The sequence below is a fragment of the Artemia franciscana genome, chromosome 8 (genome assembly GCF_032884065.1).
Source record: "Artemia franciscana chromosome 8, ASM3288406v1, whole genome shotgun sequence".
NCBI lineage: Eukaryota > Metazoa > Arthropoda > Branchiopoda > Anostraca > Artemiidae > Artemia > Artemia franciscana.
The window spans coordinates 38,141,564-38,202,511 of NC_088870.1; the positions used below are offsets into that span (position 1 = coordinate 38,141,564).

At 35.5% G+C, this 60,948-nt stretch overlaps 2 protein-coding genes across 4 annotated transcripts in view; both read left to right on the forward strand.

The window, feature by feature from the left end:
* The window catches only part of LOC136029828 (solute carrier family 2, facilitated glucose transporter member 1-like), an 18,319-nt gene extending 18,018 nt beyond the window's left edge, over window positions 1–301 (forward strand). Inside the window, exon 9 of the mRNA XM_065708284.1 lies at window positions 10–301. Within this exon, the coding sequence (XP_065564356.1) occupies window positions 10–213 (204 nt within the window). The 3' untranslated portion in view covers window positions 214–301. The remainder of the gene's footprint in view (window positions 1–9) is intronic.
* Window positions 302–31,697: 31,396 nt separating this feature from the next.
* On the forward strand, window positions 31,698–56,886 carry LOC136030389 (zinc finger protein 501-like). Of its 3 annotated transcripts, none has more exons than XM_065709328.1 (4): window positions 31,698–31,794; window positions 47,076–47,180; window positions 50,611–50,802; window positions 55,735–56,886. In XM_065709328.1, exons 2-4 carry the CDS (start codon window positions 47,138–47,140, stop codon window positions 56,706–56,708), a joined length of 1,209 nt encoding a protein of 402 aa, XP_065565400.1. In that variant the 5' UTR covers window positions 31,698–31,794; window positions 47,076–47,137; the 3' UTR covers window positions 56,709–56,886. The 3 variants fall into 3 exon arrangements, with proteins under 3 accessions (XP_065565400.1, XP_065565401.1, XP_065565402.1); XM_065709329.1 differs by having other exon boundaries at window positions 31,706–31,956; XM_065709330.1 differs by lacking the exon at window positions 31,698–31,794 and adding an exon at window positions 37,839–38,123.
* Window positions 56,887–60,948: the final 4,062 nt, after the last annotated feature.

Sequence of the window (60,948 nt, forward strand, 5' to 3'; positions counted from 1 at the left end):
ATCTTTAAGCAACTGCTTGGTCCATATGTTTTCGTCATCTTCGCCGTCATACTTGCCTTCTTCGTTTGGTTTACATGGAGCCGTGTCCCTGAAACAAAGAACAAGACAATTGAGGAGATAAGTGCAATGTTCAGACAATGTTCAGACAACCCTGAGGCTTCAGAAGAAGCCTTTTCTAGAAGTTTTCCAAAAAACTTCAGAAAAACAATTTAACTTCTGGATGCTTTCCAAAAAGCTGTAGAAAAACAATTCAACTTCTTGTTCTAATAATTTTGTTTTAATATATATTTATCATACCTTACCTTTTTGATCTAGTATACCTTACCTATTTGCATTCAAGTGAATAAATCATCAAAGAAGATAACTACTGAAAGCAATGTTAATCTTTTATTGAAAGCTTTATTTACAGTAAAGAAAACCAAAAACTGTTCCAAGAACCTAAGACAAGGCTTGTAAGTTATGTCTTGGGGACATATAAGTTTTTTTGAAAGTTCTGGTCGTGTATATTTTAGAGGAGGCTCATTTGATTGGAAATTTGGAGTTTTAATGCCCTTTTTAAAAGTCAGGAGTCCATGTAGAGCAATCAGCCCCCACGCTTATCAATTTCCAAAACTCATCCAATCGAAACTTTAAGACGACTACACTGTTCAATATTATTACAAGGTCCAGTCATTATGTTTTTGGGGTAGTCCCTCCTCCCCCAAGAGTCCTCAGGGCGTGGGCTGTAAGTTAGGTATTTCGTCCGTTGTTTACATAGAGTATATATTATTGAAAAAGGTGGACATGTTTGACATTTACTTTCCAAAAAGAAGAAGGGTATTCCGGCGGGAATTTCAAAGAATGTTGAGAGGAGTGTTAAGATAAGTCAATAAATGTTGCATTTACGGGCTGTCCGAAAGGCATAACTCAGGAACTACTGAGTATATTAATTTGAGACTTTCAGAAAATGATAAGGAGATGATCAATTGACGAAAAAGGCAATATTTGTACGGTACTACTGCAACTACAACAAAAACTGCTACTTCTGTAGCAAGTGCTTCTAACACTGAGGATATCAATCGGTCAATTCACAATCGGCCAATCAAGATAGTCTCATTCCTAAAGCTCTATGGCTAGGAAAGAAAGAGGAAAATAAATAAAACGAAAAAAAATTGCGATGATTCTCAAAAAAGTAACTAAAAAATTCACCTAAAAAAATCCCAAACCCATAAATTAGGCAGAAGACCAGAGCATGAGTTAAAGTTATTTAAAATTGAATATTTGATATCAAGCCCCAAGAGATTAATAGCACAAGCCAAATACCTCTCACAACTGAAAAATATTTTAACCCAGCCCATAGTCGTCCGTCCTATTAAATTAAGTCCAAAAAGTCAATAAACTGAAGTCAGCAAGACACTAAAATTTTTCGTAAGATTATACTCCGGTGGAGTAAATAGAATATTAATATTCCTTTAATTACGAATATGATGCTTAGACCAATCAGTGACAAAAGATTGAGTAGTTTGTAGGGCCCCAGGAAGATCCCCATGGAGTTGATGAAAAGTGAAATATTGTGGAATAAAGAGAAATTGCGAATCAAGTAATGGACTAGGGTGAGTTGTGCAATTTGTTTTTTTATAAGTCACTTACCTTGTCATATAATTTAGACAGTAGTTTCAAAAAAGAAAAGAAATTTGCTACCAATATAGTGGGGCAAAAACTTCCTCAATAAGAAAAATACCGAGAAATTGATCAAACCTATTTTTTAGGTCTACTGAAAGGACCTCTTGACAAGTGAATTTCAGTTAACTGTGGGCATGCCTGAGAAATAGGAAAAATTAAAAACTTGACTTAGTAATAACTAGGACATGGTAATTAGCGTCAAACAAACGGATGACTCTCTCAAAAAGGCTCACTAACTTTGGAAGTATCTCAGACTCCGTTCCTGCTACAGTACCAAGGGTATTACCATTAGAAAATATAGCGATAGCGTCTTCATAGATAGCGAAGGTGATATAGTTTTAGCATTTAAGGATTCAGGATGACATAGGTGACAGAAAAATGTAGATTATTGTTTCTTGACTTGTAGCTATAATGTTTTAAAAGGTTTGAAAAATAAAACGACTCAGGAGCTGATAGCATCGTAAACAGTTTGTTGAAATATGAACCTTATGAAGTTAGAGATAAGATACAGAGAATTATGATGCGAAATAACTCGTGATTTTTGGAAAACTGCTTATACCCATTTTCTTGAAAGACAATGGAAGATAATAAGTGTTTGTGGTAATTCCACAGACAGTATTTTCTTTGTCTTGTATTTGTAGTTCTTTTTCTCCTTGTACTCCACTTTTTACCTTTTGTAAGTGGGTAAGAAATAAATTATTATTAGTAGTAGTAAAGTGATAATTAACAAAATGTAAGATATCGATCAAACAGTTCGTGGTAACGAACTGTAGTAAGGAGCGACCCGGCTCAATAGTAACCAAAACTCTAAAAAATGGAATTTTGATACCAATAGCTACATCAAAAGAATCGCATTTTAATGCTCGTTTTAAATATATAAGTTTCATCAAGTTTAGTCTTACCCATCAAAAGTTACGAGCCTGAGAAAATTTGCCTTATTTTAGAAAATAGGGAGAAACACCCCCTAAAAGTCATAGAATCTTAACGAAAATCACACCATCAGATTCAGCGTATCAGAGAACCCTACTGTAGAAGTTTCGAGCTCCTATCTACAAAAATGTGGAATTTTGCATTTTTTGCCAGAAGGCAGATCACGGATGCGTGTTTATTTGTTTTTTTGTTTTTTTGGTTTTTTTTTTCCCAGGGGTGATCGTATCGACCCAGTTGTCCTAGAATGTTGCAAGAGGGCTCATTCTAACGGAAATGAAAAGTTCTAGTGCCCTTTTTAAGTGACCAAAAAAATTGGAGGGCAACTAGGCCCCCTCCCACGCTAATTATTTTCCCAACGTCAACGGATCAAAATTCTGAGATAGCCATTTTATTCAGCGTAGTCGAAAAACCTTATAACTATGTCTTTGGGGACGACTTACTCCCCCACAGTCCCCGTGGGAGGGGCAACAAGTTACAAACTTTGACCTGTGCTTACATATAGTAATGGTTATTGGGAAGTATACAGGCGTTTTCAGGAGGATTTTTTTGGTTTGGGGGAGGGGTTGAGAAGAGGGGGATATGCTGGGGGAACTTTCCTTCGAGAATTTGTAATGGGAGAAGAAAATTTCCATGAAGGGAGAGCAGGATTTACTAGCATTATTTAAAAAAAAACAATTAAAAAATAAAAGTGAAAAAGCTTTTTCAGCTGGAAGTAAGGAACAGCAATAAAACTTAAAACAAACAGAAATTATTACCCATATGAGGGGCTCACCTCCTTCTAATACCTCGCTCTTTACGCTAAAGTATTTCCGGTAATTTCAACTACTTATTCTACGGCTTTTGTGATTCAGGGGGTCATTCTTAATGAATTGGGATAAAATTTAAGCTTTAGTGTAAAGAGCGAGGTACTGATGATGGGGCGAATCCCCTCATATATGTAATAAAAACATGAGAATACAAAAGTTCTTTACGTAAGCTAATTTATAAGTTACGTAAATCTTTTACCAATAAAAATATTCGTAAAAAATTAAAAGTTTTAGTTGCCTTTTTAATTAACCAAAAAATCGGGGGGCAACTAGGCTTCGTCCCCTGCTCTTTTTTTCTCAAAATCATTCGATCAAAGTTATGAGAAAGCCATTGAGCCAAAAAAAAAATATGCAAATTTCGTTTTGATTATTCCTCTGCGGAGAGCCAAAATCAAAACATGCATTGATTCAAAAACGTTCAGAAATTAAATAAAAAAAACAAGTTTTTTCAACTGAAAGTAAGGAGTGACATCAAAACTTAAAACGCACAGAAATTACTTCGTATATGAAAGAGGCTGCTTCCTCATAAACGCCCCGCTCTTTACGCTAAAGTTTTTTACTGTTTTAGAAAGAAGAATTGAGAGAAAGAGTCAAACTTTAGCGTAAAGAGCGGGGCGTTTATGAGGAAGCAGCCTCTTTCATATACGAAGTAATTTCTGTGCGTTTTAAGTTTTGATGTCACTCCTTACTTTCAGTTGAAAAAACTTGTTTTTTTTATTTAATCACGATCAGAATCACCGATGATCTGGAAGATGCTGGTGGACAGTGTAATAGTGAGATATTTTTAAACCATGTAAAAGCATTGAGTAGTACTTGAGTGGATGTGTCCCAGTTAAATATAGGAAGGAGATAGGAAGAATAGTTCCATGAAGATACTTGAAACATCTTTAATATATATTTGACCGTAAAGAAAAATTGTTGGAAATACTACAAAAATGAATACTTTTTCCAACAATCAGGGATTGAAGTCAGCGCTTTTTTTGCAAGGACGAGCTAACAACAGTACTAAAAGGATTGGAAAATAAAAAAGTCAGGGGTGGGGAGCGTCGTAAAGGAGTTTGTTGAAATATGAACGTTAAGAAGTTAGAGATAAGTTATTGAGGAACAGGTTATGTCTCAATAAAAACACTTGCAAACGGTATTTGTCTTAATCTAGAGGGTAGGTTAAACAGTAGTACTTATTTGAAAATTTGAATAAACCTGCACTGAAAATCAGGAATGTTTAGCAAACTTTCAGAAGTTTTATGTTATCAATCTTTATGATAATTAAATTTAAAAAATTACAATTTTTGTCAACTGAAAGTAAGGAGCGATATTAAAATTCAAGCGAACATGTATTATTCCGTATATATGCTGGCTGCTGCCTCCTTCTCAATACGTCTCTCTTCACCCTCAAGTTTTAACCACTTCAAAAAAGGTCCCTCTTTAAGAATTTTGAAAGAAGTTCTAACTTTAGCGTAAAAAGTGTGGCATCGAGGAGGAGACAGCCCACATATGGAACACTTCTTTTTCAGGTTTTAGTGCTGCTCCTCGCTTTCAATTGAAAAAAAAAGTTTTTTCTTAAAATTTAATTTCTGATCGTTTTTCGACTAATACCCGGACAAACACCTCCCCATTCATGGTAATTACCCTAAGGAAGTTCCCCAACGTAAAATACTTCCCCCATGAATTTGCCCCCGTAAAAGGCTGTCATCGCTGCAAATTGCCCCCCCCCCAAAAAAAAACGTTCACTATTCCGGATGAAACATTCTTCTGAGCATAATCTTACTAAAAAAAATTATTGGTTTTTTACTTTATTTCCGATCGTTTATTAATTCATTCCGAAAATTCCTTCTATGTTGAAAACTTTTCAGAGATCCCTCCCCTCCATCGGGAAGTTTCTCGTAGATAATTCTAATAGATAGTTCTTCATGAATTATTTCTTATGATGTGAATGAGTAAATTTTGTATATGAATTCAGCCAAATTTCTCCCCGTGTAAAATTTCTGCTGAAAAGTCTACCCCCGAAAACTTCCCTCCCAATGGAAAATTATCCCTGTAGAAAATACCTCTCCTCCTAAGAATATCCCACACAAAGATCTTTCACAGCCTTCCCTCTCTGGAAAATACACCCCCCCACCAAAAAACGGAAAATACCACCGTGCAAAATACCCCCTGTTGAAAATATTCCCTGACGAATCTTCCCTTTAGGATAATCACCTTGTAAAATCCTCCCCCCCCCCTCAGTAAGTTGGTCTCCAATCTCTTTCGACTTATAATAAAGGACTAGAGCACTGGCGAATCCAGGCTGCGGTGCCCCTACCCCCCCCCCCCCCAAGATTTTTCTGGTGCCCCCTTTTCCCTGTTTGTTTCTTTTTTTCACGCTTTTTTAAAAATAAATTTATCAATCTGGTCAATTATTGGCACATTTGTGACATTCGGCTCTCCCTAAGATTTTACTTCTTGGCTCCCCTGTCACATTGCACCCCCCCCCCGCATGATTTTGCTTTAGATCCATCCCTAGACTAGAACTCTTAATTTCTGATCTTATCAGCACCCTGCGGAGTTCCAGTGACCATAAGGGGGAGTTGTGGATGACAAAGGGATAGTTACCCTTCCATACACAATAAATCTCGCTCATTTTGCGGTTTAAGGATATTCTACTTTCATATCAAAAGGGTAGACCAGAAATATTGCCAGAAAGCATAGGGGAGTAGATATCAATCTTAGATTCCTGATGCGTTTTAAAAAGTTTCATTTGTCCCCCGCCCTCCCCTGGTTATGACCTCGGTCATTATACATCATCTTTTACTTCCACCATCCCCTTGTATTTCCTTTGAACTAATTCTATATTTATCTGATGGTTCAATGAGAACTGCGATGTTCTGGCATCAAAATACACCCTTTGAGGTATCCCCCTATCTCCTTAACTGCAGAATACTCAGAGAATCCTATTGTAGAAGTTTGAGGTCCTTTTTAAGTTTGAAATTTGTCCACTGCTTATAGATAGTATTTATCATAGGTAAATACACGGATGTTTTTTGGGGAAAGTTTTCTGCAGTGGGGGGGGAGGCATTTCGTGGGGGAATTTTCAGTATGGGTAAATAATATTTGGGAATAATATTTTCTAGGTGGATATTTCCCACGGGGGGGGGGGATTTCCAGGGTCATTTTCTCAGGAAGAATATTTTCTGGGGTGGTATTTTCCACAGGGGGGGGTGTATTTTAGGCATTTAAACGCTTAGAACTATCTGAAAATTGGCAATGGTTTTAGCTTGCAGGTCTTCTCCTGTTTTGTTGTTGTTTTTGTTTTTTTGTTTGTTTTTTTTTTTTTTTTGTAGGGGATCTAGTTACCCTGAAAGACAGAGTTATTGGATATTTTGACTCTGAAAATTGGTCAGAGTTAGACCAACTAAATAATTTTGGAGAGAAGCTTTAAGCTTTAAACTAAACAAATAAATTTCTGGTGAATATTTAACTTCCACCATAATTCACTCTCAGCCTCCTAACGTTCCTGCATTTTTCCATGTGCCACTCTTGATATCACTGTTTATTAACTCGTAAATTGAATAAATGGTGACGAAATCAAGAAACAGAAAAACACTCAAGAAACGTATAATTCGGGCTATATCTTTCCACAATAAGGACGGGACAAAGTAAAAAGATGTATTTTACTATTCGCAAAACAATACTAAGAACAGTCATCGTCTCAGAAAATATACCCCTTCACAAATATATTATGATAAATGTTTTGTCTTTATTGTGAAATACAAATACTTTAGTTTTTTGTCTGGGTAGATAGATACTTTATTTCGTTATTAAACCAGAAACAGGTATTTCACAGAAAGAAAAAAACACGTACACAATACAAAAAAAAAGAAAAAGAAAAAAGAATACACACTATCGAACAAGCGCTAAGAGCTCATATGGCGCTTGTGACGAGGCCGGAAGACCCAAGAGCTCATATGGTATGGGCTCTAGCAAAATTCTAAAAATCAATAGAGTGATTTTAAGGGAAAATCAGAGGCTTAATGTCAGTCGGTATTTAAAATAAGAGCCCTGAGTCACTAGGTCCTTCTAAATATCAAAATGCATTAAGGTCCGATAACCCACTCGTAAGTTATAAGCACTGAAGGCTGCAGGGAGAGGATTTTTCTTCTCCCTTCAGCCCCCCAGATGGTCGAATCGGGGAAAACGACTTTATCAAGTCAATTTGTACAGCTCCCTGACAGGCCTACCAATTTTCATCGTCCTAGCACGTCCAGAAGCACCAAACTCGCCAAAGCACTGAACCCCACCCCCTAACTCCCCAAAGAGAGCAAATCCAGTACGGTTACGTCAATCACGTATCTACAACATTTGCTTATTCTGCCCTGCAAGTTTCATCCTGATTCCTCCACTCTAAGCGTTTTCCAATATTTCCGATTTCCCGCTTCAACTCCCCCCAATGTCAACAGATCTGGTCGGGATTTGAAATAAGAGCTCTGAGACATGAGTTCCTTCTAAATATGAAATTTCATTAAGATCCGGTCACCTGTTCTTAAGTTAAAAATGCCTCAATCTTTCCAAATTAACACCTCCCAGCTCCTCCAAAGAGGACGTATCCGTTCCAATTACATCAATCACGTATCTAGAACTTGTACTTATTCTTCCCATCAAGTTTCATCCCAATTTTTCCCCTCTAAGCGTTTTCCTAGATTTCTGTTTCCCTCTCCAACTCCCATATACCCGGATCCAATTTGAGTCAAAAATGGAGCATCTGAGACATAAGATCCTTCTTTATATAAAGTTTCATTAAGGTCCGATCACCTATTCGTAAGATAAAGATACCCCAAATATCAAGTTTTCCAAGAATTCCGGCTTCCCCGTTCCAACTCCCCCCAATATCCCAGGATCTGGTCGGAATCTATATATATATATATATATATATATATATATATATATATATATATATATAAGTTGTATGTGTGTCGAGTGACGTCAGGTCGTCATTATGACGATGACGTCATTAAAGGTATTTAAGACATTCGTTCACGGAAAAATGTTTAATTGTAAAATGACTGAAGAACCTACAATGTCAACAGCCGAGGAAGCTGCTCAAAGAGTCTATGCCAAAAAACTTGCTGCTGATAGAGAAAGTAAGAAAAGAAAGCGTGCCGAGGAATCACAAGAGCAACGCGAAACCAGGCTTGCTGCTAAAAGAGAAAGTGAAGAAAGAAGGCTAAAAGTATTTAAGAAAATCGTTCAAAGACAAATTTTTAATTGTAAGAAGATCGTGGACGGAAAAATGTTTAATTGTAAAATGACCCTACACTGGTAGGTGAAGAACCTACACTGGCAACAGCCGAGGAAGCAGGTCAAAGAGTCTATGCCAAAAAACTTGCGGCTGATAGAGAAAGTAAGAAAAGAAAGCGTGCCGATGAATCACAAGAACAGGAAGAAAACAGGCTTGCGGCTAAAGAACGCAAAACCGCGCAGTTAGATGAAAATAAAGAAGAAAAAGAAAACTGAAAAAAGGTAAAAAACTAAAACAAACTAAAAAGAAATAACACTCAAAGAGAAATTACAGACCGGGACACAAATGACGACCGGGGCAGAGGGAATATAAATGACGACCGGGACACTCAAAGAGAAATTACAGACTGGGGTACCGGGACACAAATGACGACCGGGACACGGAATATAAATGACGAAGATCGTTGAAAGAGAAATTTCTAATTGTAAAATAACTGAAGAACCTACAATGGCAACACCCGAGGAAGCTGCTCAAAACGAATGTATTCAAGCCGAAGTAGCTGAGTTGGTAAAGCGTTATGTTTCAGGTTCTAGGTCCGAGAGGCTCCAGGTTTGAACCTTGGCTTTATCATTAATACAAAAGAAGAAAAAAATAAAAAAGGTAAAAACTACAAAAAAAATTAAAAAGAAAATATTAAAAAAACTAAAAAGCTAAAAAACTAAAAAAAAACAAAAAAAGGTAAAAAAATAAAAACTAAAAAAGAAAAAAAACTACAAAAAAAACTAAAAAGAAAAAAAACTAATAAAAAAACAAAAACTGAAAAAGAAAAAAAAATAAAAAAAGGAAAAAAAAACTGAAAAATAAAGGAGAAAAAGAAAACTAAAAGCCGGGACACAGGGAATATAAATGACGACCGGGACACTCAAAGAGAAATTACAGACTGGGGCACTGGGACACAAATAACGACTGGGAGATATAAATGACGACCTGGACACTCAAAGATAAATTACAGACCGGGACACAAATGACGACTGGGACACAGGGAATATAAATGACGAACGGGACGCTCAAAGAGAAATTACAGACTGGGACACAAATGACGACCGGGATACTGGGAATATAAATGACGATCGGGACACAGGGAATGCTCGACTAGCAATCACCATCAACAAAGCTCAAGGACAATCATTAGAATAATGAGGTATAGATCTGAATACGGATTGTTTTTCCCATGGACAATTTTATGTTGCATGTTCAGGAGTCGGTAAACCTGGCAATCTATTTATATAGACAATAGGACATCGAAGAATGTTGTATATTCGCAAGTTTTACGTAGTTAAAAACATATATATCTATAACGAAAAGAGAAATCTTTTCTCTTTTATCTATATTCACAGGGACACAACTACAATGAGGCGTAACTAATATGGCACGTAACGACTTACGCGCGCAGGGGGGCTTGGGGGAGGCGCGAAGCGCCACCCCAACAGCTAGTTTAAAATAAGAGCTCTAAAGCACAAGATTCTTCTAAAGATCAAGTTTCATTAAGATCTAATCACCCGTTCATAAGTTACAAATACCTCATTTTTTCAAATTTTTCTAAATTATTCCCCCCTCCCCAACTCTACCAAAGAGAGCGGATCCGGTCCGGTTATATAAGTCACGTATCTTGGACTTGTATTTATTCTCCCCATCCAGTTTCATCCTGATATCTCCGCTTTAAGTATTTTCCATGATTTCCGGTTCCCCCCCCCAACTGCCCTCCCCCGTCCAATGATGCTGGATCCGGTCGGGATTCAAAATAAGAAATCTAAGTTACAAGGTCCTTCTAAATATTAAGTTTCATTAAGATTCGATCACTCCTTCGTAAGTTAAAAATACATTAATTTTTCTATTTTTTTCAGAATTACCCCCCACACACACAAATCCCCCAAATAGAGCGTATTTGTTCCAAATATGTCAATCACGTATCTAGGACTTCTACTTATTTTTCCCACTAAGTTTCATCCCGATCCTTCCACTCTAAGCGTTTTCCGAGATTTAAGGCTCCCCCCAACTCCGCCCAATGTCACCGGATCTGGTCGCAATTTTAAATGAGAGCTCTTGAGACACAATATCCTTCTAAATATCCAATTTCATTTAGATCCGATCACCCGTTCGTCAGTTAAAAATACCTCATTTTTTCTACATTTTCAGAATTAACCCTCCCCCAACTTCCCCAAAGAGAGCTGATCCGTTCCAGCTATCTCAATCACGTATCTAGGACTTGTGCTTATTTTTCCCACCAAGTTTCATCCCGATCACTCCAATCTAAGGGTTTTCCAAGATTTTAGGTTCCCCCTCCAACTCCCCAAATGTCACCGGATCCGGTCGGGATTTAAAATAAGAGCACTGAGACACGATATCCCTCCAAAAATCATATTTCATTTAGATCCCATCACCCGTTCGTAAGTTAAAAATACTTCATTTTTCCTATTTTTTCCTAATTAACCGACCATAGATGGTCAAATCGGGAAAACAACTATTTCTAATTTAATCTCGTCCGGTCCCTGATGCGCCTGCCAAATTTATCGCCCTAGCTAACCGGGACCGACAGACAGACCGACAGAATTTGTGATTGCTACATGTCACTTGGTTAATACCAAGTGCAATAAAAAAAAACATAAACACTAACTAAAAGTCAAGCCTCTTAATTCACTTAATTCAAACTTCATTACTATACGTGCTCTACAATATACACATCAATCAAATAGAAGATGACTTCATGTTTCCATTAAACTACACAAGCACATTAAAGAGTCAGCTTTCCCAATCCTATGCTAAAAGTGAAAGAATCTTGTATGCCCTGTAATAAGCTGTGTTAATCTGCTCTTTGGGTGGATTTTTGATACAGAGATAAGGTCATCTTTATTTTCAAAAAAGTTAGCCGACCATGTGGTAACAGAATTTTTAAACTAATCAAACAATTTTGCATACAAAATCTCATTTAAAGATTTATAGTCTATATGAAAGGGCTAAGATTCACTAAAGTCATTAAAGGAAGGACCCCAAAAATTCGCAATAATTTGGTCGGTATAATCAGTATAATGGATATGATGTGGTGAATAGCTAATTCCATTCAAAGTAGAACTTAAAACCCTCGACCAATTTTGAGGTTGACCATTTTTTCCGTATCTTAATATACTTAATTCCAATGCTGTGGAATCCATGCGAAGTACTCCTGTGAGAGCGGTTACCACATGTGTTTGAGCTGTATTAAAGAATAAATAAAAAATAAGTTTTTTTACTGCAAGTAAGGAGCGACATTAAAACTTAAAACGAACAGAAATTACTCCGTATATGAAAGGGGGTGTCCCTTCCCCGACGTCCCGCTCTTTATGTTAAAGTTTGACTTTCTCACAACTCTACTTTTTAAAACAATAAAAAAAATTAGTGTAAAGAGCGAGGCGTTGAGTAAGGAACAACCCCTTTCATGTACGGAATAATTTCTGTTCGTTTTAAGTTTTAATGTCGCTCCTTGCTTGCAGTTAAAAAAGAACTGTCCTTTTTTATTTAATTTCTGTATGTTTTTGAATTAATACATGTTTTGATTCTGTTCCACCAAACATGAATAATTAAAACGAAATTTGCATATTAATTGCTTTTTTTGCTAAATAGCTTTCTCGTAGTTTCGATCGGACGATTTTGATAAATAAGCGTGGGGGAGGAGGCCTAGTTGCCCTCCAATTTTTGGTTACTTAAAAAGGCAATTAGAGCTTTTTAATTTTTTACGTACGTTTTTATTAGTAATAAATATACGTAACTTACGAATTAACTTCCGTAAGAAACTCCTATATTTGTATATTTTTATTAACTATATGTGGGGGTTTGCCCCCTCGTCAAAACCTCGCTCTGTAAACTAAAGTTTGAATTTTATCCCTATTCCAATAGCCCATGAATCAGACAGGCCGTATAATAAATAGTTGAAATTACTAAAAATGCTTTTGCGGAAAGAGCGAGGGATTGTGCTTGAGACACAACCCCTTATATACGTAGTAATTTCTGTTCGTTTTATGTTTTAATGCTGCTCCTTACTTCCAGCTGAAAAACTTTTTTTTTATTTATTTTCTCATTGTTTTTAAAATAATGGTAGAAAATCCTGCGCCCCCTTCATAGAAATTCTCTTCTCTCATGATAAATTCCTCCATGGAAAGATCCACCCACGTAATTCCCTCCCACGGCCCATCCCCCGCGACGCAAAAAAGTCCCCCTGAAAACTTCTGTACACTTCCTGATAACTATTACTATATGTAAACAATGGTCAAAGTTTGTAACTTATAGCCCTTCCCCCGGGGACTCTGGGTGATTAAGTCGACCTGAAATACACAACTATTAGGTTTATCGACTATGCTGAACAAAATAGCGATCTCAAAATTTTGATCCAGTGACTTTGGGGAAAAAATTAGCGTGGGAGGGGGCTTAGGTGCAATCCAACTTTTGGTCACTTAAAAAGGGCGCTAGAACTTTTAATTTCGGTTAGAAAAAGCCCTCTCGCAACATTCTAGGACCACTGGGTCGACACAATCACCCCTGGGGAAAAAAACAAGAAAAAAAACGAAAAAATAAATAAATACGCATCCATGATTAGTCTTCTGGCAAAAAAATACAAAATTCTGCATTTTTTTTTTTTAAATAGGAGCTTGAAACTTCTAGAAGAGGGTTTTCTGATACACTGAACTTGATGGTGTGATTTTCGTTAAGATTCTCTGACTTTTAGGGAATGTTTCCCCCTATTTTCTAAAATAAGGCAATTTTTTTCAGGTTTTTAACTTTTGATGGGTAAGACTAAGCGTGATGAAACTTATATATTTAAAATCAGCAATAAAATACAATTCTTTTGATGTAACTATTACTATCAAAATTCTATTATTTTAAGTTTCAGTTACTATTGAGATGGGTCGCACCATTCTACAGTTCGTTACCACGAACTGTTTGAAAATATACATAAATTAAATATTTGTTTCTGCATGTTTTCCTCCACCGTGGTAACAATACTATCTATTGCATCAATAGTATTTTTCCCACTCCGGAAGCCAAACTGCAGTGGCCAAAGCCAACTATTTTTAGTGCTAATCGCAATCATTCTATTCACAATGGCACGCTCATATATTTACCAAGATTTGAGAGTAGGCTAATCAGACGATATGAAGCTGAATTGCCGTCATCCTTTTTACCATTTTTTTAAAGCAATATATTTGCATTTCTCCAATTTTTCGGGATATATGAAATTTTTAAGCAACTGTTCACTAGCTTTACTAAACTAGGAGCAAGGACATTGATATTTTTAATTAGTGCTAAATTTAGAATTTAATTTGGGCCTGGGGCCTTTGAACCTTTAATTATCTTTTATTTCATTCGAAGAGACTTTGGTAACACCTGGTGTGCCATTAGTTAAAAATCTGTAAGTTCTGCTCTAACTTCACCATGGTAATTACTATCAGTTGAATGATCCTTCGGTAAAAACCACATATTTAGCAATATGTTCTGTCACGGAATCAGTCTAGCTGCTGCCATCTTTTGCTACGTGTAGTGACTGAACAATGGCATTATTATTTTTACAGATTTTGTGGATTGTATACCATGGATCCAAATTTGGTTTATCTGTACAAAATTTATTCCAGTCACTCTTCTTAGTATTTAAAATGCCCAGTTTATATTTATTTTTTTGTATTCCCTAAATTGGCCTCATTTTCGAGAGAATTACAGGATTTAAGTATTCGTAGCAATCGTCTATACGCTTTCTAAAGTCTGACAATTCTCAAATCCACCACCGTGAATACTTTTTGGGAAAGTCTTTTCCCAAAATACTTTTCCCAATACTTTTTGGGAAAGCCAGGGAACTTTTGGGAACTCACTGGAATTGATTCCTTGATATCTATTTCATTTAAAATAACCTTGCTAAAAACATTCCAGTTAGTTTTTCAGTAATTATACTTGACGTGATTACAAATTTCCACAATATCCGCCTCAAAAACTAGGTTAAACTTGATATACAAGTGATCAGATAAAGATTGGGGTTATTTGTCAGTTCCCAGCTGTCAACAAATTTTAGTACTACTATGACGTCGGGGCTGAATACGAATATTCATAAGTTGGCATATCTGTGTCATTCACTACTACTAAAGATTTCCTGGCAACAAAATCCTTGACGGATTTACCTTTCAAATCAGAAGAAATATTATTAAGGCTGTGATTAAGTGAACTGATGGAACTCGAAAATCCCATGTTAAAATCGAAAATTTATATTTAAAAAGTATTCAATGGTGGAAGATACCGCTTTTAATATCAAGCCGTATCTTCTTGAAGATGTTACAAAATATTTGCTAGGATTTTGCTCTATTTCCTCTAATTGCTTAAAAATCTTACAAAATATCCAGCTCTTTTTCACAAGTGTACTGTATGAAGGATATTACATTTAGAACAAAATCGGTACTATCATGAGCAGAAGACAATAACCTGTAAGATGATTGCAACCATTTTCCGATGTATTTTCCTGCTTTCGAACAGTCCCATAGAATATTTTCAGCTACCTGAAATTTTTACAAGTTTTTTGCCAGAAAGAATCGTTTCAGATTGCCTTAGAGACTAGATTAACAAGCTGGTACAATTAACCTGCGATTTCCGCCAATGAATAAGTGCTGTTTGAAGGGTTTTTGATAATCGATGGTCTCTAGAGAATTAAGAAACAAAAGGCTACCCTAACTTCAATTTTGAACCTCGATGTTTTCAAGTTCATTTAATCAAGGCCTTAAACCACAGTGAGCTCTTGGCATTAAAATCTGCCCCCAAAATATAATTTGGATAATTTCTAAGATTATCTAGACTTGCTAAATAACTATCTAATGAAAACAAGGATGAAGAGGATTTTCTCAGCCCAAAGAGTATATGAAGAGCAAAGCGACCTTACCTGGAAGTTCAATCTATTTGAACTATCATCTTATGCAATAAATTAAATAAAAAGAAAACAAGTTTTTTTTAACTGAAAGTAAGGAGCGACATTGAAGCTTAAAACGAACAGAAATTAATCCGTATGTGGAATGGGCTGTCACCTCCTCAGCGCCCTGCTCTTTACGTTAATTTTTTTATTGTTTTAAAAAGTAGCACTGTGACAAAAAGTCCAACTTTAGCGTAAAAAGCGGGGTGTTGAGGAGGGTATAGCCCTTTTCATACATGGAATAATTCCTGTTCGTTTTAAGTTTTAATATCGCTCCTTACTTTCGCTTAAAAAAAATTTAATACAGGTTTCGATTTTGGCTCATCATATATGAATCATTATAACGAAATTCGTTTATTAATTTTTGCTTTTTTTGGGCTAAATGATTTTCTCAAAGTTTTGATTAGACGTTTTTGAAAAAAAGGGGCGGGTGGGGGCCAAGTTAACCTCCAATTTTTTTAGTTACTCAAATAGCCACTAGAACTTTTAATTTTATTTACGAACGTTCTTATTAGTAAGTATGTGTAACTTACGTAACGAACTTCTATAGTCGTATTTTTTTATTACGGAGGGGGTTTGTCCCCTCGGCAATGCCTTGCTCTTTACACTAAGGCTTGAATTTTGCTTCAATTCTATAAGAATGACTCCTTAATCACAAAGACAATTTAATTAGAATAAATAGCTCTTTTGAAATTACTAAAAATACTTTAGAGTAAGGAACGAGGCATTGAGGAGGGAACGAACCCCCTCATATACGTAATAATTTCTGATCGTTTTAAGTTTTGATTTCGCTCGTTACTTTCAGTAGAAAAAACTGGGTTTTTCATTTAATTTTTCATTGTTTTTTAAATTACACTTGGAAAATCCAGCGCCCCCACTTCGCGGAAATTCTCTTCCACCATGATAAATTCCTCCATTGAGATATCCTCCCACTGACCCCTCCCCCCACCACCAGAAGAAATCACCCCCCAGAAAATGTCTGTATACTTCCCAATAACCAATAATATATGTAAACAATGGGCAAAGTTCATAACTTGCAGCACTATCCCCGGGGACTGTGGGGGATTAAGACGTCCAAAAGACATAGTTATTAAATTTTTCGCTAACTCAAAATGTCTATCTCAAAATTTTGATCCGGTGACTTTGGGAAAAAATGAGCGTGGAAAGGTACCAAGTTTCACTCCATTTTTTTTATCACTAAAAAGGGCGCTAGAACTTTTAGTTTTCGTTAGAATGATCCCTCTTGCGACATTCTAATACCACTGTGTTGATACGATAACCCCTGGAAAAAAAACAAATAAACATTCATCCGTGATCTTTCTTCTGACATAAATGCAAATTCCAAATTTTTACAGATACGATCTTGAAACTCCGCAATAGGGTGCCATCATACGCTGAATCTGATGGTGTGATTTTCATTAAAGATCTATGTCTTTTAGGGGGTGTTCCCCTTTTTTTGAAAATAAGTCAAATTTTCTCAGGCTCATAACTTTTGATGGTTAGGACTAAACTTGATGAAACTTATATATTTAATAATCAACATTAAAATCTGACTTAAATATCTATTGGTATCAAAATTCCGTTTTTTAGAGTTTCGGTTACTATTGAGCCGGGTTCCTTTTTACTAGAATTCTTTACAACGGACTGTTTGACAGAACGTAATAAATTTGGAAAACAATAAGCTAGGTTTTGGAATAAATAAATATATATATATATATATATATATATATATATATATATATATATATATATATATATATATATATATATATATATATATATATATATATATATATATATAAACACATGTTTCTACAGACTAAACATTCAACTGTTTGTTCAAAAAGAGTATTTTGCTATTAGGGTGGGAGAGGGGGGTAAGTTTTGTGTTTTCGGCAAAGCTTTAGTTTCGGAATTCTAATAAGATTGGAAAAATATAACCAGCTAGTTTTGAAGATATCTTATACAACCTGTGAATCACGAATTCTTACCGTCAGCTTCAAGTTCACGCTTTCTTTTCACAAGAAAAAACTTCCATTAACTTGTTCTATGATTTTGCAAGTGGAGAATTAACTTACTGACTAATTGAAATGATGGAGCTTTTTTGAATAAGCAAAGGAAAGAACATCGTGACTGGTCTAGCCAAAGTATACAATATTTAGTGACTAATTGTCAAAGCTGTAATTGAACTTCTACAAGGAAATTGCCAAAAAAAAAATTAAATAACTTGAATTTCCTACGGATAACTCCCCCGTGGAAAATACCTCCACTTGCAAAATTGCGCAGTCACAGAGAAAGTACAACAATTAAGAACAAAGAAGAAAAGAACAATTATTTTTTCTTTTTGCTGATATTCTGAAATTTAGGTCGAATTTGTGGTGTTGAATATCTTTAGCATTTATCACCATAAAGGCAAATATTTACTAAAGAAAACTGACCTGTTTCTCTGGATACTTGAATTATGCAGGCTTAACTAAGTTTTGACAAGTTTTTTTTTTGCAGAAACTAAATCTCAGCTATGAGAGGGGTAAACTGAGGTCTGAGGGGAATACTTGGGTCCTGAGGTTACAGTCCCAAATTGGGCTTTGAGCTCATAAAAGTAATAATTTCTGGTCGTTTTAAGTTTTAATTTTTCTCCTTACTTCCAGTTGAAAAAAACGGTTTTTATTATTATATTAAATTTTTTTAGGGAGTATTTCCCCTTTTTTTGAAAACGAGAAAAATGTTGCCAGGCTCGTAACTTTTGATGGGTAGGACTAAACTTGATGTAACTTGTATATTTAATAATCAGCATTAAAATCCGACTTAAAAATCTGTTGGTATCGAAATTCCGTTTTGAGGTGGCAATTTCCCCCATTCCCCAAATCAAATTGGGTTTTGAGCTCTACTCATATTAATTTCTGCTTGTTTTGACTTTGACACAGTTATTTATTGTAATTTCTGTTCGTTTTGGATTTCATATATTTAATTAGGGTGATTGTTGGTAGTTTTATGCCTCATCATAAAACTAAAATATTCCTCATCAAAAAATACCCTCCTCCAAGCGAAAAATACCCCATCCTCTTGGAAAATATACCCCCTCCCCCAGGAAATTCCCCCAGTGTAAAATAAGGTTTTCCAAATTTGTGAATTCTGTTTGAGTTTTTTTTGTAGGGGGAAAGAATTTTGGTACTCGTGCATTATAGGCAACTCACTCAAATTTACACTATGTAAAACTTGAGAACAAACCGGTTTCTTAGTTCATTTCTTTTAACTTTACGTGAGACAAGACTAAGACAAGTGACAGAATAAATGGGAAATATATATAATTTGGGTTATATATTTGCAAATAAGGAGGGTGGGGGTAAAGTATTTGGACAGTTTGAAGTCAGAAAACAGCTCTTACTTCATAATATGCAGCATAATTGTACCTAACCCGTTTTACGTGCACATCCGCTATATTTTAACCCTTCCACCGAATGTGCAAGTATATAGCCCAAATTTGTTTCTAAAGTATCGGAAAAACTAACGATGAAACTGGTTTGTTGTCAAGTTTCATACATCGTTAACGGTACTTGTGCCTTATACGCCACTCACTCAAGTTTACGATTTACAAGTTATACAGCATGAGAAAGTTTTAAAAGTTTACAAGTTTTACACAGCGTAAACTTGAGTGAGTGGCGTATAAGACACAAGTACAAAATTCCTTCCCCTTCGGAAAATAAAAAAAGAAGTCATACAAAATTCTCAAATTTCGAAGACCTTATTTTTCTTGGGGGGGGGGGTACTTAACGAGGGTAAATTTCGGGGGGATTCCTAGTGGGTAGTTTCAACGGGGGCTATTTTCCGCAGGAGGGTAAGCGCAGGGGTATTTTCTGTGTGAGGGAGGGGAAGGAGGTAAACGCCAGCCACTGGTTCACTGTGCTCCGCTTTCAGGGAAAAACAACCTTTTTTGCTTGATCCGCCAAATTTCATTTGTTTTTAGAGGCATTACTGTCATTAGGCTTTCTTCCAAGATTTCGATGTCTTATTCGGGTGGCTACAGGTATAATTTTGTATTTTATACTAATGCTGTTCTAGTGGTTCGAATCATATGACACTTATTGGTTCGTATTCTATGACCATTTAATTTTGAGTCGACACTTTACCTAGCTCTCTATTAAAAGATGATCATGTGTAGTTTTGCTTCAGGTTAAAAATGGACATTTGCATTAATAAATGAATTTTCGTTTTATCTTTACGACATAAAATTTTCAAGGGTATGTGCCGATGGTAAATTGGGATTTAAAAAAATCCTAAAAGATTACTGGACAGAATGAATGAAGAAAGAAATAATGCATATTGATGGCTGAAGGTTTTGAAGGATTGTAGTGGCAAACTATTCTCTGAAATTTTATAAGTTACATATTTTTTAATGATGTTCTTTGCTTAGCTTCAGCCTAAGATAAGTTAAAGAAGCTGTGGTGTTTTTTTGCCTTTTTATTATGTGTAAATCTCTATTTTAGTTTTGACTCATCACTTTAAAGCTGAACCTTCAAACAGGACAATCAATTTAGGTAAATATATGCACAAAATTTGGATATTTTTCATCTTAACAAAAGTAAATTCGTTCAATGAAATAAGTTGGTTTCATGCTTCGTAGAAGCCACCATTTATAGGTGATTTTAATATAAATACTTTTTTGAAACAAATTCAGATTACGAATCTTAGCTTGAAACAAAGAAATTCTGTCCATATTTTTGAGTAAATAAAACTTAGATCTGACAAAAAAAAATTGTAGCTTTCAATAGAAATAGCCGATGCTATACATTCTCAATTTAACTAACCTATTGTTCATAAGGTAATGATGTTGGCTGCCAAAGTAAATGTTCCAAAATACGTGTTCCACAAACAACAACAGAATATATATATTTTTTTGTCTCGTACTTAATTTCTATTAATATTATTTCTTTAAATTAAAAAAATTACTTGTAACTAAATAGAGAAAGCAAACACCAATCTTTTTGTAATGTTAGCCTACTGCTTTTCTCGAAATTCAATTTAATGAATTAAAATCAAGTAGTTGTGGGCATGCATCAAGCTATAACTAATTGTAGAAAAAGCCAAAAAACCACAGTCCGAGTCACAAGGGCAAATCTGGGACAAGCCATTTTTAGGATTGTATAAAAAGTGATGTCATTTCATTTGTTGATAGATAATTCCATCTATCATCCGTTCATACGTCGTTCCTAGGGTTAAAGAGCGGGGGATGATAAAGGGGCAGCCCCATTCATAACTAAAATAGGTTTGTTTGTCTTAAGTTTAAAACTGTTTTATAAATCGACTTTCTGATTATTTTTCAAATTTTGACAAGCAATCCTTTCTCGCTTTCTGTTTAAAATTTGCCATAGAAATTTACCCTGAATCTCCATATCATGGTTATTATTTCAACGGAAAGTCTTCATACCCCCCAAAGACAACCTTCCCACAAAAATACCCCTTCCCATAATAAAATTTTGTATATTCTGCGATAAGAAATACTATATGTGAGCGGTGGGGAGACTGCATAACTTGATACTCCTTCTCCCGGGACTATAAGGATCATGTTCTCCCCAAAGATGAAATTAGATCTACGTTGCATGGGCAACGTGAGATGTTGCGGCAACCTTTGCTCGGCTTCGCCGAGGAAAGTGTTGCGAGAGCAACACTTTGGTTTTGTTTCCTCGCTGCGACTAAACGCTGAAGTTGTTAATCTGTAAGGATGCTAAAATACATACTAGGTACACCAACTCGCAAAAGTTGCAAACTCCTCATTGCTAAAGATGATTGTAGCCTTACAGCCGATTATTATTTAAAAGTCCCCTACATGTCTTACCACTGGAACCAAATTGGTCTTACCATCAAACACAACGGAAACAAAAAATAGGTACACCAACTAGTAAGAGTTGCGAACCCCTCATTGCCGAGGATGATTATGAGCTAACAGCCGACTGTTGCTTACAACTCCCCTATATGTCTCACAATTGGTATCGGCCTATTTTTGGTTTCAGTGTGTACCTTACTACTGAAGTTGTCAACCCCTTTAAACTTTCAAACTGGTATATCTCATGAAGGAATTTTTGTACAAAAAAAATGGATGACATATACTTTGATCAGCTCATCAAAAGCTATCGACTGCCGTCGAAAAAAAAATCTATCTGTCTTAGTTCAAAAGTTGACTTTTTTGCCGTAGGCTAACTTTCTAACGTCATCACTTAGAAAGGAGCAAAGGATAAACTCTAATTTCTTTAGCAATGAGAGAACTTTTAAAGTTTAAGAGGCACATCTGATACCATTTCTTTACCGCAATCCCAAGTGCGAAAAACCGAATGATAAACTCAGCTGAAATCACGAACAGAAATGGGTAGAAACAATAGATGGCAGCACTTTCGGACCCGTGGGAAAATGCCGCTTTTTTGCTTCTCTAAATTTTTCTATTTATCACTCAAAGAAGATATATTGGCTGTGGGGCAGGGTAACTGTCGCATATATTTAACACTTATAGATTTTAGTCCATCTTCAATTTGAAACTGGTGCCTGCCTGCTTGCCTGCTAGAACGGAGCTTTCCACTCGAAAGCAGAAACATGGTTTGATGAAACGAAAGCTTGGCTGCATAACTTCAGATAGTCCTCTCTGACATAGGCTATACAACTCCTCTTCGCTTCACACACTATAGGCTCTGGCTCAAGGACAAGCAAAAACCATCCTTTTTGGCCCCAGGCAAGAGTTCTACGAAGCTTTCCAAAATGTAAAGTCATATTCATCAATCCGGCCTAAGGTCCACACTTTCCGTAAAAACCGCAGAGGTTAGACCCTTACCACTTTCTAGGAATAAGCTGAAATCGGGGTGCTTGGAACAAAAAAAAAAAAACCACGACAAAACCAAAGTGTTTCTCTCGCAACACAATTAATGGACCTTGCTACAATTTTAATCAAACTAATATCGCTAAATTTTGATCTGTTATTATATGGGTAAAAAGAGGCGTGTAACAGGAAGTATCCGTGCTACAATATTTTTGGTTACTCTCAAACATAACTAAAATTTGTGATTCCCGATCACATTTATATTTCTATTTCATTTTTCACGATATATTTTAATTGCTTTGTTGTAAAATCCACGGTGCCTGAGTTTCATTACAATAAAACAAGGTGACATACTATCCGTAATAAAATTACAAATATCAGCAACGTGATTCTGGAGTAGTAATCCTCTGTTTATACATACTATGTACTCCTTATTTCTTTGGGTGTGTTCTTGAATCTGTTCTGAATCATTTGTGAGTCATAAGTGACTCAGATCTTCTCTGTTTCTGCATCTTATAAATATAACACAATTTTATACAACTATTGACTTTTGCATGGATAGACTTTTGGGTGGGGGCCGGCAAATTGACTACTCAGTTTCCAGAGGGGGGGGGGCAATTTTTATTTATTTTTATTTTTCTATGAAAATACCAAGCCAGTGTCTTGAGCGGCCACTTTTCAGGTATACAAGCTGGTATTAAAGTAGCTCCACCATATACAATTTACATTCACTGCCACGCTCAAAGACTCAACCTTTTGTTGGGTGGTTGTATTCAGAACTTGAGATTAATGGCGTCTTTCTTCCCCATTCTTCAAAAGCTGCCTTTGTTTGTTGTTGTTTTTTTACGAATAACAATGTGCGCTATCAACTGTTTATTATTGCTCAGAAAGCCACTGGCATAACTGTTATTAAGCTGGAGAAATCATCCACCACAAGATGGGGATACTGATATAGAACGGTGAACGAAGTATTGATAGATAAAACTGTTTTTTAGCCGTTTCATCAATTACAAAAACATCTAGTGGCAGGGAATCAGTAGCTTAGGCCCACAGACTCGCAACCAGTCTTCAAAGATTTGAATTGATATTTACACTCTATCTAGCGGAATTTTTTTTTTTTTTTCGCTTTTTTCCGCTTCAATTATCAGAGACACAATATGAACCATTCAAAATTAATCACTGAAGTATGAATCATAAAAACTAAATATATAGTAATTGTAAGACATTCATATGTTAAAAACTGAATTGTGTGTACATTTAAAAAGACCAAAAAGTATGAAGCAAAGTGATCAGCAAAGACGATCTGATGTCTGATGACTCCCATATTGTGACACGGCCCATACTCAAAATCTCGTGTCTGATTTTGAAGTTCTGCTTATATTCATAATCTGGGCTTGATTCTAAAATAAAAAAACATTGTTAAGAATGAATTTTGCGAACCGCCAAGGCAGTGTGAAGAAAATATACGAGGGTTTCAGGCTTGGATCATCAACCTTAGAAAGGAAAACGAGTGGAAAGAATCTTCTTAGTCTTTTAAGAAGAAACTGAAATCTGCAGTGCTCTCAGATTTAATTTTGGCCATGGGTTAACAGAACTTTCAGGAATTGCTCCTTGACCCAGAAGGATTTATACTTTCAAAATTTTGATATTCTTCCCTGAGCCAGGATAAACTCAAATATCTCAGGGGAAGTCAGGGGGCGTTTAGTATAGTATCTAAATGATTAGAAACTTATATACAAAAATTGTAGGCCTCAGGTAAAAATAAAATCATGGTTAAGGACCGTCCGGACCGTCAACCTTAGAAAGGAAGACGAGTGGTAAGAATCTTCTTAGTCTTTTGCGAAAAAACTGAAATCTGCAGTACTCTCAGATTTACTTTTGACCTTGGGTGTTCAGACCTTTCAAGAATCGCTCCTTGACCCAGAAGGATCTATGCCAGAGATCCCTTGGAAATGTAACCTGATAAATGAGCCAGAAGATTTAATTATCAGGGTTAGCATGAACCTTCTTTTCCCAAGTCCTTGGGCCAAGGCTACCACATGCAGGAAATCACAGATTGATATAGCAATACTGTTTTCTTATTATTTTTTTTCGCCACATAGGGATCTTCCTGGCCTTTTACTGTTCGTAGTTCTCTAATAGCTGTCTTTTCTAATATATTTTGAAAATCGTGTGCTATCCCTGTAAGGAAACCATCTTATCTTGGTCTCTTTTTTTTTTGTCTTCCTGATCCTTATCTGTCATATGGAATCTCCTCTTCCGATACCTTTCTTGGGCTTGTGAATTTTCTTCAAATGGAGAGGGTGTCCTTTCTTTTTTTTGTAGTATTGGTCACTTTCTATACCAGAAATTGATGAGATTATCCTGTATAAAACTGGTTTTGTCTCCATTCTTGTTTTTTCATCTCATATTTTTCTTCTCATTTCTTCCAGATTCTCCTCGTCTAATCCAGCCTCCACAAGTCCTAAATTTATTGCACTAGGCTAGTAAGAATTGCTGAAATCATGACACTGGCACATGCTGATACGACAGTCACAACAAAAATATATTTCTAATTCCGGGTTAGAATTCTCCTTGAATAAAGACAGAAAATTATTTTTTCACGTTGTTAATGAAAGAATGTGAAATATAATATTATACAATACTAATATCATTGAATATTTTGGTGCTTTTTGAATCCGTTCTCATTCATCTTGATCTGTCTTGGCTGGACAGTTACTTTCCTCTCTTAGCTTGTAACCAGTTGAATAATCATTTATCCATTTTGGTTCACACACAATTTTTATTGTAGTTTCACCTTTTTATTCTTAGAATATTTTTTTTTCAAAAATATTCGGGGGGAGCTCTTCCTTTTTATTGAAAATCATGATTACATTAAAAAAGACGTAATTAAATTCTCTGCAATTGCCAGCGGAAAAGGTGATTCCCCAGCGAGACATTTTTAATACTTGTATAATGTACTTTTCCCGTCGAATATTATGCTAAATATTTTACTTTTAAAAAATCTCAACTTATATTCCTATTTCCTCAAAAACAACAATTTGTTCAACATTGAGGAAAAGAAAATATGCATAAGTCCTTTGTAGATTTAGCTAACAACAGGCAGTCAGGAGGTGAATAGCATTTATAATCCAATTAGGGAAAAGGTACTTTATGATAATCCGCTTTTGTCAAAGTATACATGTTTTCCAATTTTTGCTCGCTCGAGCTGAAAATGAAGATCTTACCTTATAGCTAGATGCAAAAGGTATTGAATATTTATTCCTTTTCATCCATGCTAAATATTGCAGTGCAAGCATCCAGAGGGAGGGGGGCGTACTGGCCGCTTGTCTCACTGGAGGGTACTGCATGGAGGGTACTGCAGTAGTATTGGCTACCCTGGGAACGGCGTCGTGTTCGTATTGCCTAGACAGGGGTAAGTGCCTTATTAGCACGTGGTTTTGCCTACCGCCTGGGGAGGGCGTCCTACTAGTATTGTCTACCCTAGAGAGGGTGCCATATTAATATTGCCTACCCCAGGGATGGTATCGTAGTAGTATTCCCCCCTCACTACTATTCTATATAAATGACAATTGAGAGATACTATACTTTCAATCTTTAAAAAAATCCCCTGGTAACATTTGTCAATGTCCAACCTACCTAATTTTCCTTAGGACACAGTTGACCCCCTTCAACTTGTCCAAACTTGTTCGTGGTATGAGAATGACAGCAATATTTGTTTTTAAGAAATATCCAGTAAGGAGGGTGCTGTCGTCGAGCATACCTATGTTAAGGCTTAATTTAAATCAAATAAGGACAGAGATTAGCTTATACATCCTTCCTCCCCTAATTATTACCTATGTTAACCTCAATGCTTACGAAAGATTAAAAAATGTTAATGTAAGAATGATCCTTTTGACACATTTAGTACTCATCCCCCTCCCCACGTTTTAATGAGCCACTGGTACTTCTCCATAGTTGGTGATGTAAAATTTCCTCTGGACAAGTCCATCTTCACTGATAACTTTGTCTCTGTCAAAAACCCTCAAGATATACATTTAAGGTTCGATTTGAGGACTATAGGGGAAAGAGGGCTAGTGAGGGGCGGGGGATAGTTCTCCTTCAGCTTTTTTTGTCTACTCATCCCCTTCCCACATTAGTACTCATCCCCCTCCCCACGCTTTAATGAGCCACTGATACTTCTTCATAGTTGCTGATGCAAAATTTCCTCTGGACAAGTCCATCTTCACTGACAATTTCCCCTAGGTATGTTTATGATGGATTCCATCTTAAAAACTCTCCTGAATATGCTTTCATTTGAAAAAACATGTTTATTTAATTTTTGATTATTTTTCAGACTTTGGCGGAATCTCCTCGTGTGAAATTTTTCTCTAACAAACCCTCCTCCGCTGTTAAGTTTCTGCTGCAGAAAAGTTCCCTCACGGAGAATTTCTCGAGCTGATAGCTATATGCAGAGTTTCTGCCGGGGATTACTTTCTCTCTGTCAAAAACCCTCAAGATATACATTTAAAGTTCGGTTTGAGGACTATAGGGGAACGAGGGCTAGGGAGGGGCGGGGGCTAGTTCTCCTTCAGCTTTTTTATCATTTAAAAAGGGCACTAAAACATTTAATTTTTGTTCAAACAAACCCCTCCCCTATCTTCTAGGACCTTTGGTTCAATGTGATCACTTCCTTGAAGAACAAAGAAAAAAAATAATAGTAAATACGCATCTCTGATCTTTCTTCTGGCAAAAAAAATAATAAACCACATTTGCGCTGAAGGTAGATTGAAACCTTTACAGTAGGGTTCTCTGATATTAAGAATTTTATGGTAAAGTTTTCAATAAATTTCTGGACTTTTGGAAGAGGTTTCCCCCTTTTTCGAAAGTCAGGCAAATTTTCCTAGTTTCAGGCATCAAGATTTCACCTCTAGAAATCGTTTTTGAGGGATGGAGGAGGGGGACAGCGTGCGTGAACTTTATAAGAAATCCATGAGCCATCACAAATCCTGGCTATCTAAACATGGAATTTGCTGGATCTCTAAAACAAATTGGGAATAATTTTGAAAATTAAAGGTAAAGAAAGAATGGGGAGACATTTGAGAACTTTAGATTTTGAATGGAGGAATCGTGGTTGTGTCGGTAGCTGCAACTTAGTTTAAGACGAACACAGCCCAAAATAATCAAACAAAATAGCCTGGAATTCCTAAAAATAGTGTCGGATTGAAATACAAAGTACGCCATTAGGTTTTGGGCTAAAACCCTAATCAAGCCACTTTTACTCAAAACTATTTGTCTCAAAATTTAGTTTAGATAGCTTAGACCTGTCATGTAATCCTATGATCTTCTATGCAATAGATTAAGTAAAGGGCTGGAATAGTTTCTAAGCCATAACTTCCTGGGTGTATATTTTAGACCCTGGATTCATTCCTGTAAATTTCATTCATCCTGCTATTCTGGGCTACCTACATTTTACATCGTAGAAAACTGTTTCTTTTTATCTGGAAATCACAATATTGTCAATTATTGCTAAAAAGAAAGCAGTATAAAGTCAAACATAAGACAAAATTATGTTTTCTCTACGTCTACAGAATGAGAAAAAAAGTCATACAGATAACTTTTTATACTTTTTACTGGGCTATTTTTAGAGAAAACAGAACTAAAGTCATATAGATGACTTTTTGTACCTCATTCTCATAAGGATAGCATAGAAAAATTCATACAGATGACCTTGTGATATCTTACAAATGACTTTTCGTCCTACCATATTGACAGTACTGACACTTGTGTTAAAGAGCATGGAAGGGGAGGGGGGTGAATTTTGAAAAGACACTCAAAAATACCCAGAATAAAAAAAATAGTAGGATGTACCTCAAGTGGAAGGCTCAGAGACTCCTTCTTCCCCTTTTCTGAGGAGGAGGGGGTCAATTTCGGGGAGAAAACCAAAACTGTTCAGAACTGACATTAAATATCGTCCTCAACCTAAATTTCCTCTTCAGACTTTCACCGACTATGAGGCAATGCAGCAGGAACTTTCATCTGCAAACTGGTCAATGCTTATCACCAGTGAGTCAATGTGTCGTTGTTAAATTTCAAAAAACTCTCCTTGCTCTTGAAAAGAAACATTCTAGGGTTATTTTTAGGAAACAGCCTTAAACACTTCCCTTCCTCACTAAGGAAGTTAAGAAGCTGATTAACCAGAAATCTAGAGCTAGGAAACGTTATATGAAGAAGAGAAACCAGGAGACTTTATCAATTTATGAGGCAGTAGGGAATGGTGTGACAGATTCTGTGAAAAAACTGGAATCTGCTTCCGAGGAAAAATTACCTTCTGACATTAAGTTAAACCCAAAATCTTTCTGGAGACATGTCCCTTCTAAAAACCCAAATCATTATACTATTCCTGCCCTTGTTGACCACAGTGTACTAAACTCATCTCCAATAGATAAGACTGACATTCTAAATGCACAATTCGCTTCTGCCTTTATCCAAAACTTAGGTACCTCCTCACCAGATCCTCCATCGTATGAGGTGCTTTTCCCTATGCCTGATCTGTCAGTAAGTGAAGTAATGGCTTTCCATAGCCTTGTGTGTGAGTCAATGTGTCGTTGTTAAATTTCAAAAAACTCTCCTTGCTCTTGAAAAGAAACATTCTAGGGTTATTTTTAGGAAACAGCCTTAAACACTTCCCTTCCTCACTAAGGAAGTTAAGAAGCTGATTAACCAGAAATCTAGAGCTTGGAAACGTTATATGAAGAAGAGAAACCAGGAGACTTTATCAATTTATGAGGCAGTACCGAATCGTGTGACAGATTTGTGAAAAAACTGAAATCTGCTTCCGAGGAAAAATTAGCTTCTGACATTAAGTTAAACCCAAAATCTTTCTGGAGACATGTCCCTTCTAAAAACCCAAATCATTATACTATTCCTGCCCTTGTTGACCACAGTGTACTAAACTCATCTCCAATAGATAAGACTGACATTCTAAATGCACAATTCGCTTCTGCCTTTTTCCAAAACTTAGGTACCTCCTCACCAGATCCTCCATCGTATGAGGTGCTTTTCCCTATGCCTGATCTGTCAGTAAGTGAAGTAATGGCTTTCCATAGCCTTGGAAAGCTTGATGTAAATAAGTCAGAGGGACCAGACGGCGTTCATAAACGTCTTCTTAAGGAGTGTCGAAAAGCTCTCAGTTACCCCTTGTGCATGCTGCTCCAGTTATCTCCTCAAAATAGGGAACTATCGCATGATTGGAAAACATCTTATATAACCCCGATCCATAAAAAGGAACGAAGAGACTCAGCAGAAAATTACCGTCCTATAAGCAACACCTCTGCAGTTGTTAAGGTGCTTGAGAGATTTGTTAATAAAGCTCTAATTGAACATCTTGAGGTCAATAACATCCTTTCCACATCACAACATGGATTCAGATCTGGTTGATCTGTGGACACTAACCTCATCCAAACATTTGAATTAGTGACTACACTGCTTGATAATAGTTTTCCTGTTGACATGATTCTTTTTGATCTGTCCAAAGCATTCGACAAAGTTTGTCATGAATTCCTCATAATCAAACTGAAGGCTGCAGGTGTCAATGAAGGTGCTGTACAGTGGATTATGGGCTTCCTTTCTGAAAGATCACAGAGTGTCAGAGTTTTTGATTCACAAGGAACTTCTCATTTCTCTTCTCCCACAACTGTATTAAGTGGCGTGCCCCAGGGCACTATTCTTGGACCAACACTTTTCAACTTCTATGTTAACGATCTACTCACCCTTCTTTCAAATTTTATTACCATTTATGCTGATGACTCAAAACTAGTTGGAAAAGCAGCTACTCCCTCTGACCAGCAATCAATTCAAACAGATCTTGACAGTCTAGGAAGATGGGCTAACGTGTGGCTCCTTACTTTCAATGTTAACAAATGCCATGTAATCCATTTTGGCAGACACAACAAGCATCATAATTATTTCCTTCAGGACAACTTCTTTTCTGTTGTTTCCAATGAAAGAGATCTTGGGGTTATTGTAGATCACCAATTAAAGTTTAGCAGCCATGCGAAGTCTTTTTCATTTTCTGCAGATGAAACCCTCGGTATCATAAAAAGAACCATCTCCAGTCGACACACAACAGTTCTTATGAAGTTATATAAGGCGCTTGTACGTCCACGCTTGGAGGTCGGAATGTCATTGGCAGTCCCTTTTTTCAAAAAAGATAAGAAGTTGCTTGAGGATGTCCAGCGTCGTGCCACTAAGAGGGTTAGCAGCATGAATAAATTTCCATACGAAGAATGACTACGTCGTTTGAAGCTGCCAAAGCTAACATACCGAAGGAAAAGGGTTGACATTGTTTTAACCAAAAAAAATCCTCTGTAAAAACACCCTTCCCGGTCTCTTTGCACAGCCCTTGCATTCTGGTACTATAGGACATTCATTGAAGCTCCCCATGCAGCGTTCCACGAGTAGTCATAGAAGCTATTTCTTCAGCCAAAGAATCATCAATATGTGGAACTAGCTGTCTGAGGAAACAGTTTCTGCTACTTCAACTGACATGTTCAAATCCCACCTTGATAGGGAATGGCTCTGCCAGGAGTTTTTTTTTTACAATTTGGAAGCTGTAAAGTCCTCCATAAGAGTCTAGTCTAACAGCCACAATCTACACCAAACGAATTCTTTTTTTTTTCATGGAGCATCACAAGGATGGATAATCTTTATATCGCTCCAAGCTGCGATTTAAGGTAATTTAAGGTAATACGATATGTCTCAAAGTGAAGGCTCAGAGACCCCTCCTTCCCTATTTCTGATAATTTGAGAGGAAGTGCTTTGTTAAACAAAGGTAAATGTCTTCTCAGAAACCGTGTTTAACAATACTATTCTGGTACGTTGCAGTTTTGAGAAACCTGTGTCCAACATGCTTGGAACTCCTAAGATGAAAACGCTTTATAGTTTTGCTGGGTTGAACACGTTGACCCTGTAAACTATTGTTGTCGAAGCCGCTCAAAACACGTTTCAAACCCAGTGCCTGAAAATAGTGTTGCCAACGGCGGTACAGTTGTACCACTTTGGTACATTTCACCTCTAAAGGTACATTCTGGTACAAGCACAAATTTCCTGGTACATTTTACAAAATGTGGTAGAATAAGGTTTGACTGGACGTCAGGACTTAGTGAGCAGAGGGAATTGTAGTTTTTTTGTTTTCTCATCAAGAGGTTTAAGTTATAAGCTTACACATTTATTTAAGTGCCTGTTGTAGGTCTGTTGCGGTCATAATATAGCGCGAAGCAGCACAGCCATCTGGATGGTAACTAAAATAGGCCGGAGGCGCAAAAACAACTGAAATTCAAAATACAAAAGAAACGTGACATCGATGGTTTACCCCGTGGTGTTTATCTATTCAATGGAAGCCACTGAGCTTAGATAATTGAGCAAGGTATGCATACAACAACATACATGGATTTCATATGAAGAGGCACTGGAGCAAAATAGCCCCATTTGAAGGAGCAATAGGCTTAGTCATACACAAATCCTCAAGGCTGAAATTGTAGGGGCCTTGGGTTGCCTAGAAAAATTTGTTGGAATGAGAATCTCAGCTGTAAATATTTTATTTAATCATTCCATTCTCTTGAAACATGACATGGAGCCCCAACATGGTAAATATGATTGTGATATTGTGGTGCCTCAATACTGTTGGGTTGCAATAGGCCTAGGCCTATCTAAAAACAAGAGTTTGTGTATGACTGGATAGGTTACAAAAAATAGAATGTAAATAACAAAGCCTTGACACAGGCACATTTTCTTTAATCCAAGTAGTTCATGTCTCTAGATTTTGTTTCTTGACAATTGAGAAAGTTCCTTCTAACACTTATGAAGCCCTCTTTGTTATGTGTGTTTGAAGTTGGATCCTATTCTGTAAGTTCAATAGGTCATCAAATAACTTTTTAGTGGAGATTTCATGGAAGGGGCCATATGATATACTTAACATGGAGTAGACATAGCCTAGTACCTAGTCTAGGCAAATCAGGATTTTTGCAGGGAAGCTAAGGACCAAAACCAGGTGCCAGTTCTAGTTCATTTGAGGCATTCATTTGTCCTCTCAAAGTCACAAGTATGATTTGTAGTTCACTCAAGCTGAAGCAAGATTTTGCTAATTTATTCTTTTTGCCTGTGAACATGATAGGTGTAGTAGGCTATGTAAACCTTGATGCTTTTATGTTTTAAGCTGAAGAGTTGTTTTTCTTTGCATTGGGTGTGATTATAAAAGATATGCTAACCTCTCCTTGATACTGGGGAGTCTACTGTTATAAAACAACAATATCAAAGGGTTGATTAAAAGTGTGGAACCCTTCAACTCTGTAGGCCTAGGCTACTACAGTCTATAAAATACATTATAGGAATTACACTTACATGGTAATAAAAGAACATTGTTGCTCTTGATTTTTCTTTTTTTTTTAGATAGCACCGATCATATTCTTTTTTGGGAGCATTCCAATCAACCACAAGCACCTGATTTTTGGATACCCTATGCCCAAATCTGGGTATATCTAGTGTTTGACATAGAGTATGTATAAAGGTGAATACCCTATGCCAAATGCTGGATAGCTGTTGGTACCCTAACCCTGACCTACCTCACTACAGATGAATAATGATTGGCTGATTTCTGAGCTTCACTTGAATCAGCAATATTTTATTGGGTCCCAGTATCCAGCATTTGGCATAGATGACAGGTATAGCCAGCATTGTTCTCAGTTATCTACACTGATTTTTATGACTGATGCATATGAGTATTCAGCTCCAATTTTACAATATAACTAATTGCTTTCACGAAAACTGAATTATAGCCTATGCATAAAGCTGGATAGCCTATGCCAAACACTGGATAGCTGTTGGTACCCTAATCCTGACCTACCTCACTATAGATGAATTATGATTGGTTGGCTTCTGAGCTTGAGTCAAATCATCAGTAAGGATATGGTTATTCAGGTCTAATTTTACAATGTAAATAATTTTTTACACAAAAACTGAAACAATATAGTTAGTATAACCCAAATAACATTGGTCATGTTTCAATTGAAAATATCAAGAGAATTCATCTTGGGATGAATTTTCATGAGGGAGGGGGTCATTAACTCCTGATTTGGGGAAATCCTATATCAAATGCTGGGCATATCTATTGTCTATGCCAAATCCTGGATGCCAGGACCCAATAAAATATTGATAATTTGAGTGACCTTTCCTTGGTATTTTCAAAAATTGTGCTTGTTGATGATTTTAATGCTCCAGGTATTGATTGGCTATCACATACTAAAACATATTCTGATTCAAATTTTGGACATGGATCTTGAATTACAAGCTTTAGAGCTAAAAATTTTAAAACAGTCCCAGAATCCTCCCAGTCCTAGATTTTGTCTATTTGTCCAAGACTTGTGCAAATATTCATTTTCCATCAAAGAGAAGTCAAGTAACTAAAAATTTGTTCACAAGAACAAAGCAAAGACCAACAGTTTTTAAAATAATATAAAGCTTCAGAAAAAAATAATCTTGTAATATTAATCAAATTTTCACTTTTGGCTATGATAGCCAACTTTTATGAATTATGTTTTTGGAGTCACTTCTATTTGATTCACCTGCTTTCAGACTTTGAATACAGTCTATAGCTTAATTGTACATCATTAGAAGGGGCATTAGGTGGTGCAAGTTTTGCAGTAAGAACATTATACCTAGGAAGAGCTATGAATGGAAAATTAAATTCTATTACAACTTTTTCAGTTCTATTATTTCTATCTCACAAATAGCCTTCATTCAGGATTAATAATTGTTGAAGCATTAGAAGTGTGGAAGGCAGGCCTAGATATTTAAACAAACTTCCAATGCCCTAATTAAGCCAGAATATCTATTCTGTAAAATTTTATTCACCTACTTAATGCTTTCCTAGAGTGTAGAAAGATCCTTAGCTGCAGTTCATCATACTGTTAATCACTCAGTCAAGAATGGATGCCCACCAAAAAACATTACAGGGGGAAGGCATTAGAATAGCAATGGTGAGGGGAGAGGGAGGGGAACACTTTTGAAAATAAAAGGTTGTATAAAAAATACAATTCTCAAGGAAAAAAGAAAACTATGGTACTTAATTTTTTTCATACCAAAATTGCAAAATTAAGTAAAATTTTAAATGAAGAGGATGCATGGCAAAAAATCAATTCCTTTAGTCTTCATGCATTCAGTTATTATGTATTTAACTTCAGCATATTTCTTCCAAAATCTAAAATTACAGACCTAAATACCTAGACTCAAACTAAAACATTATTTTCTCTTGAGATTAAAACAGGTATAGTCTTGTCTTTATATAGTTTCCTAACCTTAGGAAGGGAGGTGTGGATTAGAGAGAGGAGCCTGGAAACACCTTCCAAAGAGATATTTTAAGCTCTGACTTTATTCAAAGGAGCTTAATTTACCTGTCTTAGACCAACAACCCGGTAGAAGCCTAGAATTGTTGCTGATGAGAAGGAAATATTTAAGATAACAATTCTTACTTCATAACATGCAGAATAGTCATATTTACACATTTTGATGGCTGCTAAACTACACATTATCCCCCCTAATATTGAAATATATTGTCTAAATTATGTATTTTGCTTGAGCTTTTCCGGTGCTTGATTTTGTCTCAGTTGGTTAATTTTAGAGATGCATGTGGTTAAACAAGATTGACAGTATACCTTGATACCCCCTTCACTACATATGTTTCGATTTCACCCTGTTTTGATTTTATAATGGTCATGTATATACCTTTTCCATTTTAGAATGATATTAAATAAAAAAACAAGTTTTTTGAAATGAAAGTAAGGAGCGACATTAAAACTTAAAACGAACAGAAATTACTCCTTATATGAAAGGGGTTTTTCCTCCTCGACGCCCCGCTCTTTACGCTAAAGTTTTTTATTGTTTTAAAAAGTAGAGTTGCGAGAAAGAATCAAACTTTAGTGCAAGGAGCAGGGCGTCGAGGAGGAAAAACCCCTTTCATATAAGGAGTAATTTCTGTTCGTTTTAAGTTTTAATGTCGCTCCTTACTTTCATTTCAAAAAACTTGTTTTTTTATTTAATTTCTGAAAGTCTTTGAATTAATGCATGTCTTATTTTGGCTCTCCGTACATAAATTATTAAAATGAAATTTGCATATTAATTCTTTTTTTGGCTAAATGGCTTTCTCTTAGTTTTGATCAGACGATTTTGAGAAATAAGGGGTGGGGAAGGAGGCCTAGTTGTCCTCCAATTTTTCGGTTACTTAAAAAGACAACTAGATCTTTTAATTTTTAACGAACGTTTTTATTAGTAAAAAAATACGCAACTTAAGAATTAACTTACATAACAAACTTTTATATTGTTATATTTTTGGTTATATATATGAGGGGATTGGTCCCCTGGTTAATACCTCGCTCTTCACACTAAATCTTGTTTTGTCCCAATTCTTTAAGAATGACCCCTGAATCAGAAAGGCCGTAGAATAAATTGTTGAAATTGCTTAAAAAATTTTTAACATAAAGAGTGAAGTATTTATCTCCTCCTAAATACCTCGCTCTTTATGCTAAAGTATTTTTAGAACCCCTCATATGCGTAATAATCTCTGTTCGTTTTAAGTTTTGATGCTTCTCGTTACTTTCAATTGAAAAAACTTTTTCATGTTTATATTTTCATTGTTTTTTTTTTTTTTAGTAATGCTAGAAAGTCCTGCGCCCTTTTGATTGAATTTCTCTTCCCCCATGAAATATTCCTCCAATAAAAGATCTCCCATATACCCCCTCCCCTGAACCCCACACCCAAACCAAAAAAATCCCCCTGATGACGTCAGTACACTTCCCAGTAACCATTACTGTATGTAAACATTGGCCAAAGTTTGTAACTTGCAGCCCCTCTCCCAGGGACTGTGGGGGGTAAGTCATCCCCAAAGACATAGTTATTATGGTTTTAGACTATGCGGAACAAAATGGCTATCTCAAAATTTTGATCCGTTGACTTTGGTAAAAAAATGAGCGTGGGAGGGGGCCTAGGTGCTTTCCAATTTTTTTGGTCGCTTAAAAAGGGCACTAGAACTTTTCATTTCCGTTAGAATGAGCCCTCTTGCAACACTCTAGGACCACTTGGTCGATACAATGACCCCTGGGGAAAAAAAACACAAAAAAAACAAATAAACACGCACTTGTGATTTGTCTTCTGGCAAAAAATACGAAATTCCACATTTTTTGTAGATTGGACCTTGAAATTTTTTCTACAGGGTTCTCTGATACGCTGAATCCGATGGTGCGATTTTCGTCAAGATCCTATGACTTTTAGGGGGTGTTACCCCCTATTTTCTAAAATAAGGCAAATTTTCTCAGGCTCGTAACTTCTGATGACAAAGACTAAATTTGATGAAACTTATATATTTAAAATCAGCATACAAATCTGATTCTTTTGATATATCTTTTAGCATCGAAATTCCGTTTTTTAGAGTTTCGTTTACTATTGAGCCAGGTTGCTCCTTACTACAGTTTGTTACCACGAACTGTTTGATTTCATTGTAACTCCATTGAAATTAAAACTTAGTATTCAGCTGTCAAAATAACCCTCTTTGTATTGATGTTCAGAATCAGACTGAAGATAAATAAGTTCAAATAAAATTCTTTACCACTACTCACAAGAGAGTCTTTGACGAAATAGTTTAATCTTATGAGCAGTATCCTTTTACTAACATAAGAAGAAAGGTCCATGTTTCACTGATCTCTGTCTGGTATTGGAAGGTTAGAAAATAACTGATATAACATTTTGAAAAGTAGTTAAAACATTATGTCAAGTAAAGTGAAAGTGATAGTCACAAGGGGTGGATAGTTGCTAGTGATAAATCATGAAGGGATGGCACTCCTGGGTGAAAGGTGGTTTTTGGAGAAAATGTTTTCTTTTTTTTGGGGGGGGGCAGGTATTTTTGAAGGAAATCCCTGAAAATTCATGGATAGTAAAAGCACAGGTATATTCTGACAAAATCTGCTGATAAATTTTATTTGGCCATGAAAACTGCTAAGTAGTATTGCTACCATGCTACCCCACTTTTCCACGCTTGCTGGTGGTGCTGATCCCTGACTCTCTGCCCTTAGCCAGGAAGTGCAATGGGTAGTTGGGGTAAATCCTTGTGTTGTAGCCCCTTCCTGTTGCTTTTCTGGATTTTTCTATGTACCTATTTATAGCTGGGTTGGCTCTGGTTCAGTTTACAGGATCACACCACAAACCCCCATCCTAGACCAAATGATCAACAACACCACAACTTAAGCCTCCATCCCAAAAGGGTGCAAAATTACATGGTCTGGGTGGAGGTTCACCCTTTACTAGGCTGAAGCAACTGCTGCAACCATGATTGCTTGTGTGCATCAAAATGTGAGTTTATGGGAAAGTTTTTTAAATTTATCTAACACTTTTATCTTATTTTTGGTCACTCTGAGTGTAGGGAATAGGGGGTTCAAGAGTGGTGTGCCAAGATTAGTGATTGTGATAGTTGATTAAGCTGCCAAATACCATGCTAAAATCCTTGTCAACTCAGTCTCACTGCATCAACATCAACCCAAAACAAGTTGCAAATACTGTACCAGAGAAGAAGCTTTGAGATGTTCTGCAAGAGAAATGTGGTTTCAGGGACATAAATAATATTGGTTTTAAGATAACAGCTAGTTCTTTTGCCACTGCTTCATTTAAGGATGATGCTGATGTCTCTTGAACTATGTTCCCTGGTGTTGTCAAGTAAGTCTTCCTAAAAAATTATGTACTTGAAGACAGGGGGCATTTATCATTATTTTTGGGAAATTTTAGTTGTATGAACAAAAAAACAACGTTTGTCATTTTTCGGAATATGATCAGAGCACAAATACTATTGGGATGAAAGAACTTTGAATATGAAATCAGTACAGGTTGAAGGAGTGGAAACCAGTGTTTTGAAAATGAAGGACTTCCATTTGAGAGATTGTTAATGCTTGCTAGTTATAGTTCAGCTATTAATAAGAGAGTTTGGTCAATAATTCACTCGGAAAAGAAAAGGCAGTGTTCAAAATTCTTTTAGATATTGGTACCTGCAACATCAAATGGAGTGCATAAGATGTTCCAAAGATGAGTACAGGAACTTGGGGAATTTCAATGTGATTATTGCATGGTTACTATTTTCAGCATATGGCCAGCTTGTTATGGCGGTTTTAGCCAGTACCTGGTAAAATTAAAGGCTTGGTGGCATACTAGCTCATACAGCACATGTAACATTAAACATTTTGTTTCCCCTATAATCAAAATGGTTAGAAAATTGTTACTTCAAAACCCAATGTCTAAATAGTAAAAATTTAGCTAAAAACTACAGACAAATGACATGATAAAAAAATAGCTTTTACTGCTTTGTGACTCCATAAAATGGAGCATACATCAACAAATCTTAAAGTTTCTTCCCTTTTGATTTTAGCAGCTGATGTTAAAATAAAATTCTAATGTCAAGACAACACAATACCTCAGTAAGATCATTATTGCAAAATCGTGAGAACCTGGTTTGTGGTAAATTCTGGTTTAGAGTTCTGGTTAGAGGGAGATCAAACATCCCATAACAAACGAGTACATATGAAAAAGACAGAAGGTTCTTAGGTTAGTCAATGCCCAGACTCAAGTAAGAAAACTGTTCCTTTACAGGAACAACATTTTACTTGTAAGACAGAGTTTATGTATATTTTAATACACTTTTTGTTGTAGTGCATCTACCAGAAAGTTTGTATGTAAGTACTGAAATAAAGTTCATTGTTTTTTATTCTATTGTTCTTGTTTGCGAAGCCAACACTTGTTGTGAAACCAAGTATAATTTACGTGGTCTTTAGCAATGCTCTCAAGGGAATATTATACTCTAAGATGATTCTACGCCGAAAATATTGGACATTGTTGACAGTTAACAGTGAGTCTTTTAGTTCCAATCCCTCACTTATTTAACTTCCATGACGTAATCTTAAGTTGAATCTCCATAAGTTATACCGGCGATGATCCTCTGCAACTTACATTATATCAAGAAAACCCCCCTAACTTAACACTAAGTACCCCCCCCCCCCCCTGTAACACACGTTGCCATGAGGTGGACTACCACAGGAGAAGCTGGAATTCACTTGATCAAGTAATGGCTGTTTCTGATTGCATGTGTCCTGGAATTCATGTCAAAGAAAAAGTGCTCCATATATCTCATGTCAAGTCTGAAGTACATGATAACTGTCAGTTGGATCAGAAAGTCGACAATAAAAGCTTAAATTGAGCTTATTTTGAGCCTGCAAGTACTGCCACTGCATTCACTGGAGTGTCTTAACTACAAGATCAATTTATTCATTTGCTGAATTTTTGAGTTGCAATGCTTGTTATAGTTCTACTAGGGCAGATTGTACAGCTGATGATGTCAACTATTGCCTTGTCATTATCTTTGAAGGTGGAGATGGCACATAATTAAATATAACCAACCTTTTATTAACAAGCGAATTCTGGCAGCCCTTAGCTCTTTGAAAGCAACTCTGAAAGATAGGAAACTTAATTTCCTGGGAATTAGGAAGCATGTCAAAGTTGCTGTATAGTATTTGATTGAGAAAAGCCCAGTACAACTTTTTCTGAAGCCTTACCTTCTATGACTTTCCAAAGCCAGATTACAAGCCGATACAAGTCCAGAAAGAATGGTAGGATTCTGTGCCACCAATCACAAACATTACACAAATCGAAAGCTTTTGGAAAAAGGTCCTAAAACTGATGACACTATTGGATGATGTGAAATATCAGGCCTTGGGTTGAATAGTAGCTCTGTTGCTCTGCCATGGAAGTGCAGATGTAGAGCGCAGATTTTCTTGTTCAGTTCAGTTGATTACAAGCTTGCAAGCTCACACAGAGGAGCGGACCTTAAATGCTAAAGCTTTGGCTGCTGATTCTCGGCGCAATTATAGGTACAAACCTGTGCTTGTGCAAATCAGAAAGAAGCTGCTATGTTTTGCCAGATCATTTTGAGCTAGTAACTAACTATAGCCTATCTTGTTTGACAAAAGCAAGATGAATTGGAAAATGAAAAGCTTAGAGCTGAAAAGAAAGAGGCTTTACTTCTGTCCAGGACTTGGCCTGGAGGAAGTCAAAAATAGTAAAGATAAAGTCTGACATTTTACAAAAAAAGGGATGGCTAAGTAGAAGAACGAAACTAGTGACACTCTTCTGAGAGAGGCAGGAGAACTCTGAAGAAAGCGAGAAAAACTTTTTGTACATAAGTCCAGTTCAAAGCATGCTGGAAGCAGCACTAGAAGTTTGTTCTGAAGAAAGGGCAGATGATACTTAACCTGTTGAATTACCTGTTTTATAGAGGAAATCAGAAGTCATTGATTGCCTTTCAAAAAAAAAAAAAAAAAAAAAAAAAAAAAACTGAGAAGGGACATCAATTATCTTAGGCGCAAGTTTACCAGCGATTCACTGCACTTACTCCTGAGCGCTGTTTGCACTTGTTATTCCTGTTCATAAGCAGCCATAAGTTTTGCTTTACTTTTGTTGCTTTCATTTAAAGTTCCCTTTTTATATGAGGAAATAAATTAATCAAAGAAAAAATATAATTTCCAGTCTATTTTTCCTTACCATCATGGGCTTTTGGAGAGCACTGCGGATTATAAGGCAGTCACTGTGACCTATGTAGTTCATCTGCCTTTGCTCTGAGTGGCTCTTGGTAGTCACTTTTATCTAGTTATGAAATAACTACAGTCAGTTTTTTCGGGTTTTTCAGTTTTCAAACAGTTCGTGGTAACGAACTGTAGTAAGGAGCCTAGCCTGGTATCCTAGCCTAGGTAAATTTGGTGTAGGAAAAGAAAACAGTAATGGCTATAGGCTTTTGCAATTTTGTAGGTATAACAACCTAGTTATAACCAATACGGTGTTTGGTCACAAAATGGCCCATAAGTTGACATGGTATTCACGTGATGGTAAGACAGCAAACCTTATTGATTATGTTAATGTAAACAGAAGACTAGCAGGATCAATACAAGATACTAGGGTGTATAGGAGTGCTGTTATTGATGTTAAAAGTAAAGATCACCATCTAGTGGTGTCTAAGGTTAATTTAAAGCTGAAATTTCGGAAGGGTAACTCCCTCTCGGAAAGTTATGATATTGGTAGACTTCAGGATGAAAATTTGAGAAAAAATTCCAGGAACAGTTGAGTACTAAACTTGAGGGTTTAAAATTTGACAATGTGGAAGATGGATGGAATAATTTCAGAAAAACAATTTGTGAAGTTGCTGATGGTGTCCTAGGGAAGAGTGCTAAGACAGCAACTAGGAATATTAATGAAAAAGCTTTAGGTTTAATAGAGAGTAGAAGGGGTTTGTATAAGAATTATCTGAGTGATAGGTCGTATGAGAACAAAAGGAATGTAAAGAAAGTGGAGAAAGCATTAAAACATGAACCAAGGAGATGTGAAATGGAGGCGATGGATAAAATTGCTGAGGATCTGGAAGATGCGGCTAGACGGCATAATAGTAAAATATTATACTGGCATGTTAATAAATTGAAAGGGAGTAGCCAATCCGGACTAGTCCCAGTTAAAGGTAGAAATGGGGCCACAATTAGTGATAAGGGAAAAAGTTAAAGAAAGATGGGTGGAACATTTTGAGAATGTGCTAAACCGAGATACAGTTGCAGGAAAAGATATAGATGAAAATGAAAATGTTTGTGATACCTTGGATGTGAAGGAAGATTTGTTTAGTGAGGAAGAATTAGCGACAGTACTAGAAGGATTAAAAAATAATAAGGCCCCAGGTGCTGATAGTATGATTAATGAGTTCCTTAAATATGGTGGCTCTGAGGTTAGGAATAAGCTACTGAAGATTATGAACATGATTTTTGAAAAAGGGGAAGTACCCAATGATTTTAGGAAAACCTTAATTAAACCACTGTATAAGAAAGGTGACAAGAGTGAGTGTCGTAATTATCGAGGCATTAGTCTGGTCTCTGTAGGTAGCAAATTACTGAGTAATATGATACTTTTTAGACTGAGACATGCTGTAGACAAAGTTTTAAGGGAAGAACAATGCAGTTTTAGAAAAGGTAGAGGATGTGTCGACCATGTTTTCACTCTTAGGTTAATAATTGAGAAGTCCCTTCGTTGTCAAACACCTTTGGTCCTAAGTTTTATCGATCATGAGCAAGCTTTCGATTCTGTTGATAGAACAGCGTTAACAAAGGTCTTATCGTTATATGGTATACCAGAAAAATACATTAAAGTGATCTGCGCTATGTACGAGAATAATACTGCTGCGGTTAAGGTAGGAAATGAGGTTAGCAACTGGTTTTGTATTAAATCAGGAGTTAAGCAGGGTTGTGTTCTATCCCCCTTTATATGGATCATTTTGATGGACTTCGTCTTAAGGAGCACAGAAAAGGCAATTGGAGACCATAGAATCAAATGGGGAGGAAGAACGCCCCTGGATTTAGATTATGCTGATGATTTAAGCATATTAGATGAAAGTGTGAGCAAAATGAATGAATTTTTAGAGGTTTTACGAGTTCAGGGTGCTAAAATAGGCTTGAAAATTAATGTTAAGAAGACTAAGTCACTAAGGCTAGGAATAAGTGAAGATGAACAGGTGACATTAGGTAACGAAAAGATTGATCAGGTTGGGAGCTTTAGTTACCTTGGTAGTATTATTAGTAAAGATGGTGGGAGCAGTGAAGATGTTAAAAGTAGAATAGCTAAAGCTCAGGGTGTTTTTTCACAGTTAAAAAAAGTTTGGAAGAATAGAAAGATAAGCCTACAAACCAAGATTAGAATATTGGAAGCTACAGTGATGACAGTGGTCGAATATGGCTCTGAAGCATGGGCACTCCGAAAAGGAGATGAAAATTTACTAGATGTTTTCCAGAGAAATTGCCTACGGATTGTTCTGGGTACCCGGCTGACTGACCGTATTTCAAACAGTAGGTTGTACGAAAAGTGTGGTTCAATCCCGCTTTCTGGGGCTATAATGAAAGAAAGGTTAAGATGGCTAGGCCTCGTTCTACGGATGAAGGATGACAGATTACCGAAGATTGTCCTTTTTGGCCAACCGTCTGGGGCTACACGGAAAGCAGGTCGTCCTTGTCTGGGTTGGGAGGATGTCATAAATAAAGATTTAAAGGAAATGGGAACTTCCTGGGAGGGTGTAAAGAGGGAGGCTTTAAATAGATTAGGTTGGAGGAGGAGCGTGCGTAGCTGTGTTGGCCTCAGGCGGATTGGTGCTGCAGTGAGTTAGTAGTAGTAGTAGTAGTAGTAGTAGTAGTAGTAGTAGTAGTAGTAGTAGTAGTAGGAGCGACCCGGCTCAATAGTTACTAAAACTAAAAAATGGAATTTTGATACCAATAGCTACACCAAAAGAATCGCATTTTAATGCTTATTTTAAATATATAAGTTTCATCAAGTTTAGTTTTACCCATCAAAAGTTACGAGCCTGAGAAAATTTGCCTTATTTTAGAAAATAGGGAGAAACACTCCCTAAAAGTCTTAGAATCTTAACAAAAATTACACCATCAGATTCAGCGTATCAGAGAGCCCTACTGTAGAAGTTTCCCATCGAGGAATTAGTCATGGAGGAAGAAAATTTCCGTGAAGGGAGCGCAGGATTTACTAGCATTACTTAAAAAAAAAACAAGGAAAAAATAAATATGAAAAAGTTTTTTTTCAGCTGGCAGTAAGGAGCAGCATTAAAACTTAAACCCATATGAGGGGTTCACCTCCTCCTAATACCTCGCTCTTTACGCTAAAGTATTTTTAGTAATGTCAACTATTTATTCTACGGCCTTTGTGATTCAGGAGTCATTCTTAATGAATTGGGACAAAATTATATCTTTTACTAATAAAATGATTCGTAAAAAAATCAAAAGTTCTAGTTGCCTTTTTAATTAACCAAAAAATTGGAGGGCAACTAGGGTTCCTCCTCCGCTCTTTTTTTTTTATCAAAATCAGTCGATCAAAATTATGAGAAAGCCATTTAGCCGAAAAAAAAAAATGCAAATTTCGTTTTAATTATTCCTCTGCGGAGAGCCAAAATCAAAACATGCATTGATTCAAAAACGTTCAGAAATTAAATAAAAAAAGACAAGTTTTTTCAACTGAAAGTAAGGAGCGAAATTAAAACTTAAAACGACAGAAATTACGTCGTATATGAAAGGGGCTGCTTCCTCATCAACGCCCCGCTCTTTGCGCTAAAGTTTTTTACTGTTTTAAAAAGAAGAGTTGAGAGAAAGAGTCAAACTTCCAGCGTAAAGAGCGGGGCGTTGGTGAGGAAGCAGCCCCTTTCATATACGAAGTAATTTCTGTTTGTTTTAAGTTTTAATGTCGTTCCTTACTTTCAGTTGAAAAAACTTGTTTTTTTTAAATTTAATTTCGTTAAAGTTCCCTTTTTGTATGAGCAAATAAATTAATCAAAGAAAATATATATTTTCCAGCCTATTTTTCCTTACCGTCATGGGCTGTTAGAGAGCAATACAGATTATAAGGCAGTAACTGTGACCTATGTAGTTCATCTGCCTTTGCTCTGAGTGGCTCTGGGTAGTCACTTTTTTCTAGTTGTGAAATAACTAGTCAGTTTTTTTCGGGTTTTTCACTTTTTCCGTTAAAGTTCCCTTTTTGTATTAGCAAATAAATTAATCAAAGAAAAAATATAATTTCCAGTCTATTTTTCCTTACCGTCGTGGGCTGTTAGAGAGCAATACAGATTATAAGGCAGTAACTGTGACCTATGTAGTTCATCTGCCTTTGCTCTGAGTGGCTCTTGGTAGTCACTTACTCTTAATAAAAAACTTCCCATGTGTTTCTTAAAGGACCCAAGTGTTTGTGACTGCCAGATCCCAATAAGAAACAAGTTCCCAGCATTTCCTGCACCCATGACCAGACCAAAGCCAGATCAAAGTAAAAAAGCAAAAACAGAGATAAATAAATTTATTTTATTATGCAGTTTTGTACGGTTGAGTATTCAGAGAAACTAGAATCTCTGTAAGAAGATTGGCTATTAAAAGCAGCATTATTTTAATAAAATAATTTTTAACATAAATTTTATTTATTAGCATATTTTAGAAACTTGTGAAGAAGCAAGGCAGTGGAATAAAAAGAAATAATCGGGCTAGAAAGGGTAAGAGTTGTATTTAAACAGGTAAGGACTGTTTTAAGAGAACTAGGAAATCCAGAAATGGCATTGTGATATAACACCATCCTTGTATCTCTTTCTATGCAAGGATTAAGGAAGAACGGGAGGAAGAACTTTATTTTAAGGCGATGGTTGACAAGGAAGAACTAAAGTGGATAATATTAGCTAGGGAAAATTTTCTACCACTTGGTTACCCGAGAAAGTATCCAGGAAGGGTTAAGTTAAAGGCAGCTTGTTACTTTTGCCCAATGTGTGGAGATGAGGAGGGGGAGGAGGATTTAATTCGTTTTTAGGTTTGTAAGGAATTAAATGGTCTGAGGGAAAGGGGGAGTTTCTCTAGGTCGTATGCAAAGGATGAGTTGGTGGATAATCTAACTTGAACTTAAATGTGTGTATTTGTTTGAAATCTTTATGTTGTTGTATTTTATATACACTGAGGTACATAAAGGCTTTAAGTGTGAATAAATATCATATATATATATATATATATATATATATATATATATATATATATATATATATATATATATATATATATATATATGTGTGTGTGTGTGTGTGTTTAAACAATAGGCAAATTTCATAATTTACATTTTTTGTCCCAAGGGCAGTTGGGGCCAGGTCATCCCCAGAGGCATAGTTATTGGATCTTTCAATAATGCTGAACAAAATGGCTGTGCCAAAATTTGGTTTGATGGTGTTTTGGGGAAAGGCAGCAATAGGAGTACGAGACTGGGCTAGTTGCCCTCCAATCACATTTGACTTTCAAGACAACCACTGGAGTTTTCAATTTTAGATCAAATGATCCCACTTCAAAATTATCACAACAACTCCTTCCAGACAAATTGCCTAGGGGAAAAAAGAAGTAAAAAAATACACATAGCTCTTTTTGTTCTTACTTTGGCCTTACTATTGTACTGATTATAATCTACATAACATCCAAAAACTTTCTCATAGTATATGCAAGGAATTTGGCAATTTTATGTCTTCAAATAAAATTTTGTTGAAATTTTTCACTGCTTGTTAAGGTAATGACGAATGTTGCTTCATTCAATTTAAATCTGAAGACTAAGCACAACAAACATGCAGCAGCCTAGTCGTAACAGTGCGAATTATTTTAGTCTTTATTTTTCACTTGGGGAGGAGGGTGCCTCCCTACCGGAATTTATGAATGTGTGCCAGTTGTGAGTCTCCATATTTAGGTGGTATATGCTGACTTGCATCTGAGGGGCCAAAATGTTCCAAGTATGGTACTGTAAAGCAAAATTATACATTGGTCCAATATTGTAAAAAGGGTTTTAAAACTTAACATTTGCAATATACTCTTCTGGAATAGACCAAAAACGTTCAATTTATTTACCTTATAAATATATTTGTTTTAGTTGGTCAATATAATAATAGAAAAGTTATTAAATTGGTCTAGAATTTTAGAATCTGTTGATGTATGCTTTTTGTGCTTGTATCTTCAATTTTTTTTTTTAGGATTCGTGATCCTTGTTTTCTATTGAAGATACGCCATTGAAGTTTGTTAATTATTCTGGTTCTAGGTATAATTAATTCCCTGGGACAGCCAAGAGAAAGCCACTGTGTTTGACTCAATTGGTAAAATATGGAAACACCCAGCCTCTCTGATATCACTACAGTTAAGCAAGGTAATTGGTATTATTGATGATAGAGCTAATTTGCTCCTCATTTTGCTCAAAAAGTTGGACAGTGCCCTACTTATTTATTTATTTGTTTACTTATTTGTTTATTGTTACAGCTCCCCACTTTTACTTACTTTTACTTGAAAAATAGACTAAACAGCTTTAAAGCCTATTTACTATTAATTAATAAAAAAGTACAAAGTATTTTAATTTTTGCCTTTTTTGCCTTTATCCAAATTGATTAATAATTACTTATATATTAATGAACGGATGACTGGTTACAGTAACATCATTTTCTTCCTAGCTAGCCATTATAAATATTAAATGGCGATTAAAAGATTATTCTCGTTTCTTTAAAAAAAATGGATTGACTTTAAAATTCAAGTAAGCACAAACTAATGACCATGAGCTGAAAAACAATTTCTTTTGCTGTTTATTTTTTCTATCCGATTAGGCCACCTAACCCTGATATTAACAATAACAATCAAATCCCTTTTTGCTCTAAGACGACCAAAAAATATACAAATTAGAAGCTCCAAGTTAGTTTACCGTGAATTGTCAGGACCTCACTGAGAAGAGGGGGCTCTAGCAATGCCCTTGCCTAGGTAAAAGATAAAAATCACAGGGCTAGGGGCATTCCAAAACTTAATCTTTTTGACTTGAGGATAATTTTGAGTTATTTTAAGTGATTATAGTATCCTATCCCACTAAACAAATAAAATCATGATTTTTGGCTAAGAACTCGAATAATTGTTGTACCTATATTATTATTAATAAGCTGTCCTAGCCGAGTCTGTTGGTGCACTAGATTTGGGATCCTTTGTCTTAAAGGACACGGGTTCGAATCCCAGTGTACCCAATTGTTCAGTTTGGGACGGGAGTCAATGGCGTGACTCTGTAAGCTTAGCCAGAGTCGACCCAGCTTTAAATGGGTACCTGGAGAAATCTGGGGAAGGTAAACAGGAAGGGTGTGCGAAAGCACAAGATGGTTGGCCCCCAACCCCCCATTGCACTTCCTGGCTGAAGGGCCAAGAAACGGATATCAGCACCGCCGGTAGGGACTATAAAGTCTAATGCCGTATCCTTTATCTTTTTTTACTTTTATATTATTATTAAATAGGTGAAAAACGGAAAAGTAATGTGTTGTTTGTTGACACAAAACAAGTGAAGCAACTATAAGGGCAGGCACCACTATACTTGGAATCAAATGATTCTACACTTTTTTTATTGTATTGTTTAGTTCCGGAGAGGCAATGTGCAAGAGTGTTACCCAAATTTATAACTACTACAAATGATTTAAAATATTCTCGGTACAAGGTCGTTCTTGGGGGGGGGATACCAGTTTTGAAACTAGGATTAACTTCGAAATGACATAACTTGTCCTACATTCTCCCAACGTCCTACGTTTTTTCTTCTATTTTTCTGTTATCAAATTTTGCGTTTAATGTCTTTTGAAAAAAAGAGCACTACTGCTTGAAGCAAGAACACCAAAACAAGCCATTTCATTATTTTTTTTTACTAAAGCACACATTCTATTCCCAATAAGAAAAGAAACAACTTCACAAGATAACAGGAGCAATTAAACAAACCACGCTATTTTTCACTGCTAGCACTGCATACTATTTTCCTAAAATATAAATTTATTTCTCACAAATTTACTTTTACCTATTTATCATCTTAAAACTACCGTATCCTACTCAAATATTATGGTTACAGCAAATTTTGAATTCTGAATAAAAAAACTCTTGGGTTTATTTGTTTAGTGAGGTAGGATTCTAACGTATCCTGACATTACACGACAAATGTTGACTTGTACCATGACATCAAATGACTTATTTCAATTTTCTTGCTTCAACAAATACATTTCTGTTTCTTGTAATCTTAAATAATGTAATCTTAAATGTAATCGTGATTTTTTTTTTCAAGGAAAGAAAGAAAACGTAGAATTTCCGATTGTCATTGTTTGTTTCATTCAAAATAACTTTTAGGAAAGAACTGGGCAAACTTTAACCTAAAGGGGTGGGGTGTTGAGTAGGCAGAAATTGCATAAAAATAGCGACGAAGACCACACTGCCTTTTCATAACAAACAAATACAAAGTTGAAACAATGGGAAAATCTTTTCAAGATAGTGGAATAATATCAAGAAATATTCACAGAATTGATTTCCACTGTCTTGAAAAGATTTTCCCTATTGTTTCAGCTTTGTATTTGTTAGAAATTGCTTAAATGATTAAAAAAACATAAATGTTGAAAAGTATGTCTAGTATCTCAGCTTTGGGTCTCTAATAACCTGTGTAAGGTTATACCCTTCTTATCTCTTGTTTACCAAACCTGTCCCTATCAAAAGCCATCCTACCTTTAAGCTGCGTCGCTCTTAATTCTAAATTGACAAAGTAATATAGATAATAATTATATTCTTAGTAATGTATATGCTACTTTTTACTATAAAGATTCTTTATTTGGAGAAGGGGTGTGCCTCGAATTCTTTGTTGAAAAGTTTGTTTTACCTTTATGGCATTTTTAATTATCATATTAGAAACCTATTTAGAAAAAAGGCTATAACCAGAAGCAGCAGACCCATAGCCCCTACCTGCTTTTTCAGGAACAATTTAACCGTCGATTTATTCGCTTCAGATTTCAGAATAATCACCTTTTATTTTTCCACAAGGGTGGGGGGGGGGTCGCAATGTCAAAATAAATGGGCTCTAATTAATTGGAGCCATCATCTACCTAGCATTGAACTGTTGTGTAAAAAAAAACAAGACTATTGGCTAATGCAACTTAATGCTAAAATCAACGTAGCAACTAACGGATAACGCTGAAACTACTTGAATTTTATTGTTACCTTGTGATTTTCACATATTTGCTACTAGCATGAAATGGATGTTATTTTTGTGCTTGTTTGTCTCCAAAACTTTTGTTTTTCTTTACATCGTTTAGTTACTTTTTGCTTGAGTTACATTTTGCGTTGTTTATAGTTTTTACCATAAAGTGTTTTACTGTGTAATGACCAAAACAAAATTAGTCAGCCAATCCTAGTGCAATCTTGAAAGTTTTTTTGTGTCTCAGCAGAATATTTTACGCCTTTTTACTCATAACTGGATTATTTTCAAATCTAGCTTGAAGTTTTTGCTACCGAGTCGTTATTTTTAAGATTTAAGAAATTTAATTCATTGCTAGACTGTTGCCTCGGCCACAATGAAGAAAATATTTTACAAAACTTGCAATAATTGGCTATTATCATCACCAAATTGTTGAATTTGTATGATTATCTCATTTTTAAACCTTTACACATTGATGAAATACTATATAAAATTGTATGGAATTACAAATGTGTTGTACATTTTCACTGTAATTTTCACTGTAATGTGTTGTACATTTAACAGACTAATTTTGTGGTTTGCGTTTTATGTGATATTCACTGTAATTTTGTAGAAGCTGAAGATGCATCCTCAAATGATGATGGTGATGATTTGCTATTCCAAAATGATGGTTTTGGAATAGGACATTCTGTATTACCCATGGATCATGAAGCCGATCATCCTTATATTTCTCCTACCGTGTCTGCTGGCTGTAAGACTAGTTTTGTCCGTGTTAAACTAGAGTCGAACATTGATCAAGACAAAGGTATGCATTAGTTATCCAAAACTTCTGTAAATTTACATGTACTAAATGAAAAGGTGTATTTAAACTTATGTTGGAATTATGGCTGGGCATGTAAGATATCTGTTTGTTGCATCTGAGTGCCCTGGTTGTATTTGAAATTAAAAATTTAAATATTTTTGAAAAGAAGAAAAGGACACAATGGTTAAATTAATGGCATAGAAAATTGTGTACCTCAATTAAATCCCTGGACAAAACTCTGTACCAATTTTAATTATATGAGATATTTTTTTTGTTCCTAATGTTAAGAATTTGGCTATGCGCACGAATTTTCAATAATATATGCTGGTATACAGTAAAATTCTATAATATCCACTTCCTTGGTTACAGCATTCCTTTATAAAAACAATTTAGTGCTTCATTAAAATCAATGACTTGTTTTTTAATACGATACTTTCATAGCAGAAGAAGTACATGATTTACATGAGGTGCAATCAGCCTCATTGATACAATGGTGACTTTAAGTTTGAATAAAACAGGGACTATTCATAATTATTACCTCTTTTAAAATTGAAACTGGAGTGTGACCCGGGTGTTATTTGCCCAGGATTTCTGGTAGTTTACGTTTTGTTGAAATCACCAGTGAGTTACCCTGATTTGACGATTTATTTTTGATTCATTTTGTTCTGGCTCAAATTATATGAAAAACTTTTATTTTTTTAACGATTCTTCTGGAAGTTTTCTTGACCATAAGCACCCCCCGTCAATACTCATACCAAGACAATCAATCTTCACGCCATCCTTTTTCATCAACAAATCTCTTTATCAACAGTATCAAGAACCAATGGTAACTTCTTAAAACATATTAAACAAAATCCACTCTAGTAATTATCCTTTTAAATACTACTTTATTTAAACATTTTTATTTTCAGTTTTTCTACTCTGACAAAAATCTTTGGTGTTTTTTAAAGGAACCAAGAGTAAGGGAGTCCCGAACCCCCAGCAGGAATTAATTTACAGGCACGCCCCACAGCAACGGCAAGATCGAAGTCTGAACGCACTGAGGGGGCAGAAGGAACAAGTATATCATCCCGATTTCGAACTGCATATGGGTTGACTTTATTCACACGTTGAAACATGCCAGAAAAACTTGATGGGAGATGTCTGCGGAAATAGTGGAATGCTATTGAACACAACGAAAGTATATACATATTCTTCAGGTTTAAGAGATGGACTGGAGCATATTTGGTGGACCGGGGGACTTTTGCCGCTTTCAGCTAAAGACTACAGATGGGCAAGAGTCAAGATGGAAAAGTAGACATTACTGCAGATGGAAAGTAGTATAGATAAGGATAAATAAAAGAGAAGTATAAAAGATGGAAAATAGAAAAGGAAAAATTTGCTTACGTTTCCGTATGAATCCCACTCCTCTTAGAACATGGATTCTTGTCATCCGAATATACTGGTTGAATGCTAGATTTTCATGCAGAAGAAGTCCAAATAATCACACGTATCTCAGGTGGGTGGCTGTCAAACCACCCACCTGTCAAACCAAATAAATTTCCTAGTCATCATTTGTAACTATAGTGTAAGGGATTGTTCATCTGTAGCCGATGCACCAAACGTACTGTGCTGTGGTAGTAAAAAGTCTATAGAGGTCGTTGATGTTAATGTGGAATGATGAAGGCCCAAGATTTGAGCCTTGAAGCACTCCATATGAAACTGAAATTCAGTCATCCGAAAGTTCAGCAGCGATAAAACGGCTAATGAGGGATGATGAAAACCATGACAGTTGCTTGCCACAGACTCTGCGATGAGACAACTTATAGATGATGATTTCATGGCTCAGACTGTCGAAAGCTTTCCTGAAAAGACTGACCAGTTCCTCATTAATGAAGTGCTATATAAAAATTGTGTAGTATTTTATATGCTGTACAAGCACCAAGATTATTGTGTTGTTAGTGTTTTTATGTGATTTCTACTGAATTTTTTCTCATAGCTGAAAATATATTTTAAAATGATAATAAGATCTTTTTGAAAGTGCACATCTTAAATTATCAATTAAACTAAAAAAAAAAAAAAATCATTTTGCTATTTCTCGTGGCACATATGGGGATTACAAACTTAATTCTGACATCTTAAAATAGATTCCTGATTTTTCGGCTCCTCCTCTCCTAGATTTTCGAAAGTACCTTTTTTTTGTATTTTCGTTAATTACTATCCCTTTTCGGTATTTACAATGAAAAATACCTTCTTTTTCAGCATTTTCATTGAAAATATCAGAAAACAAGCAAAATTTTCCCCTTACATTTTGCTCTCATTTCTAAATTTTTTGATTGTGTCTAGATTTGAATATAAAGTTACATTCTAATAAAAATGTAATAAAGCATTAGCAAATAAAGCACTCTAAATGTTGTGCTGTTAACAGAATTATTTCGTTTTGACCGTTTTTATGGGATTTATACCGTAATTTTTTTTAGAAGCTACATCCTTAAATGAGGGTAGAGACATTTTTGGGGGTACACATCCTGTATCATCACTGGAGGATGAAGCCCGTCTTTTTACTATTTCTCCTGGTATATCTATAGATTCTGAACCTAAATTTGAATCTCTTAATCTAGAGTCGACCATTGTCGGGAACAAAGGTATGTAAGAGATATCCTGAGCTTCTTCTGTAAATTTGCGTGTCCAAAATTATAAGGTGTATTTTACTCTTGTTTTAGAATTGTGGCAGGGTGGAAGAAACATTTATTTAACAAAAGTTATGGAGGGTAATAATTATTAGGACATAAAAATTTAGTTTTCCAGTTAAATCTCTAAACAAAAGCTTGAATTTCATTTTATTCGGGACTCTTTTTCTTCTTTTGGAAGTTATTAGAAATATTTTCTGATTTTAAAAATAGAAGAAATTTTCTTATGTTTCTGGTTTAAGGACTTAGCTAGAGATACAAGTAGTGTGAAATAACAAAAATTATGTGCCTTTTATGGTATATATATGCCCTTATGGTATCCTCATAGCATACAACGCCTATTTAGTAATTCGCCACTATAGCATCCGTAGTCGTAGCATTTGTTCTAAAAAAGCTTTCGTTTCACTTGTTTTGATGGAACACTAAGAACCGAAGAAGAAGTGAATAATTTTTGGGGGGTGCAATCATCCTCATCGAGACAAGGGTGACTTTAAATTCAAGTAAAAACAGGGATTGTTTATAAACATTGCCTTAATAACCTCTTTCAAATTGAAACGGGAATGCGACCTGTCTATTAAGCATATTCTGCTATTCTGAAAGTTTTCGTATGATTGCCATCGCTAGTGACATAACCTTATTATTATTATTTTTTTTTTTATTATTACTATTTTTTTCATGATCAAATCATGAGGCTTTTTAGCATTACTTTTGACTTCGAATTTTTAAGAGACTTTTTGCATGATCCGAATTTTATAGTTGTTATACTGTAGACCAGTACAATTCTTTACAAGTTGATTCGCTTTTTCTTATCTGATAAGAATAAGAATATTGGAAGCTGGCAACTGAAATAGTTTATTTTATAAATTTGTCGATCACCGGAAATGGCTTAATTTTTCACGCAAAACAGTCATCAAGGTCGTGGTGGTAAAAAGAGAGAGGTATTCACATCAGAGCACCTATCCTTAAGAACTAAGATAATTAAAAAATGTAGAACTAGCGTTCCTTTAGAAGATTTAACAAAAAAGGCCTTTATCAGAAAGCTAGTATTCGCTGTGAAGCAAATAAATCCTTGGTTGCTTTGACCGTCCTTCATCAACTTTTTGGATATACTATGGAATTATTTAAAGTATTACGTGTTATGACAAAATAAAAAAAAACATTAAAAAATCTTAATTATTCTATGTGAAAAAACTCTGCTAATTGATAATTTTGCGAGTTAATATAGAACATGGATAACATAGTATACGGTATGCATAACATCCGTAGAATTAAATTTATATATTGTATCCACATGCTTAATATAGTATGTGGGCAACATAGTAACCATATTTGAGAAGTAAATATAAATGTTTTATATGAAGAAGCTGTGTTGATTGGTAAAAGTAGAGGATTAATATAGTACACGGATAATAGGGTATAATAATATTTTTAAGACAATTCCATGTTTAGGTAAATTAAAATATACGGACAACCTTTAGAATGTAAGGTTGCCGACAAGTGTCAACGATATGGCCAATCAATATAAGTCGTTATAAGTTAATCATCACGCTGATTATAAATAAGTCATTATAATTAAATTTATAGTAACTGTCTAGTTTTAAAAGTTTTTAAAGCTTGACATTGACATAAAAAAAGAAAACGATCATTTATGGGATTTTTAAAGGCCAAATGAAAATGCAAGTGCGGAAAGTACAATAAAACCAATGACAAAAATCACCAAAAAATTAAATAAATTCAATACAAGACCAAAAATTAAAAGAATTAAAGTTATTGAATTAAAAGGTTGTTCGTTAGTATCCATCGATGGTAGTTCATATTTGTTGGGATTTTGTGCAAATCGCGGATATTGGCGAAAAACTCACTTTATTGTTTGTTAGGTATTTGATTTTAACTCTTTTCATTTTTGGTCTTTTCTTGAATTCTTTTGTTTTTTTTTTCATTGGTTTTGTTTTACTTTCCGTGCTTGTTTTTTGGTTGTTGTTTTTTCATCGATCATACTGTTTTGTTCGCGCTGAAGAAGAAAGGCGTTTGTTCTCTCGAAATATTCGCTTTATGTGTTTTCTTCAGTATTTTAATTTCGCCTTCAAAATCCTCATTTTTGATCGTTCTCTTTCTTTATGTTATGGCAGGCCAATGTGGTTTAAGAAATTATCTTTGACACTGAAGCCAATATAAAAGACGAAATAAATAAAAAATTCTTCAAGCATGGGAGATACAGATAATACAAATTAGTAATCTATTCTGAGTTAATTTTATGTTATTTCAGTTGTTCCTGCCGTAACATCCAATGACACTGATATTTGCAAAAAAAGATGTGGAACACCTATCTCGCCTAGTTTTGTAAGAATATATGTAAAAACAGAAACGGATTCGAATAATCAACATGAGATATCAAGTAACATCAATGTATTTGTTGAAAATGACGCAGCAAAACATGAGGTTTCTCCTATTGGAGACAAAACTTTCAAATTTGATATACGTGAGAAAATATTCCGCCAAAAATCTCGACTACCCGATCATCAAAAAATTCCTAATGAAGATAAACCTTTCGAATGTGAGATATGTGAAAAAACCTTCAGCCGAAAATCCAACTTATTTGAGCATCAGAGAACCCATACTGGAGAAAAACCTCTCAAATGCGATATATGCGATAAAGCTTTCGGCAGGAAGTCCAACCTATCGGATCATCAGAGAACTCATACCGGAGAAAAACCTTTTGGATGTGATATATGTAAGAAACGTTTTACTTCAAGTTCTAGTTTATCTCATCATCAAAAGACTCATACTGCTGAAAAAACTTTCGAATGTGATATTTGTCGGAAACATTTTATTTCAAGTTCAAACTTGTCTAATCATATAAGAACTCATACAGGGGAAAAACCTTTCGAGTGTGATATATGTGAGAAACGTTTCACTTCAAGTTCCAGTCTATCTCATCATCAAAGAGCTCATGCTGGACAAAAACCTTTTGAATGTGATGTATGTGAGAAACGTCTAACTTCAAAATCCAGTTTATTGTATCATCAAAGAATTCATACAGGAGAAAAACCTTTCGAATGTGATCTATGTGACAAATCATTCAGTCGGAAATCCAAGCTATCCCGTCATAAAAAAACGCATACAGGGGAAAAACCTTTCAAATGTGATACCTGTGGGAAACGTTTTACTTCAAGCTCCAGTTTATCTTATCACCAAAGAACTCATACTAATGGGAAACCATGTGTGTATATTAGTGTGTAATATATTTGTTCAAATAATCATGTCCAATGTATCAAAGAATTTGCGCTAGAGAAAAATGTTGTGTTATAGTACTTTTATGTTATCAGGAAACTTTTGTCAGCAATGCGTGCGATTTTTTTTATTTTATGTCAGCAAAGCATGAATACAATTTTAAATCCAACAGTAAACTTTTATTAAACACAGTGTTATGTAAACTTTAGTTTAAGGGATTGTTCATTTATAGCCAATGCACCTAACGTACTGTCATAAGCGAATGTTATAAATTCTTCATGCTTATTGAATGTAGCTATTGGTGCAATGTGGGATTCATATATATGACATAATCTGAAGCAGACGGTTGGTGCTATGGTAGTAAAAGTTGATAGAGGTCGTTGATGTTAATGAGGAATGGTGAAGGCCCAAGAGTTGAACCTTGAGGCACTCCATATGGAACTGGAACTTTGTGATACGAAGGCTCAGCAGCGATGGAAAGGCTAATGAGGTATGAAGAAAACTACGACAGTTGCTCGCCACGAACTCTGCGATGAGACAACTGATCAATAATGATTTCATGGCTCAGACTGTCGAAAGTGTCCCTGCTAAAGACAAATCCATTCCTCATTATTGAAGTACTATATAAAAATTGTGTGGTATTTGGAAGTGAAAATACATTTTCAAATGATAATAGATATTTTTGAAAGCGCATATCCTGAATTATCAATGAAACTCAAAATAAATCATTTTTCTTTTTTTCATAGACTCTTGATTTTTCGCCTCCTCTCCTAGAATTTGGAAAATACGTTTTTATGTATTTTCGCTAAATTCTATTTCTTTTCGGTATCTTCATTGAAAAATGTCTTCTTTGTCCGCTGTTTAATTGACAATATCAAAAAACAAGCAAAATTTCCACTTGTATTTTGCTCTCATTTCTAATTTTTTTTTATTGTGTCTAGATTTCAATATGAATTTGCAAACGTTACATCAATTTAGTAAAGCATTCTAAATGTTGTGCTATTAACAGAATTATTTCGTTTTTTTGCGTTTGTATGGGATTCTTACCGTTATTACTTAGAAACTACATTCTTAAATGAGGATTGAGACATTTTTGAGGGTACACATCCTATATCATTAATGGAGGAAGAAGCCCGTCTTTTTGCTATTTTTCCTGGCATATCGGTAGATTGTAAACCTAACTCTGAAAATCAAACAGTTCGTGGTAACAAACTAAGGAGCGACCCGGCTCAATAGTAAACGAAACTCTAAAACTCGGAATCTTGAAGTGAAAAGATACATAAAAAGAATCACATTTTCATGCTGATTTTAAATATATAAGTTTCATCAAATTTAGTCTTTGTCACCAAAAGTTACGAGCCTGAGGAAATTTACCTTATTTTGGATAATAGGGGGAAACACCCCCTAAAAGTCATAGCATCTTAACAAAAATCACACCATCGCATTCAGCGTATCAGAGAACCCTAGAGCAAAAATTTCAAGCTTCTATCTACAAAAATGTGGAATTTCGTATTTTTTGCCACAAGACAGATCGCGGGTGCGTGTTTATTTGTTTTTTTTTTTCTTTTTCCCAGGGGTCATCGTATTGACCAAGTGGTTCTAGAATGTCGTAAGAGGGCTTATTCAAATGGAAATGAAAAGTTTTAGTGCCCTTTTTAAGCGACCAAAAAAATTGGAAGGCACCTTGGCCTCCTCCCACGCTCATATTTTCCCAAAGTCAACGGATCAAAATTTTGAGATAGCCATTTTGTTCCGCAATGTCAAAAACCATAATAACTATCTCTATGGGGACGACTCACTCCCCCGAAGTCCCTGGGGGAGGGGCTGCAAGTTACAAACTTTGATCAGTGTTTACATACAGTAATGGTTATTGGGAAGTGTACAGACGTTTTTAGGGGGATTCTTTTGGTTTGGGGGGCTGGGTTGAGGGGAGGGGGCTATGTGGGAGGATCTTTCCTTGGAGGAATATGTCATGGGGGAAGAGAAACTCAATGAAAAGGGCGCAGGATTTTCTAGCATTACTATAAAAAAAACAATGAAAAAATAAACGTGAAAAAGTTTTTCAATTAAAAGTAAGGAGTAGCATTAAAACTTAAAACGAACAGAGATTATTAAGCATATGAGGCGTTCTAAAAATACTTTAGGATAAAGAGCGAGGTATTTAGGAGGGGATAAATACATCGCTCTTTATGCTAAAGTATTTTTACTCATTTCAACTACTTATGCTACGGCCTTTCTGATTCAGGGGTCATTCTTAAAGAATTTGGACAAAACTTAAGATTTAGTATAAAGAGCGAGGTATTAACGAGGGGAAACTCCCTCATGTACATAATAAAAATATAAGAATATTAAAATTTGTTACGTAAGTTAATTCTTAAGTTACGTATTTTTTTTACTAATAAAAACGTTCGTTAAAAATTAAAAGTTCTATTTACCCTTTTAAGTAACTGAAAAATTGGAGGGCAACTACGCCTCCTTCACTCCTTATTTCTCAAAATCGTCTGATCAAAATGAAGAGAAAGCCATTTAGCCAAAAAAAAAATTAGTATGCAAATTTCATTTAAATAATTTATGTACGGTAGCCGAAATCAAACATTCATTAATTCAAAAGCGTTCAGAAATTAAATAAAAAAATTATTTTTTTTTAACTGAAAGTAAGGAGCGACATTAAAACTTAAAACGAACAGAAATTACTCAGTATATGAAAGGGGTTTTCCCTCCTTATCTAGAGCCGACCATTGTCGTTGACAAAGGTATGTATGAGATATCCTGAGGTTTTTCTGTAAATTTGCGTTTCCAAAATTATAAGGTTTATTTTACTTTTCTTTTGGAATCATGGCAGGCTGGAAGATATATATTTGTTGCATCTTAGCGCACTGGTTGAAAACGAAAAGAGTTATTTATATAACAAAATTTCTGGAGGGTAATAATCATTGGGACGTGAAAGTTTAGTTTTACAGTTAAATCTATAAACAAAACGATAAATTTAATTTCATTCGGGACAATTTCTTCTTTTGGAAGTTATTAGAACGTTTTCTAATTTTAAAAATATTATATATTTTCTTTTGATTCTGGCTTAAGGATTTAGCTAGACGTACAAGTAGTAACAATAAAAATTATGTCTTTTATGGTATATGTACCCTTACAATACATCATACAACACTTATATGCCCTTAAATTAGAAATACCAGCAGTGTTCTGTGAGGATTGGTAGTAATGTATGCAAGTTGTTTATTGTTTACTTATAGGATATGGTATTGGGGAAGGGTGGCATATTTGATCCTAGGTCTCCGAAAAGGCTTAGCATATCAAAGTGAAACTTTAGAATATTCTAATATACTAAGCGTTAAGCAATATTAAAGCCTAATAAATAGTAAACAAGCTAAATAAAATGTCCTTCAAAACCGAATAGGGATTAACTTTGAAGCATTTTTGGAAAAAAAAAAATTTCTCGAAGAAAATTTAAGAGGCACATCTGGTTGAAGACAAATAGAAATGGAATCCTATAGTGATTCAGAGTTTAATACAGAAATAAAGCATAAAATACCAACTTTAATTAGTCTATCTATAATTTGCGTTTTAAGTAGTTCCATAATGCCTTGAGAACAAACGTAGCATTGCCACAACAGGGACAGAGCTTACACCATTTTGCTATAAAGAATATACCTTAAACCTCGTTGCATTTTCAATAAACCACTGACCTACATATTCAGGTCAAGACAATTATGTGAGTACATATTTTATTTGAGTTGTATGAAACTTGTTTTGACACGTGCTTGGGCAAAGTAAATCGGACGCGTTTTATAATACGAACCGAATTTTAATGAATGAAAAGGTGACATTTCGGTTAACCCTTCTTTCTCGTTCTTTGACTGCATTGTTCGTATAAAAGCAGCTTGAGAATGGGGCATGTACTTGGGTAAAGTTAATCGGACGCATTTTATAATACGCATTGAATTTTAATGAATGAAAAAGTGACAAATTGGCTAACCCTTTTTTCTCGTTCTTCGACTGCATTGTCAAGCAGTTCGTGGTAACGAACTGTAGTAAGGAGTGACCCGGCTCAATAGTAACCGAAATTCAAAGAAATTGGATATTGATACCAATAGCTACATCAAAAGAATCGCATTTTAATGCTGATTTTCAATATATAAGATTCATCAAGTTCAGTTATACACATCAAAATTTACGAGCCTGTGAAAATGTGCTTTATTTTAGATAATGAGGGAAAATATCCATTAAAAGTGAC

Coding starts and splice junctions, on each gene's coding strand:
- LOC136030389 (XM_065709328.1), top strand. CDS start 47,138: ATGGAAACACCCAGCCTCTCTGATATCACTACAGTTAAGCAAG. Junction 47,181..50,610: donor TATCACTACAGTTAAGCAAG/GTAATTGGTATT, acceptor GTAATTTTGTAG/AAGCTGAAGATGCATCCTCA. Junction 50,803..55,734: donor GAACATTGATCAAGACAAAG/GTATGCATTAGT, acceptor ATGTTATTTCAG/TTGTTCCTGCCGTAACATCC.